Source organism: Neopsephotus bourkii, unplaced genomic scaffold (genome assembly GCF_033783945.1).
Source record: "Neopsephotus bourkii isolate Nb327-2 ecotype Australia unplaced genomic scaffold, CSIRO-AGI_Nbou_v1 NB_254, whole genome shotgun sequence".
NCBI classification, from domain to species: Eukaryota; Metazoa; Chordata; class Aves; order Psittaciformes; family Psittacidae; genus Neopsephotus; species Neopsephotus bourkii.
The window spans coordinates 6,685-77,601 of record NW_026900763.1 but is presented as its reverse complement, the minus strand read 5'-3'; the positions used below and the strand labels follow the sequence as shown (position 1 = coordinate 77,601).

The 70,917-nt window shown below is 49.3% G+C and overlaps 1 protein-coding gene and 1 pseudogene across 1 annotated transcript; both read left to right on the top strand.

Moving 5' to 3' along the window:
- The first annotated feature begins 45,855 nt into the window (after window positions 1-45,855).
- LOC133208271 (uncharacterized) lies at window positions 45,856-53,160 on the top strand. The gene is made up of 15 exons (XM_061346013.1): window positions 45,856-46,029; window positions 46,203-46,274; window positions 46,691-46,762; window positions 47,643-47,714; window positions 48,142-48,222; window positions 48,672-48,743; window positions 49,174-49,248; window positions 49,477-49,595; window positions 49,702-50,511; window positions 50,632-51,056; window positions 51,193-51,306; window positions 52,205-52,263; window positions 52,399-52,462; window positions 52,551-52,615; window positions 53,118-53,160. The coding sequence occupies exons 1-15, from the start codon at window positions 45,860-45,862 to the stop codon at window positions 53,158-53,160; spliced, it is 2,313 nt and encodes a 770-aa protein (XP_061201997.1). The 5' UTR covers window positions 45,856-45,859.
- Window positions 53,161-59,027: 5,867 nt separating this feature from the next.
- LOC133208274 (trimethyllysine dioxygenase, mitochondrial-like) lies at window positions 59,028-64,818 on the top strand (annotated as a pseudogene).
- The last annotated feature ends 6,099 nt before the right edge of the window (window positions 64,819-70,917 follow it).

Below are 70,917 nucleotides of genomic sequence, written 5' to 3'. Positions count from 1 at the left end.
ATATATTACATAATTAAGTTCCAGGTTTTGGTTTTTGTTTTTTTTTTTTTTTTTTATAGGCTTCAACAGAATGCTTAAATATTCTGGATTTACCCCAGAGTACAAGGGCTTTCCTCAGTCGTTCCAGCCACTCAGTAGGGCTTTCATCTTTCTTTTGCATTCCATTAAATGCTTTATTGATATTCTGGCCACGGGGTACTGCTTCTCTAATTCCCTGAATTACTATAGTTCTCAGGTCCTGCATATGAGTTCTATGCACCGGATCCTGATTATCCCAATTAGGTCTTTGGAGTGGCCATTTAATATCTGCTTGAGGTCCCTGGTCATGTTGAGCATCCCACAGTCTCATTCCTGCTCATCTAATCATATCTCTTTCCTCGGTAGTAAATAATTGACCAAGGATAGATTGCATCTCATCCCAAGTATAAAGGTTTGGTCCCAAAAATTGATCTAATCTTTCTGCTACTCCAAGTGGGTCCTCTATTAAGTTTCCCATCTTGGTTCTTTTAAAATCTCGTAGGTCAGCCGAGTTTAAGGGTACGGAAATATATCCGATCACAGGTTGAGGTCCCCCCATGGGTATTTCCCTTAGGGGGTACATCTGAGCTGCCCCTTTTTGACTTCTAGTTACGCGTCTAGGAGGAGGGGGAGACCCTTGTTCCGATCCTGGTGGGTGAGTGGGCGCTCTGGGGACCTCTGGAGGGGTTGCAGGAACAGGAGGAGGAATGTAAGGAGAGGGGGTTAGAAGGGTTTCGTCTAACTCTTCCTTCTTTTTCTTTTGTTTAGTTTTTTTTTATTTCATTCAGCGGATAAAGTCTAGTTCCCGGTCTTTCTAGCCACACTTCCGCATATTGACTCTCCTCCGGGTTAAGGAGTTTTTTTTTATTATTAACCCAGAGGTTTAATTGCTGTCTTACCCAATCTTCTTCTGACCCATAAACTGGCCAAAAGACATTTTTAGAAATCTTCTTCCCTCCCCATATCTTAGTACAATATTCTATCATTTTCTGCTAATTGTCTAAGATATATGCCAGAGGGGTATTCTTAGAAATCTTCTTCCCTCCCCATATCTTAGTACAATATTCTCCAATTGTCTAAGATATATGCCAGAGGGGTATTCTTAGGTACAGTGGGTACCCTTCCCATGGGAGTCGAAGGCTTGCTGCCCTTCGCCCCCATCTTCTGGAATATCCACAAACACACACTCACTCACTCCTCTTGTTCCTGGCCCAGTCCCTCGCGGGAGATGGGAAACGCAGTACTTAAGGGTCCACACTCGCTTGGTTCAGTATATCGAACCTCTCATTCGTTATATTCCAGGAAACCCAATCCCGCCCGAACGGCAAACCCGCGAACAAATTCGCAATATACTTACGCGTCCTGCGTCTTCGTCCGGACTCCCGTGCACAGAATTTTATGGGATTTTACCGGTTTCTCCTTTGCTCATTATTCTAGAATTTAGGTTCGTCGGTAAGGTTGGGGTAAGCTATTGGTCGCGGGGCCGCGAAATGTCGCGGGGCGCCTCCCCGGAGGACCAAAGCCCACCATTCCTTATCCGAGTCACGGCACCAGAAATTGTTATAAATTGAGACCACAACGGATCATAATCCAATTAAAATTCTATTAATTATAGCAAGTAGAATATGAGCAAAACAGCGCTGGACGACAGGGGAGTCTGCGCTCCGCCAACTGCCGCGCTGAGCAGTTCAAACAGCCCCCTTTTATACATCTTTTATGCTTGCAGAAGCATTACACAGCATTTTTTTATGTTCTGCAGAAGCGATATCTGGTCCGGCCCAGACACGGACAGGATCGACAGACCGAGAGCTCCCCCTCGACTCTGTGGGCGGTGGTGTTCGGTCGCTCCCAGTCGGTGTAAGCGATTGCGGTTATCTCATCTTACAGACCGAGAGCTTCCCCTCGACTCTGTGGGCGGTGGTGCTCGGTCGCTCCCAGTCGGTGTAAGCGATTGCGGTTATCTCATCTTGTGCAGGCTATGTCTGGTGGTTGTTTGCAGAAGCAATTTCATATCTTTTATTGCCTAACTTTTTACATCGAGCTTAACATAAGTCTTAATAAACAATATCCCTAGTTCTGAGTTTCTCACACAAGGGGTTCCTTCTCGTCCTTGTTTAATATTCATATACATAGGGGGTCCCCCAGGCTCCCGGACTTTTTCCATTGCCCTTCTCGCCACCCGCATGACTTCTCGTAGTTTTTCTCCTCCCATTAATGCCTGTTGTTCTGCTCTAGCTTGGGCACCCGTACCTAATAACTCATCTACCGTGATGCCCTGTAGGGGGTCTCCCTGTATTCTGGGAAAGGCTACCGAGGCGGCTGCCTCCTCCCCCCAACGCGTATCAAAGGTAAGTTTTTGGTGGGGGGTGTAAATCAAACGAGCAATGCCTCTGATATCTGCAGGCAGAAGGACCATAGAGTTGAATAAATAATCAAGCATTTGTTTGACCGGCTCACTAGTCACCCCGAATTGAGCGACTGTAGCACGGAGTTGTGCCAATAATTTCCAATCAATCTGTATAATCTCTGCCCGCTGCCCGCCGCCACGCTGTGGGTGGAAAATTACCGGGAAAGCCATGGGCGACGGGATTTGTTCCCGTGCCGCCTCCGCCAACGTCATGTCCCCTATTTTCAACCCCATGGCGCGCCAGAGCAGCCCAAGCCTCCCTCCTCTCTCTAGCCATAGCCTCCGCGAGATCTGAAGAGGCCCCGGGGAACGGCTCCGTGGCATCCGAGGACGAGGGAGGGGGGGGTTGAGGATTTCTGGGCGGACCCGGTGAGGCGGTAGGGGCAGGAGGGGGAGGGGGGATCTCCACCATAGAAACGACAGGCGGGTTAGGTGCAGAGGGGTCATAGTGCCGATTGTGGTCCTGTGCTAGCCGAGCGCTTTCAGCAGCATGTTTTTCTGCCTGCACCATCAAGAGCTCATTGTGTATTAAGCGCCATAGTTTAGAAAATTTTTTAGCCGTTCTATCATCTTCTAAAGTAAGTTCCCAAAGCTTATCACCGTATTGGCGCCATTCAGAAAGCTGATGAATAGAGTGAGGGTCGGCAAAGATGCCAAGGGAATGGGCATGAGAAAGAAGGGCAGGAAGGTCTTTATCAAAATCTAAGCCTTTAAGCCCCCGACGACGGAGGAAGGCAGTGAAAAGGTCATACGCCGTTTGCCTATCCATAAATATCGGTACCGTTGCAACCTCTAGGCGTCGGCAGCGCGTAGCGGCAGAGGCAGCCGATGCAGCCCTCCAGGCCAAAGCAGGAGACGAGCAGTCCGCCGGTGCAGCACTCCCGTTCTGCAGAAGCCATCAGTCAAGACCCGCACCCAACGCGACTCCGGGAGGGTCCCTGTTCGGGCGCCAGTTGTCGGGATCCGTTGTTGGAGTCGCGGGAGACAAGCCTCATGCTCTCATGGTCAGCAAGTCTCGTTTATTGATTGCAATACATCGATATTTATAGATCATACAATCAAGTACATATCTATGCGAAGTTACACAATACGCAAGCTTATTGGCTCAAACTTTGGTGGTCGTTAGCAGCTGTTGCCACATCAGCAAGTAGCCGTTAACGATGCGCTATTTCAGCAGGATATGCATCCTGTTTCTTTGTTTCTTGAGTAATCGTTATCTGCAAGGTCGTTGTGCCCTGAGGCCTAGAGCTCAACTACTTGCACAGTATCATGGCCTTTGCTACTTAGCCATTCTGCTGTTAGGCTCTCAACACATATATTCCTTCATTAAAAAACTCCTACATTTCTCCTTGACCAACAGTAAGGCATACAGAGGAAGTATTGTGTTATCTGTTTGTGCACAGCTGGCTAACAATTGCTTCCAGTTTTATTGCAAGTGAAGTCATGTGGGCAGGAGCTTAGGGGGAGTGAGTCCCTGCTAAGGAACAGGCAGGATGGTACCGTCTGGACAAGTGAGAAGACACCTTAAAGAAGTGGTGAGGAAGACTGGAGTCTAGAAGGAGGGAGAAACTCAATACAGGGGCTGCGCAAACAACACATAAAAGATGCTGAAGGGCAAATTGACCAAGATACCGGAGAGCTAGAAACCCCTTGACACTAAAATCTGAACGACAAATAAACCCAAACAAAACCAGTGATTCCAATCAAGGATGATTCAGAAGGCAAAAATTCCTTCTCCTGGACAAAGGGAACTGAGGGAGCGAATTGGTCAGGAGAGTCAGGCTGCCTAAGTTTATTTTTGTAATCAGGCTGCCTACAATAACTTTTATTACAACTATTAATGATTATACACAAATGAAATTGATTAAATTAATAAAAGAAACTCTAAAAATTCCCCTAAATAAAAATTTGTTATGCACACGTTATGCCAGTCTCAAAGGGGGAAAATGTATTCTTAAATTGTAGGTTTAAACTAACAATAGTATGTGTGTCTTTAACATAGTAAAATACAGCAAACTCTTCTAACTTGCTAACACATAGAGAGAAAGGAATGTTCAGCTGATGGGAGAAGGAACATCATGGCACTGATAACAACTAAGGAGACAGCAAATAAGACCAAGGATGCCAGCCTTCAAGATAGCAGAGTGGCGCCCAACATGGAACAGAACAGAAGCAAGGACATACCAACTGCTAACTCAGCACTAGGACCTTGCGAGCATGCGCAAGCACTGAGGTCATTCAGTAAACACAGTAAGGAACACTATCGATGATGACCAGATACCCCCACTCAGCAAGAAAGCACATGCTTAATTAGGATGCAAATATTACAATTAGTTCCTGAAAATCTCATTAATATGTAAATAACTTCCTGGAAATGCTGTAAATATACATGAGTATGCTAAATATATAGCTGCTGCTGGCAAGTAACCACCTATGCGAAAATATTCGTGTATGTGCCCAGCACTGCAATAAAGAATGCCTGATTTCTAAAATGCCAAACTGTCTCTCAGAGTTTCTCCAATTTACTTTCACAGTAACAATTTGGTGCCCTAACAGGGACTCTGTTGTGTTTCTTGTGGATTCAGGAAGTCTCTGGGATGGACCTTCATGCCAGTGTCAGGCAATTTCCCTGAAAGGAACCACAGATCCCTGGACCGACTTGGGACCTCGGTAAGACTTTATTTCTCGGTAAGATTTTATTTCTTTAAAAAGGCATTTTTTCTGGTCCCTTACCACATTGGTCTCAGGGGACACCCTGCTCGGTGGTTAAAGGTAGTCCGTTTCTGGTTCTGGTTGTCTGGACTCTGGTATCTGGGTGGAGGTCAGGATCATGGGTACCACTGCCTCCAAAGGGGCAGTCCTGAAAAGGTCCCCACTAGGTTGCTTTTTGCAACACTCTGGAATCTGGGTGGACGTCTAGACCACTGCCTCCATAGCGGAGTTTTGAAGAAATCCCTGCTGGAACACTGCAACACTGGAAACAAATTGGTGAACCCCCGGCTGGCTTGGTCACTTGGGAGACTTTGAAACGAAGTGGTGGACCCACCAAATGGTTCAGTTACTCAGGAGGCTTTGGTAAAATACTGTAATCAATGGTGGCCATTGTACAAACTGAATTTTGGGGAAAAGTGTCCTGTTACCCTCACAATTAATTATAATACTTTGTTACAATCAATGTTATTTTTGAGACGAAAAGCAAAGTGGGATGAAGGATTATGCAGAAATGTTTTTCACTTTGAGAAATCATCCAGAATGGCAAAAGGATTGTAGTTTTAATCTTGCACTCCAGGACGTGTTAGTATTGTCCTTGGAGAAAGATAGCAAAAATTTGCTTAAATGCTGTTACTCTTTGTGTAGCATAGTACAGTTATGCACTAAACATTTGAGAAAAGTGGAGGAGAACTTGGATTTGATGGTAGCTCCCCCAGAGAAGGCATATCACAGAATCACAGAATCCCAAGGGTTGGAAGGGACCTCAAGAGATCATCTGGTCCAACCCCCCTGCAAGAGCAGGGTAACCTAGAGTACATCACACAGGAACTTGTCCAGGCAGGCCTTGAATATCTCCAATGTGGGAGACTCCACAACCCCCCTGGGCAACCTGTTCCAGTGCTCTGTCACTCTCACAGTAAAGAAGTTCTTCCTGATGTTAACGTGGAACCTTCTATGCTCCAGTTTACACCCATTGCCCCTTGTCCTATCACTGGATATCACTGAAAAAAGCCTAGCTCCACCCTCCTGACTCCCACCCGTTACATATTTGTAAACACTGATGAGGTCACCCCTCAGGCTCCTCTTCTCCAAGCTGAAGAGACCCAGCTCCTTCAGCCTCTCCTCATAAGGGAGGTGTTCCACTCCCTTCATCATCTCTGTGGCTCTGTGCTGGACTCTTTCAAGCAGTTCCCTGTCCTTCTTGAACTGAGGGGCCCACAACTGGACACAATATTCCAGATGTGGCCTAACCAAGGCAGAATAGCTCATGTTCATCCTCCTATCCACCAGGACCCCCAGGTCCCTTTCCCCTTCGCTACTTTCCAGCAGGTCAGTCCCCAGCCTGTACTGGTACATGGGGTTGTTCTTCCCCAGATGCAAGACTCTACACTTGCCCTTGTTGAATTTCATCAAATTTCTCCCTGCCCAACTCTCCAGCCTGTCCAGGTCTCGCTGAATGGCAGCACAGCCTTCTGGTGTATCAGCCACTCCTCCCAGTTTAGTGTCATCAGCGAACCCTGAGGGACTCCACTAGTCACAGACCTCCAGCTAGACTCTGCACCATTGACCACAACTCTCTGCCTTCTTCCTTCCAACCAGTTCTTGATCCACTTCACTACCTGATCGTCAAACCCACACTTCCTTAGCTTATCTATGAGAATGCTGTGGGAGACAGTATCAAATGCCTTACTGAAATCAAGAAATACCACATCTACTGCTCTACCATCATCCCTCCACCTAGTCACTTCCTCATAGAAGGCTATAAGGTTGGTCAAACATGACTTCCCCCTCATAAAACCATGTTGGCTCTTCTTAATAACGCCCTCATCCTTGATATGCCTAGAAATGGAGTCAAGAAGAAGTTGTTCCATCACCTTTCCAGGGATGGAGGTAAGGCTGACCGGTCTATAATTACCCGGGTCCTCCTTCTTGCCCTTCTTATAGACTGGTGTGACATTTGCCGTCCTCCAATCCTCAGGCACCTCTCCCGTTTCCCACGACTTACCAAAGATGATGGAGAGTGGCCTAGCAATGACCTCCGCCAGCTCCCTCAGCACCCGTGGGTGCATTCCATCCAGACCCATCGATTTATAGATGTCCAGATTGCATAGCTGATCCCTAACCCAATCCTCATCTACCAAAGCAAACTCCTCCTTTGTCCTGACTCCTTCTGGGGCAATAGGAATCTGGGGCCCCCGGGGAGAGTCTGCAGGAGTAAAGACAGAGTCAAAGAAGGCATTCAGCACCTTTGCCTTCTTTATATCCTCTGTCTCCAGGGCACCTACCTCGTTCAGCAGTGGGCCTATATTGCCTCTTGTGTTAGTTTTATTTGCTATGTATTTGAAGAAGCCCTTTCTATTGTCCTTAACCTGACTAGCAAGATGAAGTTCCAAGGAGGCCTTAGATGTCCTAATTGCCTCCCTACATCCTCTAACAACTGTTCTATATTCCTCCCAAGTGGCCAGCCCCCCCTTCCATAATCCATAGATTCTCCTTTTCCACTTGAGTTTGCCCAGCAGCTCCTTGTTTAACCACGCTGGTCTCCTAGCTCCCTTACTTGATTTCCTGACCATTGGGACGCTCAGATCCTGAGCTTGGAAGAAGCGGTCCTTGAATGCTGACCAACTATCTTGAGCCCCTTTACCGCCTAGTACCCTTTCCCATGAGACTTCTCTTAGCAGTTGAGTGAACAGGTCCTTCAGAAATCCAGAACTGCGGCCTTGCTAGGTATTCTATTCCTCCCACACAGGATCCTAAACTCCACCATCATATATTGCAAATAACAGGGCTGAAGGTGCTGACAATGAGAATCAAGCACAAGCACAGGAACCAGAAATGTTAGAGCTGGCTTTAGGATTTTGCCCTACAGCAGGGCAAACTAGGGAAAATGAGGGGAAACTGTGATTGCACCTTTAAGAGAAGCTGTGGGCAGTGATGGTCATGATAAAGACTTCCTTTCCCATTATAGATTTGAATACTTGGAAACAACTGGCTGATAATTATGCATCATGTTTTTGAGAGTGTTGACAGGGATATGATTATTCATACAGCTCAGACCACAGTCGAGCAACAAATAACAACAGGCACATTGGCAGGCATAATGAATCTTCACGTAGCTACCCCTGATCCTAACTGGGACCCTAATTGGGACCAGGATGGGCAGGCTTATGAAACAATCTCAGAGATGGATTTTATTCCATATTAAGAATGTGTTCCCCAAGGCAGTGAACTGGTCAAAGCTATATGAAATAAAGCAAGATATAAATGAATCGCCTTCTAGATTTGTGAAGAGATTAAAAGAGGTGATGCATAAATATACTACTATTGATCCTGAATCAGAGGAAGGAAGGAGAGAATTAGGCCATTTAATAAAAGGTCAATCCACAGAAGATATAAGGAAAAAGGTACAAGAGTTTAAGGGGGAGGACCTATATGATTTGGGAAAAATAATGAATGTGGCCTGGGAGACCTATTGCAATCAGACCACCACTACTCTGGTGCAAGTTCCCTGAAATGATTCAAATGGTGGTGGGAAGGGGTTTGAGTCCCCAGTTATGAATATATATAATATTAATATAATTATTAATATAATACAGTATTGTATATTGTGGGTTATAGTGTGCTGGGTTTCAACAAGGAGTCTGCTATTGTATATGTGAGGGCATAAGATAAGCTCCAGAGTAAAACAGGAATATTTAGGAAAGAAAAAGAAAAAAATTGTTTGCTCTAACTATCACCCAGGAAACCGGGGGGGGGGGGGGGCGGTGTGTGGCCTGGGAGGAAAGGGTTGGAAAGGATTACATGGAAAGGTTTGTGAACAGACTCCACAGTTTGCACTAGAAGAGAGAATGTCCTCAGAATCAAAATAAATACCTGAGATTTAGTGGAATGTCAGGACAGGCAGAGAAAATGATTACTTTAGATGAGGACTGAGGAGGACCAGAGGAAGATTCAAAACTCTCCCCAACAGAACCCCTAGTTACAGTTAGCTTAGAGAATGGTAAGGTAAAATTTCTTGTAGAAACAGAAGCTACTTATTCAGTTATAAATACATTTAAAGGGCAATTAAGCAAACAAGTAGCTTCAGTCATTGATGCCACAGGGTGGACAGGAACCCAGTTTTTATTTCAACCTTCAAATTTTAAAATTGGCAAACAGATGTTGACCCATCAATTTCTTTACATGCCTGAGTGCCCTGTGCTGTTACTGGATAGAGATATGCTGAATAAATCACATGTACAAATTCGGTTTAAAGAAAGAAAATTCAGATGCATGTTCCTGATGAAAAGGCTGTGGAGGCCTGAGTTTTTATGCTACAGAAACCAGCCACTGAGCCAGATATACCAGAGGAAGTGGAGAATGCAGACATCCCACTAGTATGGGCTGCTGGAGCACCAGGATGATCACAAAATGCAGAAGCAGTAACTATTCATCTTAAACCAAATAGCAGACTGGTAAGACAGAAACAATATCCTATAAAACTAAAAGCAATAAAAGGACTAGAGCCTCTAATAGAAAATTTTATCAAATACTTTGGGACAAAAAAGCATTTGTACTTCACATGTTAACAACCATTCTGGACCAGAAAAGCAGTCATTGGCTTTCCCCAAGCAGGCTGTTAAAATATCAGGCTGTGCTTTTAGAACAAAAGGACATTGAAAGTAAATAACCTTTTGAACCCAGCAGTGGTTTTGACAACTGACCCAGAAGCAGGAGAGGTGTCTCACAACGGTTTACAAACTGTTGAGCAGGTACATTGCAGTCATACCGACCTGCAATATAGATCCTTGAAGGATATGGACTATGAAATGTTTGTGGATGGTAACAGCTTTATGAACACTGGAAACTGGAAAACAGGATACACTGCGGTAATCAAGCATGAGATAATAGAGGGTTCTGGAATTGTCAGAAAGTCAAAATCTGCTTTTAATGAAGATACATTTGATAACACTCCAGTGAATATTGGTAATCACATTGCTGACAAAGCAGCCAAAGAAGCTGTGGGTGGGTACCTTTTATTAATATTGCCTCATAAGTATCAGTGCTTGGATAATTAAGTTCCAAGTTATCAAACAGAGGATGAGAAATTACCTAGTCTATTAGGAGCCGAAAAGAGCTGTCGATGCGGGAGTCACGGACAACGCAGGAACGATCAATGTGATCAGCGAATGCCAATTTATTACAAAGCTTTAACTCCTTATATACCATTTCTTACAGGCACTTACAGTGATTTGGCATATTATGATTGAATGCATGTCTTGAAGACCCTTAGTGACTAACGCACAATTGGTTAAGCACAGGTGTAAGAACTTGACCTCAAAAGATTGCCAAGAGTCCACAGTTCTCATTAACTCAGTGAACTACAGCTTCTTTTTATCTTGCTTGCTTAAGCTTCCTCAGGCCTCTCATGGCCTTGCTGTATCTTTCAGGATTATTCACTTTTTGCACCAATTATGAGTTCTCCTGTGAGAACACTGTCTCCACATCTCCCCCTTTTTGTTTTATGTATCTTTTGGATGACACTACTTGAGCAGGGGATTTGGGCTAAATCATATTTTCAACATATGCCAACTACAGGCTGCTGGGCTTGCCCCTTTTTCCTGCTGTATGGCTCTCTGGTAGCAGGGGAGGCCATCCTTCACATCAAGGTCTGGCATGGCATGTGTCCCCACTGCTCCACGCCTGCTGGGTTGCAGCCAGCAGCGGAGCTAAAGGTTCTTCTTGGTGGCAAACACAGAGGCCAACCCAGTCTTGCCCTTGATTGTGGTAGCAGGCATTTGGTCAGCCTCAGTCCTTGCACCTTGTCAATGCAGTTTCACCTGCTTCATCCAATACCAAGCTGTTATTATGGCAAGGCACACACACAGATTTACATTAGCAGAATAACTATTACAGGGTGCAGCAGCATGTTGAAGATGCTGATGCCAGCAAGGGACTAGCCAAAGAAATTTCTTACCAGTGGAATTCTCTCACCCTCTTAATTTGTTCCATTACCTGCTTTATAACACTACCATTGTATTAGAATATTTCTCTATTTTGCTTTAGCATTTTCTAGCAGCTACTACAAATTTGCATACTCTGACATCTCTTTTACAAGTGACAAATCCATATAATACAAGGTGTAGTTTCTTGTCAGCAACTGGCTAGCAAATACAGGTGGTTTCATACGCAAAATCAAAGCCTCTAACAATAGCTACTTTACAAACACACATATTCAAGCTGTTACTTTTCAGTTGCCCCTAAATGATGTTTAGCAATCGTTGGTTTTTCTCTTCCTCTATCTCATTCTGCTTGGGGTACTCACAGTCAGCTCCTGTAGCTGAAGCATCTCGGCTTCCTCCATTCGTCTGTCCAGATCATGGCAAGGCTTGACAAACTTTGCAGGCAGTCGCCATGGACCTGTAGGCAGGAGGACACAAATATACCCCCTCCTCCAGGTTATCAGTTCTTGAGAAGTAGATAGGTTCTGTAACTGCCACCCTGATGCTGCTTAGGTGACGGCTCGTAAGGCTTGTGGTTGCACTACCCCTCTTGCTTTTTCAGTTAGCAGTTCTTGTTTCAACCGATCTATCTGTTACTCCAAGTCTTGGATTCATCCCCAGGTTACTTTAAACATATTAAGCTTGGTTTTGTTTTATTTGGTTTTGTTTTTTCTCTCCTTGGCTCTGGTGTCCATCCTGGTCCTTCCACCGGTGGAACACCAGGAGCCGAATCGGAGGGCAGTTGTTTTTGAACATGGGGAGTGAACTCTTATCAAATAACCCCTTTTTTTTTTTTTTCCCAAAGTCGCTCACCCTGCTTTGCACAGCTACAAAGGAATGCCGGTTCGGCAGCAGCTACAGCTGCCTGCCTGCTTCAGCAGCAACCATAAATATCTGCTGGCAACTTCACTTTTGCATTAACCCTTTCTTGTCTGAAATGTTAAACTACTATCTATTAGAAACTTTTACATGAACCCAACAACAAAAAATACACAGAACACCGTCTGCCCTCAACACACACACACACATATGGGATCACACAAGCACACTCCACACAACTACAATATTTGAAGCACAAAATCCAGACAATCATTACTTCCACTACACAATCCCACATACAGAACGTGGCACAAGGACCCTGTGGAGACTCACAAGAAAACCAGCTCCGAGAAGCATCATCGCAGTGCGAGGTGGCAGGCTCAACCCTGGCGGGCGTCCCCACAGAGGCTCTGCCTCCCTCACATCGCATGAGGCTTGGGCTTTTATACTGACCAAAATGCACACTCATTCCGACACAGGTGGCCAGCCTATGTTGGAAGAAGTGGCCATCAGTATTTATAAAGGTCTCCAAAGGTCGATAGAAACCTAGACACACTCATTTTTACCAGCTTCTACTACATGAGTATCACAGAGAGAATGTATTAAATGAGTCGTATATGGGGTCATAAGTCCACAGTCCAGTCCATCACAGACCTTTCCACTGCAGGTCTTGATGCAGAACTTTTACTTTAACGTAAAAAAGGGTGCTCCCTTCACCTTAAGAAGGACTGAAAACATCCATAAAACGGATGTCCTAAGATCAAATTTCAATTCATTCAATCACTGACAAGGGGGGTATCCTGGTGCAGTGTTGACTTTTTCCAGTGTGTCGTGGTTTAACCCAGCCAGACAGCTTTCACTCACTCCTCCCCCCAGTTCTTGCCCTTGTTATAAAAATTTAGCTTAGACAGGGTTTTGGTCCAAATTTAATTTATTTACAATTTATTGAGAGGCAATAAGCAAGCAGCGCTGGGTGCGCAGGGGAGCCTTTACTCCACCAGCAACGCACGCCGAGAGTTCTGGGGTGCAGTCTCTTATACTCCTCGATCTTGGGTTTCAACCAATCCTGTCGTCTCCTTCACCCGAATATCGACGTGGTTCTTTTTCATTGTTCTCCTCCTGTTGCTGGGATCTTATCTTTGGGTGATGAAACTTCTTAAAAAGTCATTGAATTCCTTGGCAATACATTAACAGGGAATGTCTGTCACAAGCTTAACCACCATCTTAGCCCCCTCAACTCCATTTCTTATATAGTTACATATTGAATACACAAGGTTCACCTCATCCCATAACAGAATGTATCCCTTGATTACCTAACCCCCTTAAGGTATTCAAGCAGTTAAACAAAACAGCCTCTGTAGTTAGCAAAACATTTGAGACATTCAAGTAGTTAAACAAAGTACCCCTTAAAGTAACAAAGACTTTGATTAGGAAGGATTATTCCTTTGTTCCTTCTTTTTTTTCATCATTGTATTTACAGGAACTCCCATCTTAATCTGATCATTCATATACATTCTACACATGATTTTCGATTCCTCCCAAGGTGCAATGATGACAAGGACTCCTAAGTTTCTGACACGAACCATTCCTATGTACCTCACACCCTCCCCCTACTCTCGGAGGGACGGAGAGGAGAATCAGAAAGAATGCAACTCCCACGGGTTGAGATAAGAACAGTTTAGTAACTAAGGTATAACACAAATCACTACTGCTACCACCAATAATAGTAATGATAAAGGAAATAACAAGGGAAGAGAATACAACACCCCATCACCAGCCCGACCAAGCACCAACCGATACCTCCTCCAACCCTGCAGTCCACTTAGCCCTTCCGGGTACCTCCCCAGTTACATCCTGAGCATGACGTGCTGTGGTATGGAATACCTCATTGGTCAGTTTGGGTCAGGCGTCCTGTCCCTGCTTCCTCCCGGCTTCCCTCCTCCCTGGTAGAGCATGAGGCCCACAAAGTCCTTGGCCAAACCAAAACATCATTTTTATCAGCTTTGTTCCCAGCCCGAAAGTCAAAACACAGCACTGCACCAGCTACCAAGAAGGACAAAAAATGACTGCTACTGCTAAACCCAGGACATTATCCACCCCTTATTCCATACCATTCACGTCATGCTCAGATCCCACATTTTCAATATACCATCACTTTTATCTAAGTGCACTCTCATCATAGTGCATGGACTAGTCCCTATAAAGCTGCTGAGTCCATCTGGTCCATAATGTCAGGGTCCGTCTCTTGTAACAGTCAGACCACTAGAGGCTGTGTGCAGTGTTCACACTTGTGAATAACCTAGACAATAGTGTCCATTGCTAAGTCCACCCCTCGATCATGAGTCCATCTCTATGTTGCATCTCTGCTCTGTTGGCCTGAAATGCCATGGGCCCACCAGGCTCAAAATAATTCACTGTCCCCTTCAGCAGTTTCTGCAGCTTGTTGCTGGGGAATCCATACACCTGCCTTCCATCTCCAGTGCTTCCAAAGCACTGCAGGGGCCCAGTGGACTAAATACTTGCCCATGCTGTCCCACATGCCCTGACACTCATGACTGTCCAGCCTCGAGGAAAATCTCCTGGTCCTCCTATATCTGCATCTAACCCCAGAGAAGACCCAAACCCAACTCTGCTTAACTTTTGAGATCAGACAAAATGGTGGTGGGTAAAACACAGTCTCTATGTGTGCCAACATGGTGAGCACCATCACAGTCAGCAGGCAGGTGCCAAGGGTACCCAAAGGCCATTCAAAACCTTCAGAACTCTCAAACGATGCTGCTGTACTTGTCACTGGGGCTGGAGTAGCTGCTGTGCTTGCTGGCTCTCTCACCACCAACTTTTCTTTTCCTGAGTGCAGCTCTTCCTCCTCTGCCTTGCTGGGAAATGCTGCGGGGTCTCCTGCGTCCTCCTGGGGCTCGGCGGGCGGCTTCCGGGGAATGCTCTCGGCCGTCGCGGGGCTGGGCTCGGCCGCGGGGCTCGGCTCCTCCGCCGCCTTCTCCCGCTGCTTGGCAGCCGCCTCCTTCCGCTCCTCGACCGCCCCGACCTCCTCCACCGGCAGCCGCTCCCTGCCGGCCTCCGGTCCCTCTCCCGCTTGGTGCCCGGGGCCGCTCTCCCGGGCCGCTTCAGCAGCCGCCGGCTCCCGGAGCCGCTCCCCCTCAGCTTTCCACAGCCTCAGACAGACGGAGGCGAGGGCGAGGGCCAGGACGGTGAGGAGCAGCCGGACGGCCAGGGACCAGTCCACGGCCACGTCCGTCCCGCCCTGCTGCTGGAGCCCGCCCGTATTACAAGTCATTGCCATAAAGTACAGTGAGACAGGAACCTTAGCCCAAGCCCCACACTTGATAAACACTAACACAGCAAATACCGGCTCTAAGTAAGTTACAACATTCTGAAGCTGTGAGATCAAGAGGAACAACTTTGAGAGCCAATAAATCAGCATTGTGACGGTCAGATCTGTCGTTATCTCAGCCCCTTTGTGCCCAACGTTGGGCGCCAAAAAAGAACTGTCGTGGTTTAACCCAGCCAGACAGCTTTCACTCACTCCCCCCCCCACTTCTTGCCCTCCCCCTACTCTCGGAGGGACGGAGAGGAGAATCAGAAAGAATGCAACTCCCACGGGTTGAGATAAGAACAGTTTAGTAACTAAGGTATAACACAAACCACTACTGCTACTGATAGCGGAATAGACTCCACAGCTTCGTTAAAGTTGTAAAGTAGGTATGATTTATTCAGCTGAAGACGCACGGGGGATTGATCCTCCAAAAGGCATGCGTGCGTCAGTGTTGTTTCCCTCTACATTTATCCTCTAAAGTTACAAGGTTGCACAATACGCCTATACATATTCATATTCTATCCCCGCTTCGTATTATAATGACCTAGAAAGTCCTCTGCGCCTGCGCAGTGCCCCCTCTGGTCATGGGCAGGGGTCTCAAGATGAAGTAAATGAGTCTTCCTCTTGTGGGTAGGGGTCTTAAAGATGAAGTAAATGAGTCTTCCTCTTCCTGAACTTGTCACCTTTTAGTCTTCACACATATGGTCTTAGGGTTTGGTGGGTGCCCCAGCCATAAACCATCTGCTTCTTCCTGCATCCGGGGTCTGCTTTTCCTTATCAATAGCTACTTATCATTATAATCAGGTGTCTGCTTATCAATAGGACCAGGTGTCTGCTTTTGCTTATCAATAGGACTTGGTGTCTTTGTTCTGCTTAGGAAGCACTTACAACAGACAATACCTTGTCTAGGCAAGTAAATTCCTCTAACGCAAGTAAATCCCTTGAAAGGGATTTCTCACCTGTGCCAAGGTCAGGCAAAAATCAGTAATCCCAGTCTTGTTTGACCATGTGAGCCAGACATTCGTATTTGAACCCATCAATCTTTACCAAGTCTTGGGAAACGGGAGAGGTGCCTGAGGACTGGAGGAAAGCAAATGTCACTCCTGTCTTCAAAAAGGGCAAGAAGGAGGACCCGGGTAACTATAGACCGGTTAGCCTCACCTCCATTCCTGGGAAAGTGATGGAACACCTTATCCTTGGTGCCATCTTAAGGCATATCAAGGATAAGAGGGTTATGAGGAGCAGTCAACATGGCTTCACCAAGGGGAAGTCATGCTTGACCAATCTCATAGCCTTTTATGAGGAAATAACACGGTGGATGGATGATGGCAGAGCGGTGGATGTGGTCTACCTTGACTTCAGCAAAGCGTTTGACACAGTCTCCCACAGCATCCTTGCAGCTAAATTGAGGAAGTGTGGTCTGGATGATCGGGTAGTGAGGTGGACTGTGAACTGGCTGAAGGAGAGAAGCCAGAGAGTTGTAGTCTATGGGGCGGAGTCTAGTTGGAGGCCTGTATCTAGTGGAGTGCCTCAAGGGTCGGTACTGGGACCAGTATTATTTAATATATTCATCAATGATTTAGATGAGGGAATTGAGTGTACTATCAGCAAGTTTGCTGATGACACTAAGCTGGGAGGAGTGGCCGACACGCCAGCAGGCTGTCATGCCATTCAGCAAGACCTGGACAGGCTGGAGAGCTGGGCAGGGAGTAACTTGATGAAATAGAACACGGGAAAGTGTAGAGTCCTTCATCTGGGCAGGAACAACCCCAGGTTCCAGTATAGATTGGGGAATGACCTGTTAGAGAGCAGTGTAGGGGAGAGGGACCTGGGGGTCCTGGTGGACGACAGGGTGACCATGAGCCGACACTGTGCCCTTGTGGCCAAGAAGGCCAATGACATCCTGGGGTGTATTAGAAGGGGGGTGGTTAGTAGGTCAAGAGAGGTCCTCCTTCCCCTCTACTCTGCCCTGGTGAGACCCCATCTGGAATATTGTGTCCAGTTCTGGGCCCCTCAGTTTAAGAAGGACAGGGACCTGCTGGAGAGAGTCCAGCGCAGGGCAACTAAGATGATGAAGGGAGTGGAGCATCTCCCTTATGAGGAGAGACTGAGGGAGCTGGGTCTCTATAGTTTGGAGAAGAGGAGACTGAGGGGTGACCTTATTAGTGCATATAAATATATAAAGGGGGAGTGTCACGAGGATGGAGCCAGGCTCTTCTCAGTGGCAAACAGTGATAGGACAAGGGGCAATGGGTACAAACTGGAGCACAAGAGGTTCCACTTAAACTTGAGAAGAAACTTCTTCTCAGTGAGGGTGACGGAACACTGGAACAGGCTGCCCAGGGAGGTTGTGGAGTCTCCTTCTCTGGAGACATTCAAAACCTGCCTGGACACGTTCCTGTGTAACCTTATCTAGGTGTTCCTGCTCCGGCAGGGGGCTTGGGCTAGATAATCTTTTGAGGTCCCTTCCAATCTCTAACATACTGTGATACCACAGCACGTCATGCCCAGGGGGGAACTGGGAGTTACCCGGAAGGACAGGTGGTCTGCCGGGTCGGACTCATTGTTCGGCAGGTGGTACTGTACTCTTTTCACTTGCTATTATCTCTTATCATTGTTGTTAGTGGTGGTAGCTGTGGTGATTTGTATTGTACATTAGTTGCTAGACTGTTCTTATCTCAGCCCGTGGGAGTTGCCTTCTTTCGTTTCTCCCCCCCATCCCTCTGGGAGCGGGGAAGGGGTTGTAGCCCCTGGGGAGGGGGGGGTGGAACTTGGGCCTCGATTGCTTCCAGGCCGGCACCACTCACTGGGAGTGAGTGCACAAGCTGTCTGGTTGGGGTTAAACCATTACAGTTCTTTTTGGCGCCCAAAGTGGGGCACGAAGAGGTTGAGATAACGACAGATCTGACGGGATTAATAGTCACTCGTCACAATGCTGATTTATTGGCTTTCAAAGTTGTTCCACCTGATCTCACAGTTTCAGTATATCGTACCTTACTTCCATCTGGTACTTGTTTTTCAAGTGTGGGGCTTGGGCTAAAGTTTTTGTCTCATTGTACTTTATGGTAATGACTTGTAATACAATAGAATTATTGATCATGAAACTTATCTGGCTTATGTTCCCAGTATGGTCACCACCTTTATACTTTGGGAGGTATATAACAGAAGTGCTTAGCAATTACACATCATTTTTCTCCTTCTCTGGTGGTCAACCTGTGAAGGAGACATTCTTTTACCCTCCCAAAATTGGAACCCGCGTCTCTCTGTGTTGCCCAGGCTACGCTGCAGTGGCTATTCACAGGCGCGATCCCGCTTCTAAAAGAACTGTCATGGTTTAACCCCAGCCAGACAGCTTGTGCACTCACTCCCAGTTAGTGGTGCCGGGCTGGAAGCAATCGAGGCCCACGTTACCCCCCCTCCCCAGGGGCTACCCCCCCTTCCCCGCTCCCAGAGGGATGGGGAGGAGAATCGAAAGAATGCAACTCCCACGGGCTGAGATAAGAACAGTCTAGCAACTAGTGTACAACATAAATCATGACCGATACCACCACTAACAACAATGATAAGAGATAATAGCAAGGGAAAAAGAGTACAATACCACGCGCCGAACCATGAGTTCGACCCGGCAGACCCCCTGTCCTTCCGGGTAACTCCCAGTTCCCCCCTGGGCATGACGTGCTGTGGTATGGAATACCTCTTTGGTCAGTTTGGGTCAGCTGTCCTGTCTCTCCTTCCTCCCGGCTTCCCTCCTCCCTGGCAGAGCATGAGGCTCACAAAGTCCTTGGCCAAACCAAAACATCGTTGTTATTAGCTCTGTTCCCAGCCCGAAAGTCAAAACACAGCACTGCACCAGCTACCAAGAAGGAGAAAAAATGACTGCTACTGCTAAACCCAGGACACTAAATATTGTAACTTAGTGGTGAGTGTGTGGTGTGTGTGGAGTAGAGGGAAAAAAAAAGCAAAAAGAAAAAGAGAATAAAAAAAAGAAAAAAAAAAAGCGCCATCAGTTCCCAAGTTGTCTCCATTAGGCTGTATTTTAAGCCATTGGAAGGGGGGTGGATTTGGGCAGAGTATGCGGAAAATCAAATTAATTGATTATTGTAATGTATGATGGACACAGTATGAACTGGGGGATCAGGAGAAATGGGCTGAAAATGGGACTTTACTGCAATTGATGTTATATTGTAAAAGGAAAGAAAAATGGGACGAGGTATTATATATAGATCTTTTCGTTACTTTAAGAAATAATGATGAGTGGCAAAAATCCTGTGGAATAATGGTTGTAAAGGTAAATGTTAATGAACAGTGTAAGGAATGTGTTACTGAGAAAAATGTATGAAGTGCCTTGCTTTAGACAACAGCTTACAACACCAGAGGGATATTGAAAGCTTGGATTTGGCAGTCGCTCTGTCAGCCCCGCCAGCATTAAATGAAGAAAGGAGGGGGAGAAGATGACAATGACAGTGATCTCGAGAGTCTGGGTAGTTGCGAGTGTAAAAGAGGTCAGAAAGCAAGCCTTCCCATTACCCCAGTCTCGCATAGAACTCGCCAGAGGGGAAATCAAAAAGAAAAGTGCAGGCTCAGACGTCCAGGGGAGTGCTTGCACCTTTAAGACAGGGAGTTGGAACAGAAGACCAGTGTACGTTAAAGTACCCTTCTCACCTGGAGATTTAGTTACCTGGAAACATTCAGCAGCAGAATTTGTTGGCAGCAATCCAGGGGAGAGAACAGGGTCTCTCTAACCCTAGAGGAAGAGGATTTTGTAATTCAAAAGTGGGAATGAATGTAGAAAGGTTAGGATATAATCAACGTGCATACTGAAAACAGGAAGGACACTGGAAAAATGAATGTCCATTTAGGGGAGGACAATTTATGTCTACAGGGAATTCTTTTATGGGATCTGATGCAGCTAAGGCAATGGTGCTAGGAGAGTTTGATAACCAAAGCTGACTAGACAGGGCGAGAAATTAAGAGCCCCTCATGAAAATCCAATTGGGAGAGAAAGAAGTGAAACTTTTAATAGACACAGGGGCTACCTATTCAGTTTTAAATGATTTACACGGAAGGTTAGGGGAAAGAACTACAGCAATTGTGGGAGCCACAGGGAAGGAGGAAATACGACCATTCTTGCAGCCCCTGGATCTGCCACTTAGAGGAAGGGAATTAACACACAAATTTCTATATGTACCTGAATGCCCCATTCCCCTTTTAGGACGGGACTTATTGGCCAAATTGGATGCAGTGATTATTTTTGAAAATGGTGAATATAGATTAGTACAGGATATGAGGGTAATAAATGATAAATCAATTACAGTTCTTTAGCATTCGGTGTGAAACTATAACCTCGTTGGAACAGTTGTTGTGGATCAAATATTATTGTCATAATAGCTGACAAGAAATATACCTCTGACCTGCCAGAGAGGGCAAGACCGGAGGGAATCAATGCTGCAGCTGGAAGGGTCTGCCAAGGGCTGCAACCCCTGGGGCTGTGACCGCTGAGCACTATGATCCTGACCTTTTGGCGAGGGTTCTGTTTGGGCCCATATAGGCAAATGCCACGGCTGATAAAAGCGACGACTGTAATGAATGCATTACCACAGCTAGGCGAGGGAGAGTAACCTCTGAAATACTAGTCTATCACACCATGTATGAATGTAAAGGAACAATAATTGGCAATTGTGTACACAACCAAACTCAATACAGACTTTGCAAAGAAAGGAAAATAAAACGGTTTGTTTTAATCCGAAAGAACTTCAAAATGTGAAATTCATTTGAAAATAATCCAGTAGTAAAAAGACAAGTGGAGATGGGGACAATTAGGATAGGAATGGAACCAGGAGATTATTGGTAGGTTGATTTTGCAGAACTACCAAAAGTACAAGGATGCAAATATCTGGTAGTGGGGGTTGATACTTTTTCCGGATGGCTGGAGGCCCTTCCCTGTCACACCAAGCAAGCAAGGGAGATGGTAAAATGGCTACTTAGAGAAATCATTCCACGATTTGGAGTCCCTTTGGGTATATCATCAGATAGAGGCCCACACTTTGTTGCAACAATAATGCAGGAAATAAGTAAATCGTTGGGGATATCTTGGAACCTGCATACCCCCTGGAGACCTCAGTCCAGTGGGCAAGTAAAGAAGATGAATCAAACAATAAAGAGACAAATTAGTAAAACATGTCAGGAGGCCAAAATAAAATGGCCACAAACATTACCCATAGTTCTGTTATGAATCAGAGTAAAACCTAGAAGTGGAATGTCAGTAAGCCCCTATGAGATCCTCTATGGAAAGCCATACGAGGCACCGGAACCCAATCCTAATACCCATATTAAGGGGAATCAGGATGTTTATAATTATGTGCTGCCTCTTGGTAAAACCTTAGCTCGACTGCAGAGCACTCTGGTGCGGAACAGACCACCAGCCTTGGAAAATCCAGTACATGACATCCAGCCAGGAGATCAAGTATACGTCCAAAACTGGAATGAAGAGTCATTAAAAGAGCGGTGGGACAGACCTCATCAAGTACTGCTAACAATGTTCACTGCAGTAAAGGTAGAAGGGGTGGACTCTTGGATACACAATACACGAGTGAAAAAGGTCCCGAAAGTCTGGGAATCATAGATATTGAGTCCCACAAAACTTAAACTGAAATGTAGGCAGAATGTCTAGATTTTTCTATAAAACAGTGATTATTGTCTGGTTACTAACACCATTGATGGTTGTCCCCTTTTTGGAAATCTCACAAAAGAGAGATGTTTTGACACAGTTTGTTGGGCAAAATGCCACTCTGATCTGCAGGTTCACTAACACCACTCCAATAGGATTAATGTCAGCAAGGATAATCTGGGAAAAGGTAAACGAATTCTCTCAAAAAATCGGATCTAATTTTTGACAGCCAGAACAAAAATCAACTGCAGAATAAATGGGAATCAAAGGTTGAAACTGAAAACAGATTGCACGACCAGAATCCAAATGAAGGGGAAACAAAATTGAAATGGTTCAAATTAACCCTTGAAGACCAGGGCAGATACCAATGCATTGTAAAAACAAATAGAAGTATAAAATATGCGGAGAGGATATTAATTGTCAACTCTGCAGAAAATTATGGAATGAGAGCAAATCAGAAATCTGCAATTGGCTACAGTGAAATTAAAGTTACAGGAAAAAGAACCGAAAGATCAGTGGATCCAACACAAGTAATTCAGACATCCCATCAAGATCCTGAGGAAAATTTAATGATAGGCCTGATTAAGGATTTTGCAAAAATGCAGAATACAAGTAAGATAACAGGATGTTTACCAATACCAAGGGCAGCAGGAGAGCCAGTTGAATGGGGAATAATAACCTTTCCACTCCCAGAAATTGAAAATAATAAAACAGTGTGTAAACAAGTAACTAAAATTGTGCAGGAGGAACAGAAAATATATGACAGACAAAAATGGAAAAGTCTAGGAGGTTGTAAGGATTGTCAGAAGTTATCAAATTACGTCTATTCACCAATCGGACGATCTAAAAATGTGGGATAGTGTGCATATGACAAAGCTAAGAAAATATTAAAGCCTCAAGAAAAACAGAGTGGGAATGTCAAGATAAAAATAGTTTGAAAAAAAGTTGGGACAGTGTTTGGTCAACGAGCATTTTGCAGAAATTTCAATATGGGGGAGAAACACTTTGGTGCCTTAAATGGACAGGAAAACAAAATACCACACAGAATATCCCATTCATGGCAACACGGGAGGAAGTTACAAAAGTCCTGTGGTGGAACTGTGCAAAAATTTTTTACTGTGATTCGAGTTTAGACAAAATTGTCTTGCCACCACTAAAAATTGCTTTGATAGCAGGATGTGTATGTCGAGGACTGAAGAGAGGAGGCAAAACCTTAAAAGATCATAAAATTGATGTAAATTGTAAGTCTTCAACTATACGTAGTGTAGGACATTTTGTTTGGGCTGCAAGTGATGGGTCTTGGACCACACATTTATTTGTAGATGGTCTTGTCAAGGAAATCACCTTGGGATTACCCACACTTTGTCCAGTATGGAAGAAATCATCATTCAGAGGCAAATTGGAAACTTTACAAATTCGAATGAAAAGAAATGTAGATGGTGAGGATACTTGGCAGGAACCCTCCACAGGTACTAAACTAGGATGGGCTATGGAATCTTTATTTGCTCAGGTAGCATCATATCGAAATAGGGAAATGATTTATGATCTAATTGGTCAAACAGAAAGATTAGCCAGACTAACAAAGAAAGAGTTTAGAGATTTGAACTTACAGTTACAGGCAACAACTAAAATGACCTTGCAGAACAGAATGGTATTGGACATGTTATTACTTAAGGAACATGGTGTTTGTGAATATTTGAAAGACAGAATAGACCATTGTTGTGTTTATATTCTTAATGTAACTGTGAACATAGAATATGACATTTCCCAGTTGACTAAAGTTGAACAAGAACCTGAAAAGGAAAAAGAATACATTGAACAAAATTCGATTGGAGCACTCTTTGATAGTTTGGGCCTTCACCTTATTGAATGGGTCCGTTCCCTCGTGCAAACTGTAATTGTAATACTGATTGTATTTTTAATGCTATATCTGATGTATCTTTGTATCCGAAAGGAAATAGTCTGAAGCAGTGCATGGACCCATCGAATTATAGGAGCAGTAACTAGGGAACATCCAAAATATCCCATACCTCCTCCTACTTATCAGGAAACAGCTACCTAAGAGAATGAAAATACTTACTTAAGTTGAGTGAAGCATTTTCAAAGGGGAGAAATGTTAGAAAAGAGTGAAGTTTTTAAGATAATCATATAAAATGGTAGAAACGATTATGTTTGAGAAATTTATAAATCAATAGTGTGGTTTTGTATATTAGGAAATGTTGAAACTTCGCAGTTCCATTTGCAGTTTTGTATCATGGTTACTCTATAACAAATGTTACAATGGTAGTCTTGGTAGCAAGAGCTAACACATCCGTATATGGTGAAGGGTATATTGATGAATTAGAGAAGTATATTGTGAAGCTCTGTCCAAGTAGAACCTAGGTATACCAGAGGCAGTCAAGGGGAGATAGGAGAATGCTGGCGTCCACATAATGGTTGGGACATGTCCAAAGAACAGAAAGGTGAAAAGGACAAGCTGAGGAAGACTTCCTACTTCATCCGAGGAAGACTCCTTACTTCATCAGGACGACCACCAGAGGGGGGTTGCGCAAGCGCAGAAGAGGCTGATGTCGTAATAGACTGATGTGGTAATCCTTGATGCATATGTATTAGTCAATGATGTAATCTGTATTGAATATGTAATTGATTACGTAACTTTAGTGTATAAATTGCGAACGCGATGTGACGAGACCGAAGCCACATTTGGGCGCGTGCCCCTGGTTTCCCAGCGCTACAATAAAGCACCTCATATAACCATTCCTGTGGTTGTGTCAGTTCTTACACTAACATCTTGACACATACATAGACCAGAGTGGCAGAATATCAACAGATCTAGCAGAAATCTGGAAGCAGACAAAGATCCTATATCTTATATCAGGCCGCTGGAGATGATACTTCCTGGGGATTTGAAGAATTATGGCATGGACTTATTCCTGTGTAAACTTATCTAGGTGTTCCTGCTCCGGCAGGGGGATTGGACTAGATGAGCTTTTGAGGTCCCTTCCAATCTCTAGCATACTGTGATACTGTGATACTGTGATTTACTTCTTGGCTACCAAATTGGAAATGGTTGAAAAAATTGTTTGTGTCATTACAGTAATAATTTGTGTCTGTATCCTTGCATGCATCATGATTCAATTTTGTAGTTGCTGGTCATGATGGTGTATTAGAATCAAATGTGGGTAAACGGTATAGAAATAGACTTACAGGATATATGTATATCCTGTAAGTCTCAAAGGGGGAAAATGTATTCTTAAATTGTAGGTTGAAATTAACAATAGTATGTATGTCTTTAACATAGTAAAATAAAGCAAACTCTTCTAACTTGCTAACACATAGAGAGAAAGGAACGTTCGGCTGATGGGGGAAGGAACATCACAGGACTGACAACAAGTAAGAAGACAGTAAATAAGACCAAGGATGCCAGCTTTCAAGATAGCAGAGTGGCACCCAACATGGAACAAAACAGAAGCAAGAACATACCAGCCGCTAACTCAGCACTAGGACCTTGCAAGCGTTCGCAAGCACTGAGGTCATTCAGTAAACACAGTGAGGAAGACTGTCAGCGACCACCAGATACCCCCACTGAGCAAGAAAGCACATGCTTAATTAGGATGCAAATATTACAATTAGTTCCTGGAAATATCATGAATATGTAAATATTTTTCCCTGGAAATACTGAAAATATACATGATTATGTTAAATATATAGCTGCTACTGGTAAGTAACAGGTGCACTCACCTTTGCAAAACTATTCATGTGTTTACCCAGTACTGCAATAAAGAATGCCTGCTTTCTAAAATGCCAAACTGACTCTTAGAGAGTTTCTCTGACCGACTTTTATGGTAACAAGTTGTTGGTCTAACTTAAATTGGAAGGAAACAAAGAACAAATCAAACTGATGTTTGGAAAGCAAGCTGATCACAAAGGGTTCAAACAGCAAATCCTGTGTGTGGCAACAGGATGGTCTTGCTAATATCCCATTCTTGCTTTTTGTGATCTATTCTCAATTAACAAAAAACATCTTCTTAAGACTGAAGAGTATCCTAGAGCCATCAGATATTTGCTAGATCATGAAAAGAGAGCTCATTCTTGTAGTATATTTTTGTTTAAACCCAGCCAGCAGCTAAGTACCATGCAGCCATGGGGAACAGAACAGAAAGAAGATAAAACCTGTGGGCTATTCATGATAATACACAAACGAAATTGATTAAATTAATAAAAGAAACTCTAAAATTCCCCTAAATTAAAATTTGTTATGCACACATTATACCATCTCTTAGCTAATTACCAGTGATGTCATTACATGCATGTGCTGTATCTGTCTGTAAGTCTGGGTAAAACACCCTCCTGCTGTAAATCTGCTGGCTGTTGGTAAACTTAACAAAAAATAAGCTACTTTGCCTATTACTAATATTAAATTATCAGCATAGGAAAAAATTAAACTCCTTTAAAATAAAAATAGCAGAATACTAAAAGTCTTGAGAAGGAGGTAAGGGAAATTATTCCCTTTAAAAATGTGGCATGAGAGATAAGCAAGCCAGACTATTTTAAGAAGTCTCACTTTCTTACATTATACAGAATTCCAGTTGGTACTGCATAAAGCTGTGTTACTTCTGCTCCTGAAAGTTAAAGCACAGGGAGATGAAACTAGGGGACTAAAAAACTTATTTTGTGTGCCTATTCTTTACCGCAAATGCAATCCTCAAAACCATGGTATCAGAACAAGCATTGTGATTAGAAGTATTAAGTGACGTCAGTAACACACAGACAGGGTTCCTTCCTTCTTCCCATCTTGAAACTCAAAGACTATAGATTTGTGGGAGATGGTGACTTGTATTTTTACAACATACACTCTGCTTTTCCAGTAAATTAAATAGTGCTAGCACATGGTCCCCCATAACATCAAACTATTAGGATGGGCCCCACATGTTTTGTGCCCTGCTCCCACCAGCCTGCCTCTTTAGTACCCTTCACAAGTTATTGTGTTCAACGGTCCATCTGCAACAGGCAGTCTCTGAAGGAAACAGATTTTGCTAGCAGAAATGTGTGCAATCCTGTGCTTTTTGGTGGTTTTAATGTCTAGGAAATATCCCTGAGCATATTTAATTTACTAATAGAGATACAGCCTAAGGGTCTAAGACCAGCTTCATTTCCTGAACAGGCTTTACTTCTTTTGCTATTATGCTTACAGAAAAGGACTTTGAGGCCATTAATCTACAGCTTTGGGTTAGCTGGAGGAGTATGAAGTGAAAAGTATCACAACATTTATGCCACCCAAATACAAGACCAAGACTTCAAACATGGTTACAGTACTCTCTGAACACCATAAATCTGTTTGATGTATCCATGATAGCATATATCCAAGAGTGCAGAATGTAAAAGACTTAATACTTAATTTTATCATTCTTTAAGGGTAAAGAAGAAAAAAATGCTACAGATCTCAAGAAATTTTCTTCTAGAGTTTCTGTACTCTTTATATTACGACTCCTCATCTATAACTGTTCAGCTTCATTGTGCTATTGGTTTCTTTTTGTGTTTTTTTTGGTTTTTTTAAAGACTAGATTCTTCACTTTTAATTAATTTTAGTTCTTTCTTTTTCTGAGTGTTTCAAAATATTTTTAACCCCTTTTTTAATCTGACATTAACATGGATGATAAAATATATTCAAAATATATCCATAAAATATATATTCATTACTTCAAAAGGAAGTTTAGGCAGATTTTTATCACTTTTTCTTGATTCCAGTTCAAGAGAAAAGACACCTTGAAATATAGAAATCCATACATTTTTGTACTCCCAGCAGCTACGGAAAACTGCATTTGCATTAATATAGTTGTTTAATTCACTGTATATATGCACAATGAGACAAGGGGGAACAAAATGGAATATATAAAAACCTTTAGAATCAGTTTTAAGTAATATTAAGCTTGATGGCTTTGCAACAGTAGCAATGGAAAATTATTGAGGTGCATGATGCATAGAAAAAAAAATAGAGTACAGCTAGAGAACATACTGAGAATTCTCACAAGATAAGTCGCTATAGTTGGCATAGATTTAAGAAAAACAGTCTAGAAGAACAGGACACAGGGATAAGGGGTATCTGGGAACTGCAGGTGTCCAGGATGGGCTACAGTTAAACTAACTGATAAGTAGTGAGACAAAGGGGCACAAAATCACAAAATGGGATAGAGAAACCTTTATAAGTAGTTTTAAGTAATGTTAAGTTTGATGGCTTTGTAACAGCAGCAATGGAAAATTACTGAGGTGCATGATACAGAGAAAAAAAAATAGAGTAAAGCTAGAGAACATACTGAGAATTCTCACAAGATAAATCGTTATAGTTGGCCTAGTTTTAAGAAAAACAGTCTAGAAGAACAGGACACAGGGATAAGGAGTATCTAGGAACTGCAGGTGTCCAGGATGGGCTACAGTTAAACTAACTGATAAGTAGGAGGATAGGAGGATTATTATGTCTCTGGAGCTAAAGAACCAATTAAACTGGTATGAGCATCTACTGCACGTGCTTCAAAGGCTGCCAGAAGTGATCAAGATTGTTGGAAGAAGTAAATGACCCTCAGAGACCAGCACCACAATTCTGTACGCATGCGGAGAACTCTCTGGAAAATGATGTAATCCATATGTAGCCTCATGAATATGTATGTATGCCCAGGGACTATATAAGGATGGCTTGTATAGCAATACGGGGACACACGTTAGGAGGAGTTATCCCCCGTGTCTCCCGGCGCCGCAATAAAGAATACCTGCTTGTCAGCTTGAAAACTTTGTTGGCAAGTTTGTTCCTGGAGTTTTATCCGAATCAATTTGGCGACCCAGATGGGACCCTCTCTGCTCGGCTGCAGGACCCGCTGAGGACAGGGCCCCCTATGGCCCTCGGGAATTTTTCCTGGAGGGACCCCTCGACTCATTCAGATCACTGCGGCAGCAGACAAGGACCATCTCATAAAAGGTATTCTTTTTTTGTATAGTCTGTAAGGTGCAGGGGGCACCTCGGTTTGGTAAATTGGTTTGGTAAATTGGTTTGGTAAATTGGTTTGGTAAGCATACACATGGTTTGGAAGCCTTTCGTAAATCGAGATAAGATATCTCGTAGGTAAAGGCATATACCCGGCTGCTAGCGTCCGTTTGGTATACACCCACAAGAAGCAGGGGGCTTCTTGTGGTTTGGGTCCTGCAAGAGACAGGGGGTGTCTTGCAGAAAAGGTTTTGGATTTTACTGGTATACACCCAAAGGAAGCAGGGGCTTCTTGTGGTTTGGGTCCTGCAAGACGCAGGGGGTGTCTTGCAGAAAAAGGTTTTGGATTTCACTGGTATTACAGTAATGATTTTGTCTTGTGATTCTGGTACTGGTGACAGGATGTTATAACTGTGTTATTAACTGTTGTTTGGTTGAATTTAAGTCTCTGTCTTTGTCTCAAGTGTTGTAGCTGTGTGGAGTATGTCTGGGGATCCCATCTGTGTGTGTGTGTAAAGGTGAGACTGATAATGGAAAATCAGCAGAGTGAGGAGATCTTGAAAAAGAATCCTTTTGGGTGCATTTCGGCACACTGGAAAAACCTTGGAGAGTCTCCTGGAGGCTTGGTAAATAAGAAAATATTGGTAAAATATTGTAACCAATGGTGGCCTTTGTATACGTTGGAAGATCAGGAAAAATGGCCTGAAAATGGAACTCTGAACTATAATACAGTGTTACAATTAATGTTGTTTTAAGGGGGCAAGGAAAATGGGATGAAGTAATGTATGCAGATATGTTTTTCACTTTAAGAAATCACACAGAGTGACAGACTGATTGCAAAATTTATATAGCTCTGCCAGATTCCTTAATTTTGGCTTTGGAAAAGGACGGGGAAAAACTGAAAATTAAGCTGGAGATGCTCAGCCTGTGATATTGGGTAAAGATGTTTAAAGTTAAAAAACAGTAATCAGGAAGATAAGGTGGAAAATCACGTACCACAGGTACCTCCGAGAGGGGCACCCTCTGCCTCTGTCCTATCTGATATTGATAAGGAGGAAGAGATTTCTGTCACTGGCAACAAGCGGCACATCCACATTCAGAGTTAAGAAGGGGTTAAACCAGAAGTGCCGTTGCAGAGGCAGGCACCTGCAGCCCTGCAGAGCAGGGGGAGCTGCTGTGAGAAAAAGAAAAAAAAAAAAGGAAAACCAAGGGGGAAAGGAGGGGAGCTCCAGCAGCTCCTGTGTTTGAGCGTGGGAGGAGGGATGTCTGCAGGAGGTGGGGGAGTGGGCTCTTCTCTTCTGTGGGACCGGACCAGTGTGCGTGCTATGGGGGGTTTTGGACGCTGGAAGTGAGACTGCCTGGGGAGGGCAGTGCCATGGAGTGGCTCCGGTGACTGAACTGGAACTAAACTGACGGGGACCTGGGGAATCTACGCTAGCAGATCCACTGGTTACATTAAAACTAGGGACTAGAGGAAATAAAGTGGAATTTTAGTGGCTACAGGAGCAACTTATTTGGTGTTAAATCAGAGAGAAAAGAATTCGTTACAGATGTGGGAGCTACTGGCCACCAAGGAAAAGAGAAAAAAAAAAAAAAGGCATTTTTTCTGAAACCTTTAAAGTACAAATTGGGGAAAACAAATCGGAATGCATAAATATTTATCCATGCCAAATTCTCTAAAATCTTTGTTAGGGCGAGAAGCAACATTTAAAGAAGGCAAAATGGAATTCAGAGTTAAAAACAATTAATTGCAGTTTTGAGTTTAATTCAACAGAAAAGCAAAAAGGAGGACCTCCCTGAAATAGAAGAAATCCTTAATCAGGTATATGTGGGAGTATGGGCACCTGAAGTTCCAGGTAAGGCGAAAAATGCTTTGCCTGTTAAAGTGGAAATAAAAAGGGGGGCCTACCCAATTAGAATAAAACAGTATCCCTTAAAATTAGAAGATCAAAGGGAATAAAAAAAAAATTGATAAATTTTAAAATATAGATTATTAATTGAATGTGAATTGGAATATAATACTCCTATCTGGACAGTAAAGAAATATGATGAGAAAAGTTGTAGATTGGTTCACAATCTCAGGGCAATCAACAAAATTGCACAGGATATTCGTCCAGTAGTAGTTAATTCGTATGACTGATTGACTAAATTGAATAATAATCAGAAATTGTTTGCCATCCTGGATTTAAAGGACACTTTCTTTTGCTTACCATTGGCCAAAGAAAGCCACAATTATTTGCTTTCAAATGGGAAAATCCTGACAGAGGAAGGGAAACTCAATTAACTTGGACAGTATTACCTAAAGGGTTAAAAAAAAAAAAACAGTCCGGCAATTTTTGGAAATCAGCTAGCATGAGAACTAGAATCATGGAAGCCACCTACTCAAACGGGACTCTGTTACAATATGTGGATGACCTGTTAATTGCTACAGAAACAAAGGAAGAATGTATCAAGTGGACAGTGGAATTGTTAAATTTTCTGGGACTGAATGGTTATCGGGTATCCAGACAAAAGGCCCAACTAACCCAAACCCGAGTTTCCTACCTAGGATATGAAATAACAGGAGGACAGAGAGAACTTGGAGCTGCTAGAAAAGAAGCCATTTGCCAGACTCCAAGACCATCGACCGTCAAGGAGCTCCGGACATCCCTGGGAATGACTGGATTGTGCAGACCTTGGATCCATGATTCTGGTGTTCTGGTAAGACCACTGTATGAACTGTTGAAAGGAAACTCTCCCTCTTTAGAATGGACTGATACAGCAGAGGGGGTTTTTAGAAATTTAAAAACAGAGCTAATGAGAGCTGCAGCTCTGTGACTCCTGGATGTGACTAAATCCTTTTGGCTATATTCCTGTGAAGAACAGGGAATAGCTTTGGGGGTCCTTGCTCAGAAACTAGGACCCTACAGATGGGCAGTGGCGTATTTCTCAAAACAGCTGGATGAAGCTAGCAAAGGATGGCCCAGATGCCTAAAAGCTATGGCAGCAGTTATCACAAATACTGAAGAGGCTTGCAAATTTACTTTGGGACAAAAGATTACTGTACTAGTGTCCCATGTAGTATAAGTAGTCCTGGAGCAGAAAGGAGCCCACTGGTTATCTCCTTCACATTTTTTTAAATACCAGGCCACCACTGTAGAACAGGATGATACAGAAATTGTGGTCACTAACGTTGTGAATCCAGCATCCTTTTGCAGGAACAATCGACTGAACCACTAACACACAACTGCTTGACCACCATGGAGACTGTATATTCGAGCTGACCAGACTTGAAAGAAAAGCCTCTGGAAGATGGTGATTCTTGGTTTACTGATGGCAGTAGCTTCATGAAAAATGGTAAATGAAAGGCAGGATATGCAGGAAATTCTACAATTACTGGAAACTGTTCAGCTACCTGAAGAAGTAGCTATTATGTACTGTAAAGGACATCAGCAAGGTGACTCTGATCAGGAAACTGGAAATAGTTTGGCTGATTTTGAAGCCAAACGAGCAGCTGAACAATTTCAAATCATGTCCTTAATCCCTGATGCCAAACTAACAATTGAAAAATCTAAACCTAGATGTTCAAAAGAGGATAGAAAATTGATTGAGGATCTTAAGAGACAGGAAAATAGAGGGTTGGGCTCAAATACCTGGTGGGCAAATTGTAATTCCCTATAACCAGCTCTGGATGTTAGCTCGGGAAGAACATAATAAAACTCATTTGGGTAGCAACTCTTTGCATAAATATTTAGACAAACAGATCTATACACCACAGTTCAATTAGTGACAAAACAATGTCAGCTATGTCTTAAGAATAATCCTAAGACTGAAAATAGAAATCAAACTGGGACAATTGGGAGAGGAAGTTATCCGGACAGCAGTGGCAAATAGATTTTTCTGAATTACCAAAAAAAAAAAGGGGGGTTATCGATATTTATGGGTGTTAATGGATACTTTTTCAGGCTGGCCAGAAGCATTCCCTTATAGAATAAATAATGCAAAACAAGTTATTAAAATATTATTTAATGAGATAATAAGCTCATTTTGGGGTACCAGAGGCAATTTCTTCTGACCGAGGCTCGCACTTCAGTGCAAAATTGTTACAAGAAATTAGCAAAAAATTAGAAACTGATTGGCAACTACATGTTCCATATAGACCTCAGGCCAGTGGGCAAGTAGAAAAGATGAACCATCTGATTAAACAACAAATTGGTAAAATATGTCAGGAAACAAATTTATATTGGTACTAGGCATTACCACTGGCTCTATTAAGAATCGAACTAAACCTCGGTCAAAAGAAGAGATTAGCCCATTTGAGATTTTGTTTGGAAGCCCGTATCAGTCCCAGTTTAAAGGAGAAAGTCTTCAGGAAGTGGGAGAAGGCTATCTCCAACAGTTTCTGATCAATCTGGGAAAACAATTGGAGGAGATAATAGGGAAAAGAGCAAGAGGTTTGGATTATCCAATTCACCCTTTCAGATCTGGAGACTGGGTTTATGTTAAGAATTTTTCAGGAGATCCTCTACAGGAGAAGTGGAGCGGACTGTACCAGATATTATTGATCACCTGTACAGCAGTGAAGATAAAGGAACAACCTGCTTGGATACATTATTCAAGAATTAAGAAAGCACCAGAGCCAGAGAAGACATGGTGGATCGAACCTTCAGTACCCTTGCGTATGAAATTGTGTCAGTCATAATTTGGACTCATATGATAACTGGCGCACAAGCGTGGGACCAGAACTTATACCTGAAATTAGTGCAGATTGTTACTAATGTTTTAATCATAGTGACTGTTGGGTGTGTGCACAGTTGCCTAAATCAGGAGAAAGCCTGGATCTCCCATTAATTGGAGTTCCAATTCCTAACACTGTCTCATGGACAAATTTGTGGGTGAACACTAGCAATCTGTATTCGAAGGAAAGGTTAAAATTGGGAATAGTTAATTCTAACCCAGGTAATAAATACTACACCTGTGCACAAAGATGTATTAAACCAGTAACCAGGGTAGGAGATCAGGCTTGTTTAAATGCCACAGATGTAGGTCACCATTTAAATTGCAATCATACAATTAATACTGTATTGTATATGGTATCGTAGTTCAGAGATGGCCCGTTCCTAAAGGGAAAGGATGGTATTGGTTATGTGGAAAAAATGCTTATAAGATTCTACCCCCAACTGGAAGGGGGCACGCACCTTAGGTGCTATAATACCCAATTTTACTATTATCAACAGGTACCCTTCCGGGACCTGGATTAGAAGTTTTGCTAAACGAATTAAGTGAGGGTTTAACCCTGGTATTGAACGGCACAACTCATTTCATAGTTTTGTAAAAGGGCTAATTCCATCTTTGGCAGTAAGTGAATTAGAGAAGGCAATTATAAAATATCTTGGCAACCATAGAGGAAATGGAAAGTAAAAACATCGATATAATCCAGGCAGAACAACAAGAGATAACTAGCCTATCTAAGGTGATATTACAAAACCAAATGGCTCTAGACATGTTACTGGCATCACAAAGAGGGGTTTCTTCCATAACCAATGAAAGTTGGTGTTCCTATACAGACTAAAATGGCAGAATTGAAACAAATCTGGAGGAAATTTGGAAACAAACTAAGATATTTCATGAAATGGCCATGGATGGCACCTCCTGGGGTTTTGAAGAAACATGGAAAAAGTTAACTTCATGGTTACCCAATCTCTCCTGGTTGAGGCAACTGGTTGCAGGAATATTGGTGTTAATTATTTTAATATTGACTACTTGTGGTATGATACAATGTTCCCTCTGGTGTTGTAAGCGGTTTATGATAAATTACGAAGATTGGAAAAGGAATGAAACTAAGCACCAGGTAGAAAGGGGAAATTATTTCAAAAAGACTTTTGATGGTAATGGTAATATATAAAATGTTGCAAAAGAATTTGCAAAAGGACAGAAAAAAGGGGGGAATTTGAGACAAAGGGGCACAAAATCACAAAATGGGATATAGAAACTTTTATAAGTAGTTTTAAGTAATGTTAAGTTTGATGGCTTTGTAACAGTAGCAATGGAAAATTACTGGGGTGCATGATACATAGAGAAAAAAAATAGAGTACAACTAGAGAACATACTGAGAATTCTCACAAGATAAATCGTTATAGTTGGCCTAGTTTTAAGAAAAACAGTCAGGAAGAACAGGACACAGGGATAAGGAGTATCTGGGAATTGCAGGTGTCCAGGATGGGCTACAGTTAAACTAACTGATAAGTAGGAGGATAGGAGGATTATTATGTCTCTGGTGCTAACGAACCAATTAAACTGGTATGAACATCTACTGCATGTGCTTCAAAGGCTGCCAGAAGTGATCAAGATTGTTGGAAGAAGTAAACGACCCTCAAAGACCACCACCACAATTCTGTACGCATGCGGGGAACTCTCTGGAAAATGATGTAATCCATACGTAGCCTCATGAATATGTATGTATGCCTAGGGACTATATAAGGATGGCTTGTATAGCAATACGGGGACACACGTTAGGAGGAATTATCCCCCGTGTCGCCCAGTGCCGCAATAAAGAATACCTGCTTGTCAGCTTGAAAACTGTGTTGGCAAGTTTGTTCCTGGAGTTTTATCCGAAACAGTAGGAGGATAGGAGGATTATTATGTCTCTGGTGCTAATGAATCAATTAAATCGGTATGAGCATCTACTGCACGTGCCTCAAAGCCTTCCAGAATTCATGAAGATTGTTGGAAGAAGTAAACGATCCTCAGAGACCACCAGCACAATTCTGTACACATGTGGGAAACTCTCTGTAAAAATATGTAATCCATTTGGTAAATGGATGTAATTTGGAAAATTATGTAATCCATTTGGTAAATTGGTTTGGTAAGCATAGGCCTGGTTTGGAAGCCTTCCATAAATCGACATAGAAATCTCATAGGTAAAGGCATATACCCAGCTGCTAGCGTCCGTTTGGTATACACCCACAAGAAGCAGGGAGCTTCTTGTGGTTTGGGTCCTGCAAGACATAGGGGGTGTCTTGCAGAAAAGGTTTTGGATTTTACTGGTATACACCCAAAGGAAGCAGGGGGCTACTTCTGGTTTGGGTCCGGCAAGACGCAGGGGGTGTCTTGCAGAAAAGGTTTTGGACTTTACTGGTATACACCCAAAGGAAGCAGGGGGCTTCTTGTGGTTTGGGTTCTGCTGTTAGAAAAGAGTGAAGTTTTTAAGATAAATAATCATATAAAATGGTAGGAACGATTATGTTTGAGAGGTTTATAAACCAATAGTGTGATTTTGTAGATTAGAAAGAGCTATAATTTTGCAGTTCCGTCTCCAGTCCGGTATCGTGGTTAACCTGTAACCAGTGATACAATGGTAGTCTTGGTAGCAAGAGCGTATATAACCATATATGGTGAAGGGTGTATGGGTGAATTTAGAGAGATATATTGTGAAATTCTATCCAAGCAGAACCTAGAAATTATCAGAGGTAGTCAAGGGAAAATAGAACAATGCTGGCGTCCACATAATGGCTGGGATATTTCCAGAGGACAGAAAGGTGAAAAGAACAAGCCGAGGAAGACTTCTTACTTCACCCGAGGAAGACTCCTTACTTCATCAGGACGACCACCAGAGGGGGGCTGCGCAAGCGCAGAAGAGGCTGATGTCATAATAGACTGATGTGGCAATCCTTAATGCATATGTATTAGTTAATGATGCAATCTGTATTGAATATGTATTAGTTATGTAACCTTCAGTGTATAAATTGCGAACGCGATGTGACGAGACCAAAGCCAGATTTGGGCGCGTGCCCCTGGTTTCCCAGCGCTGCAATAAAGCACCTCATATATCCATTCCGGTGGTTATGTGTCAGTTCTTACGCTAAGATTTTGGCGACCCAGATGGGACCTCGCGAGTATTGCCAAGGTGGATTGCGTTTCGGTCCTGCTCCAGCCGGCACCCAGAGATTCTCGGGGAGCCATCAACCGCGACCGACCTCTGCTGCTCACGACGGACCTCTGATATGGTAAGGAAGGTGCTTTTTCTTTTTTTTCTGATTTGGTCACAGTGCCGATTTTGTAAAGTATGGTTTGGTAATTATGGTACCGAATTTTCGTATGGTTTGGTATTTACGGTACCGAATTTTCGTAAAGTGTAAGGGTATAGACTTCTGATAAGCTTGGCTGTAGGCGAAGCCTGCTTGGTTTGGTGAAACTTTGGCTTCGAAATGTCTACCACAGAGATGCGGTGAAAGCTGCATCTGGCCTCGCAAAGTCTGATTTGGTAAAGCCTGCCTGTTAGACGCAGCGAAAGCTGCGCTTGGTTGATGTTAGGGAGCTCCCGGGGTAAAAGCCTAGGCGCCGTCCGTTAGACAGTAGCGAAAGCTCTGCAGGTTTGGCAGAAGTGGTATTGGTATTGGTATTGGTATTTGTGCTGCGGGATCAGCATCTGTCTGGCTAAATGTTGTAACTTAGTGGTGAGTGTGTGGTGTGTGTGGAGTAGAGAAAAAAAGAGAAAAAAGAAAAAAAAAGGCAAAAAAAAAGAAAAAAAAAGAAAAAAAAAGAAAAAAAAAGGAAAAAAGGAGAAAAAGAGAAAAAAGGAAAAACAAAAGGAAAAAATAAAGAAAAAAAGAAAAAGAAAAAAGAGAAAAAGAGAAAAAAGGAAAAAGAAAAAAAAAAAGAGAAAAAAAAAGAGAAAAAGAGGAAAAAAAGGAAAAAAAAGAAAAAGAGAAAAAAAAGAAAAAAAATGCTGTTGGTTCCCAAGTCCTCTCCATTACTTCTTTCTCTCCCAATTGGATTTTCACGAGGGGCTCTTCACTTCTCGCCCTGTCTAGTCAGCTTTGGTTATCAGACTCTCCTAGCACCATTGATTATGGTCTCCTAACAAGGCAACACACTAAAGGCCCTTTGGAAAGCCTGGAGGAGTCCCCAGCGAGCATCTTGCCCACAGGCACATCCCTCCCTAGTGGGAACCATCCAACTCAGCTCCTGTCCTACCATTACTGCTCGGAAGCTTCTCTTTCCCTCTGTCCAAGCAAGGCGGCATTGCGCTGTTAGAAGCAAACACCCAGGAGCTGCCTCCAGCCACCTTCCCTTGTTAGAAAATGAACTGTTACCCTCTGGGAAAGCCTTTGCCTTCTGCTCTCCCTTCAGGGCCTCTGAACCCAGTCCCACAGCAGGGGATGGGGCAGCAGCTCCCACCTCCACAGTCACCAGCACCTTTTCACCTGGGTGCTCCATTCACCCTTACAAAGGCAGTGCAGGAGCACTGGAGCAAAGGCTGCTCTGTGCCTCAAGGCAACAACCTCCTCCTGCAGCTCAGGACTCAGAGGAAGCCGCTTCTCTGGGCAGGCTCTTTGGTACCTCAGCAGCTGGATAATGTTGCAGTCTTTCCCATAGCCTTTACCCTTGGCAGTAACTTAACCTGAGACTTGTCAGGTTTCAGCCAAAGCAGCGGGCAGGAAGCAGACATTGAAATGAACACATCTTTCTTGAAAAACACCTCATTTCACTTAGAAACAGGTCAAAGACTCAAGCATTTTGGAAGCAAGACTGGAAGAGGCTGGGAAGAAAGGATTTCTGGCAGAGATGGGGGCTCAGGAAAGCCAGAAATCCATGTTCTTCCTGCACAACTCTGGCTTTGCAGAGCTACAAGCATTCATGGTTAGCCCTGCTAATGAAGCCCAGGTTGCCTTTGCTTGATGCACTTCAGCTGCCTGAAGGGGGGGAGCTTGATATGAGAGAAGCCAGTGCCTGGAAAACACAGGGTTATGTTTCTAACCGAGCATTCCTGAGCACTCAGCCGCTGACACTCACGCACCCCTCTCCACGGCTGGAGCCTCCGGCTAAAGCCAAGGGTTCTGACCCACCAGCACCGTGAGATTTCAGCAGCACAACAAGCCTTGGGCTTCCGAGAGAGAGAGAGGAAAGGGAACTGCATTGTCCTGGGGAGGCAGCCTGAGCAATAGTGTGCAAGCCTCAGGCAGGGCAGCTCGGGAAAGACCTTTAAGATCCTCAGAGTGAACCGTTCCCAGCACTGCCGAGGCCACGGCTGACACCAGCGAGCGCCGCTACTGCAGCAACGGGGAAAGCAGCTCAAGAGCGGAGCGCTGCAGAGCCTGGGACAGAGCTGCTGCCCCGGCAGGAGCAAAGGGGCCGAGCCAGGGGCTGAGCCCCGCGCTGGGAAGAAGCTCCTGGGCAGCCACCGCGTTAGGGCTGAGCGCTCAGGACCCAGAGTCCCCTCCAGCCCTCCCCTGCGGGCACCGCTCGCAAACTCAGGAGCCCTTAAAGGCACCCCAGACCCGGCAGCTCCATCCACAGCCGCTGCGCTGCCCTGGCAGCCAAGGGAAGAACCTGCTCGCCCCACGCTCAGCAGCGAGCGCCGGCTCCAGACCCCGCTTCCCACCGCTTCCCGCAGCCTCCTGCTCCGAGCTCCTCTGCTGCCTCCAGCGAAGCCTTCGTGGGCGCAGCCGAACGCGGGCAACCTCCGCCTCCTTTCCTGCCCCGCAAAGAGCCGGCTCTCGGGGCACCTCCCCCGGACGCCTCCCGCAGCTCGCTCCTGTTCGCGGCCCGAAAGCTCCAGTCCCACCTCGACCCGTTACCGTTACCGTTATGCACGGCCGTTACCTGCGCTGCGGCGGGGAGAGGTGGAGGGAGGCCGCGGCGGGGCCCTGGCGGCTGCAGCGGTCCCAGGGGCGCTCCGCGGCTCCTCCCGGACTCGGTCCCGGCCCCACCGCAGCGGACGCGCTGCTCAGGAGCGTCTGCGCAGCGCCTGCGGGACGCCGGAGCCTCCGGAGCGGGCCCCGCCGGTCTCGAGCGGCGCAAAGCGGGGGCCAAGCGGCTACGACGCCGAGCTCCGGGCGCTGCGGCGGCTGCGAGCCCGGCTGTAGCCCCTCTTGTACCATAAAGACGCAGGCCTGTGGCCAGAGCATCGCACGTGTACCATAGAGAGGCAGCTAGAGCGCACCTCCTACCATAGAGAGGCAGCTAGAGCGCACCTCCTACCATAGAGAGGCGTGCCTGCGCCCAGAGCGCCGCACGCGTACCACAGAGAGCTGGTGTCTCCGCTCGGGGCCGCTCTGTCCCGCGGGCGCGTGTCGCCACTGCCCGGGGGGTGTTTCCGTCTGGAGGCGCGCTGCTCCCCGCTCACCTGCGGGCGGCGCACGCGCACTGCTCCGGGCACGGGCCGGGCCGTGGTTCCGCGCTGCCGGTCCCCAGCTCGGCCGGAGCCGCTCGCCCCGCCCCGCCCCGCCCCGCCCCGCCCCTTTGCTGTTCCCCCCCTCGGCTGCGGTCTGCGCGGGGCTGCCCGGGCCGAGCTTCGGGCGGGGCCGGGAGGGGGCGCTGCGGGGCGGGGCAGAGCGCGCTTTTGGGCCGGAACCGCTGGGTTCATCCGGAGGCACCGGACCCGGTCGTGGCGCGGGGCTGAGGCGCGGCGCTCCCTGCCCTGGCCGGAACCCGCGGCAGCTCCGCCTGCGCTCCAGCACCCTCGGGGCCCGATGCCTTCGGGCGCGGATCCTGCGGGGCCGCAGCGGGAGCAGTGGTGCGGGCCCGAGCTCGGCGGTGCCACCCCTTGGGGTCTTAGAACCCTGGACTGGTTCGGGTAGAAGGGACCCCTTCCACTAGAGCCGCTTGCTCCAAGCCCCTGTGTCCAACCTGGCCTCGTGAGCTATATAGGAATGATTCCTGTCAGCAGCTTAGGAGTCCTTGTCATCATTGTACTTTGGGTGGAATCGAAAATCACGTGTAGAATGTACACGAATGATCAGATTAAGATAGGCGCTCCTGTCGATACAGTGATGAAGGAGAAGAAACAAAGGAATAATCCTTCCTAATCAAACACTTTGTTACTTTAAGGGGTACTTTGTTTAACTAGGTGAATGTCTCCAACGCTTTGCTAATTACCGGGGTACTTTGTTTAACTGCTTGAATGCCTTGAGGGGGTTAGGTAATCAAGAGATACCTTCTGGTACAGGATGAGCTGAAACCTGTGTATTGAATAAGTACCTATATAAGCAATGGAATTGAGGGGGCTAAGATGGTGGTTAAGCTTGTGACAGACATCCCCTGTTAATGTATTGCCAAGGAATTCAGTAACTTTTTAAGAAGTTTCATCACCGAAAGGTAAGACCCCAGCAACAGGAGGAGAACAATGACAAGGAACCACGTCGATATTGGGGTGAAGGAGACGACAGGATTGGTTGAAACTCAAGACCAAGGAGTATAAGAGACTGTACCCCAGAACTCTCGGTGTGCGTCTTGGGTGGAGCAGAGACTCCCCGGGGCACCCAGCGCTGCTTGCTCATTGCCTCTCCATATTAATCAATTGTAATAAATAATTAATTAAATCATATCTTGGCCAGGATGGGATTTTTATAACAGCCTTGCACACTCTCAAGTGCTGGGGGCATCTGCAGACGGGACAGCTTCGTGCTGTGACCCCCCCAGCTGGGCATCGAGTACCAAAGCCTTTAGTGGGGTGGTGCCGGGGGGGGGCTGCGCAGAGCTGGCTCTGCCCCTCACCCTTCCTGGGGTGCTGTGGCTGGTTGCTGCTTCCTCTTGGGGCACTCCAAGGAGCAGCCAGCAGAGGAGTCCCCAGCCCACAAGTGGCTGCGGGGTGGTGCTGCTCAGCTACGGCCGCCTCCCGGCAGCACGCGGTCAGATTGGCAATTTAATACGGAGCCTTCCAGCCCTGCACACACACTCCAGTGAAAGTGACACTGAAATGGGAACCCAGAGTGCCCATGGGGGGAGCTGACCCCTCCCCATCCGCCACCTCCATCCCCAGGGAATGTGTGATGCTCAGTGCACATGAGAGGGCTCGGGGGGGGGCGGGAAGGTGGTACCCAGGCAAGAGAGGATGCTCGGGTCAGGTACATTTGTTGCTGGGGGCATGGACTGGCTGGACTGTGAGGAGCTGAGCAGGACAACACGTGGTGGAGCTCAGGCTGGGACCTCTGGGAAGCCCAAGGAAGACCTGGAGCAGCAGTTGGTGACTGCCCCCAGGAAAGATCAGGGTGGTGGAGAAGCATCCCAGGGAGCATGGAGTATGGAAGCCAGGGAGAGAGATGGTTCTGAGGGTCTGGGGACAGAAGAGAGTGGTGAGAGCATCCCATCCCCATCGAGCTGAAGATTGGAGGTGCTGGACGGACACAGGTTGGATGAAAAGCTTGTGGCCTGTGGACTTAGGATCAGGCCTGGCAAGAAGGACAGGTGCTCCACGGGCTTTCTTGGAATGCTCAGGATCCAGAGGGTGCAAACCCTTTGTTACTTGGTTCCATGGTAGGTGCATAAAAAGGACATGGAACTGTTGGAACAAGTGCAGAGAAGGGCCACGAGGATGATCAGGGGACTGGAGCACCTCCTGAAGATCGGCTGAGAAAGTTGGGGCTGTTCAGCCTGGAAAAGGCTGTGTGGAGACCTCAGAGCAGCTTCCAGTATCTGAAGGGGGCCTATAGGGATGCTGGGGAGGGACTCTTCACTGGGGACTGTAGTGTCAGGACAAGGGGTAATGGGTTAAAACTTAAACAGGGGAAGTTTAGATTGGATATAAGGAGGAAATTCTTTCCTGTTAGGGTGCTGAGGCACTGGATTAGGCTGCCCAGGGAGGCTGTGAATGCTTCATCCCTGGCAGTGTTCAAGGCCAGGTTGGACGAGGCCTTGGGTGATACGGTTTAGTGCAAGGTGTCCCTGCCCATGGCAGGGGGGTTGGAACTTGATGATCTTAAGGTCCTTTCCAACCCTAACTGTTCTATGATTCTATGCGGTGGCTCCCACGTCACCTGGCTTTTGAAGCTAAGCGAACTAACGCTACAGCATCCCCTCTCTCTGCATTGCTCACTGGTGTTGATTCTATAAGACATGCGACTTTACAAAATAGAGCAGCAATCAATTTTCTCCTCTTAACACATGGACATGGGTGTGAAACTTTGGAAGAAATGTGTTGCATAGAGGTATAACTGGGTGGCTGTTAACTTTGGTTGAGGATTGGTCTTTTTGCTTGCTCTCTTCACCATCATATGCGTTGCACCTTGCTTATTACAATGCATGCAGCGAATGTTATCCCAAGCTTTTGAAAAACACGTGTATACTGCATTGCAAAAACAAGAAGGGGGAACTTGGGGGTTGGAATGTATCGAAACTGTCAGAGAGCATGGGAAGGAGAAACTACAGCAGGCAATTAAGAGTAACCATAGGAAGGAGGAACTACAGCAGGCAATTAAGAGTGACCCATCCCTGACTGGCACTTGGAATACATTGGAACTGGCAGGGAACAAGGACCTCAGAACTGGAAAGGGTGTCAATAAGAAAATCTAATAGACCTTTCACCTGATGTAAGCACAAGGCAAACACAGATGTGCTTGCTAATAGCTTGGAAATGTATAAATACCCTGTAATCTTTGCAACAAACGATCCACCTTGCACTCTACCTCTGGGTCCGTGCCTCCATCCTCACAGTCCAAACCACAAAGCTGGTTCTAGGTGGTTTCAGGGCCCAGAAAGCAGGAGCCAGGTGACTCTTCCTCCCTCTTATCAGTAGCCTTGTCCTCCCATCCTGCTCTAGCACAGCATAATGAGCATGAGAAATGTTTGTTGAGTATGGGCAAGCAATAACATTGTTAAGCAAGCAGCTTAGCCGTACCCCCTCCCGTACACTGGTTAAATCTTTGCATCGCTGTTCCCAGGCTGAAAGTCAAAACCACAGTGCTGCACCAGCTACTAAGGAGAAAAAGTGACTGCTACTGCTGAACCCAGGACAGGGCATCAGCTCCAAAGTCTGAGGCCCAGAGTTTCAGCCCCAAGAATCTCAGCACCCGAGTCTGTGTCTGAGAGTATCAGCCAGAGTCTCAGCTCCAAAACCGGAGCACCAGAGTCTCACCCCCACAGTCTCAGCCCCAGAGACTCAGCCCCACAGCCTCAGCAACAGTCAGCCATAGGGTCTGAGAGTCTCAGCTCCAAAACCTGAGCACCAGAGTCTCAGCCACAGAGTCTAAATCACAGTCTCGGTCACAGAGGCTGAAATTCAAAGTCTGAGACCCAGAGTCAGAGCCACAGAGTGTGAGCCACAGTCTCAGCCCTAAAGTCTGAATCCCAGAGTTTTAGCTATAGAGTCTCAGCAACAGTATCAGCCTCAGAGTCTGAGAGTATCAGCTCCAAAGTCTGAGGCCCAGAGTCTCAGCCACCATTTCAGCCAGTCTCAGCCTCCGAGTCTTAGCCCCTGAGTCTGGCCCAAGTGGTGCAGCAGGAGCAAGGACACAGACAGGGATGAAGATGAGGTACGGGCAGGAGCAAGCAACAGCTCCGCCTCCCTGCCTGCTCCTGCCCCGTGCCTGCTTCCCACCGCTCCTGTCCCTGCCCCGCAGGAGGTGGCCCTGGCTCAGTCCACGGCTGGCGAGGACTCAGGCTTGTACAAGGTGGTCGTCAACCAATGGTAAGTGTGAAGGAGGCGGTGAAGGCCCCACGTTCAGTTCATGCAGTTCCAACCCCCTCCCCAATGGCTGTTATGTTGTTGCTGTTTTGTCCCTGCTGTCATTTCAGTGATGCCAGATCCCAGTCAAGCTTTTCCAGTGAGGACACATCATTTTGGGACGAGCCGATTTCCCTTGCCTTCAGAGAGCGCTCAGCCCCAGCCCCATGGTCCCTCCCCACGAAGTAGGATGTTGCAGGCCCCTCACTGCTCATGACACCCGATGGCAAACATCATGGAGTTCAACAAGACCAAATGCTCCATCCTGGAGAAGAGAAGGCTCCAGAGAGACCTTAGAGCCGCTCCCAGCACCTGAAGAGATCTGAAGAGGGACTTTATACAGTGGCCTCTAATGATAGGATAAGGGGGAGTAGTTTAAACATGATTCATTCCTTTTAACCTGTTTAGATTTGACAGGTTTAGATTCAACTTTAGGTTTAGATTAGACACAAAGAAGAGCCGAGATTAGGTTTAGATTGGACACAGGCTTCAGATTAGACAAGAAGAAGATTCAACATTAGGTTTAGATTAAACACAAAAGATTCGACATCAGATTTAATTAGACATTAGGTTCAGATTAGACATGAAGAAGATTTGACTTCAGGTTTACATTAGATATGAAGACTCAGCTTTAGGTTTAGATTAGACATTAGGTTTAGATCCAATTTTAGGTTTAGAGACTAAAGATTCGACTTGAGATTTATTTAGATTAGACATTACGTTTAGCTTAGACATTATAGACCAATAAAACTGTTGTGTTGTTCATTCACGGACTTGTGCCTTTTGGAGTCTTGCCCTGTTCTTCAGAGCAAAACCAAGCTGTGCCTGGAGGCCCTATGAGCAAAGCACGGGGGTGTCAGTGAGATGCTGGGTGCACGGCTGCATCCCGGCTCAAATACAGTGTGTTCTGGTGCTGAATAGGGTCCAAGAGGTGCTCTGGCACCCTGCCGCTTTCTGAGGGTGTGCGAGGTTGGGGAAGGAGTTTACTCCCTTGGCTTGGAAGCCTTTGCCATCCAAATGGAGAAGGAGATTGGCCAGCAGCTCACCGCAGGGTTTGGGTGTGACATCAACACTGCCAAGTGTCCCTTGGAAGTGACACTGCTGTTTCCAAGCCAACACATCAGGCTGAAGCTTTCCGCACACAGGTACACACGTTTACACAGGCGTACCCACACAGGGCAGCACTCAGGCACACGCACACATGCATGCACACACATGTGGCAGACGCACACAGACCGCACTGAACACACATGTGCTGCATGTGTAGAGGTGCTGGTCTGTAACACGCCCCAGCTCCAGTGGCAGGGATTGTCCCATGTCACAATGGGGATGCACCTCACAGGCCTGGCTGATGCAACTCTTGCATTGGGCCAGGCCCCATTGTGAGGTGTGAGGTGTCCCAGGCTGTGTCTGCCCACAGGGCCAGCACAGCCCCAGGTCTGCTGCTGGTCACAGATGAGAGCTCCTGGTTTGGATCCCCAGCCTTGGATCCAGGCCCTGGATCCAGGACACAGGCCCTGTGTCGCCATGGCACCGCTGCTGCTGTTGCTGCTGCTGCTGGGCCTGGCCCCCGGCCTGGCCCGGCCCCTGAGGCCCTGCCCGGGGCCCTGCCGCTGCCGCGGGCGCCGCCTGGACTGCAGCAGCGCTGCCCTGGCCCGCGTGCCCCCGGCCACCCACCAACGGCCCTTCTCTGTGCTGTGAGTGCCCTGCAGCTCCGGGCGCTGCCCCGGGACACCCCGAGAGTGGCTCCAGGGCCCCCCGCTGCCTGTGGGGGGCTGAGGGGCAGCGCCGAGGGGGCAGCTCCAGGCCACAGCCTGGGGCAGGGGAAGGGTTTGTGCTGGGGGTGACGCTGCCAATGGCTTCTCTGCAGGGATTTCACTGGGAACGCGCTCGCCCTCATCCCCCCGCAGGCGTGGAAGGGATACCCGTGGGCTGAGAAGCTGTGAGTATCCACCAGCGTCAGACATGGCACAGGGGTTCCAGGATCCCCATCCCTCCACCGGGCTGCTGAGCCAAGGTTGTGCCGAGCACCGCACCAGTGCTTGCCACGTGCAGCCAAGGCCGAGCTGCTCAGCAAGGAGGGGTGTGAATCCCCAGAGCTGTTCCATGGCGAGCAGTGCCCTGGGCTGGGTACCTCCTGCCCTCCGGGGCCATCCCTGGGCCTGTGGAACCCGTGCTCGGGCTGCAGGCAGGGTCAGCAGGCTGGGAGCAAGCCCCTGCTCCTGCCGTGAGTGTGATGAGCCGTGGCAGGACCCGCAGAGAGGCTGCGGTGGCGCTGCTGCAGGGTTGTTCCCCTGACAGCTCCATTGCCCCTGAGAGCCGCGGGTGCCACTGCTTGTGTTCGTCCGTCTCTTGCAGAGTCCTCCAGCACAACAACCTGCGGGCAGTGAAGAGGCGCTCGCTGGAGGGGCTGCTCCTGCTGAGGCACCTGTAAGTATCCCCCTGCCCATGGTGGTGAGCACGGCCTCCCCCTGCCCTGGCCCTGCCCGCCCCAGGAAGGGCTTTATTCCTGCGGGCGGTATTGCGGCTGCAGCCAGAGCAGAGCAGGGTCTTGGTGCAGGGGAGGGCTCCGCAGGGATGCGCTGCGCTCCCATTGCCCCACGGCCAAGCAGGAGCAGGCGGCTGCTGCCCTTTCCCTGCACAGACCTGCACGAGGCCAAACCTTGTGCATTTGTCTCCTCTCAGCTCAGATGCCCCAGAGCTGCCTTGGAGGGAGCTCATGGTGCAGCTTCATTGCCCATGGAGAGGAGCAGGCACTTCCCATTCACCCACATGATGGGGCTGGGGGCTCTGGCTGAGCAGGCCATGAAACGCTCCCCACAAAGGTTCCTCTCTCCTTGTTTGCTGCAGAACAAGCCCAGGCAGCGAGTTCAGGCTGGAACAAGGAACCTTTTGGTTTCTAGAGCCAGGCCAGAGGACTCCTGCGCACAGCAGAGCAGGGCTGTGCAGGGAGGTGACGTTTAGGAGCTAGGGGAAATAGCCCCATGTTGGTCACACAGGGCGTTACAGCCTGTCCCTGAGGCCTCACACAAGAGGTGCTTGGGGCGTGCATAAAGAACCTGCTTTTACCAGAGATGAAAATCAGCCCTGAAATACCCCTGCTGGGATCAGAGCTGGGAGAACCTCTCTGAGGTGCAGTCACCCCCGTCAGGAGCGTGACCTCTGGTTACACACCACTGCAAGTCAGTGCCAGAGAGAAACCCCACGTGAAGTGAGGGCTATGGCACGTCTGTGCTGCCAATGTCAGAGCCCCTGAGAGGAACCAGGACAGCGCAAATGTCACCAGCGTTTTGTGTTCTCCTGTTAACAGGGATTTATCTTACAACAAAATCCAGCTGATCGAGGCGTGTGCTTTTGAGAACCTTCCTTTCCTGGAGACCATGTGAGTTATGGGAGTTCCTTCCTGGTGTGGTTAGTGAAGCCTGTTTGCATTTAGAACCTTCTGGTGCTACAAAAAGCACCTGTTATTTTTAGAACAAGGCCTCTGGTTTCTCCTGCTGAAGTAGCAGGCCAGCTCTGGAGCTCAGGGCATGGCTGGTGGCCACATCAGGATGGGGCCACGGCTTCTGCAAACACAGCAGGAATAGAAGCTGCGTCTTGAGTCTTGCTGTGTCCTGGAGCAGGCAGAGATGCAGCACGCATGCACTTCGTCTCCTCTCCTGGACAGGTTAACAAGCAGCAGGAGAGAAAATGGCAGTTTCCTCCCAGTTCCACCATGGATGTGGCTGTTTCCTACAGATCAGAGCTGCTTCACTCCAGCTTCCTGTGGGTCAGACCCAATTCATTTCTGTGCTCTCCTGTTTCCCCAGAAGCCTGGAGGGAAATCTCATCACCGAGATCCGGAGCGACACCTTCCGGGCATGGCACGGGATGCAGTTCCTCCAGACACTGTGAGTGTTCCAAGGGCTAAGGGGAGCTCAGAGCAGTGGCCCTTGTCACTGTGTTCTGCTCACCTCTTACCCCAAATAGGCAGCAGCATCAATGATGAATGACAACTCTGTCAGGCCACGGCTTTGCCTGGATGGGTGCAGGACCAGCGACAACGCTCATGGACAGTGGGAATGTGAGAAATAGGGAAAGCCCTGTTGGAGGGAAGCCACCAGAAGGTGCGAGCTGAGGAGGAAAGAAAGGGATGTGTTTTCCAGAAGCAGCACTTCTGGACTTTTGCTGTCTGGGCTGGAGATAGTCAGGACCTGATGTATGTTGTGAATCTGCCCATCAGCATCTGCCCCGGCCTGGAACCTTCACCCCAGGCCCTTCCTCACGCACGAAGCACTGAGCCCCTGCCACTGCTCTCATCCTGCACCCCCCACTCAAACGGGGTGTTGGTTCATTTCAGGGTCCTGAGCCATAACCCCCTGTCTGTTATCGAGGACACGTGGTTCTTCAAGCTGCCTTCAGTCACTCACCTGTAAGTATGGGCTCCTTGTTAACAGCTTACCATGGATCTTTCTTTGTGCCTCTGGGTGCCCCGTGGCCAGGAAAGCAGAGATCCAGCAGCAAATCCCACCCTTCTCCTGCTGGAGGCAGCGGCAGAGCCAGGCAAAGGCTGAGCAGTTCTGGTGTGTCCCAGCTGCAAAGCCAGCACGGAGCTGGGACATGGACTTGAACTTTTCTGCATCCATCTCCCATGGGATCTGCAGGATCCCTTCTGGTTCAGACCCATGGGTGGGAGCAGGACACAACAGCAAGGAGAGACGGTTTGCTGTCATTTCTCCTGGATTAGGTAGCAGCAGATCCCCCTGCGGCCAGCACAGCAAGCAGCAGGGACTGGGCTTGTTCGCGGAGCAAAGACTGGTGCCGCCACCTCAAATGTAATGTGTTTCTTGAAACCCTTGCAGGGACCTGGGTGCCACACGAGTGACTCGCCAGACGCTGCTCATGCTGCTCCTGAGAACGTCCCACTTGGAAACGCTGTGAGTGTGCAGGGGATGGCTCCCACCTCCAGCAGATCCCAGCTGCTGGGACAAAGGGTCTGCGTGGGGAACAAACCCAGCACCACAAAACTGTCCATTGGGACACAGGGAGTGAGGGGCAGTTTCCCAGAGCTGCAGCAGAGACTGAAGCAGACCCCTGATGCGCTTCTGGGTTGGAGTCGCTGCCCTGGGTCGCGATGCTGACTGTGCACAACCTCTGTTCTTTAGCAAGCTGTCCATCGACACGGCCTGCTGCCTCTGCCAGCACAAGCACAGCACCGAGACCCCGTGCAGGACCCTCAGCTTCGACTGCATGAGCGTGTGCAGCAGCACTGCTCCCCGCTGCGGTAACTGGCCCACAGCCCTGCCCATGTGCCCCAGCTATAGTGAACCTTCTGAGCCTGTGTCTGGCAGAAAGCTTCTTGTCACTGATGTGCTCTTGGTGTGTTACAGCTCCCCTGGCAGAGACACCAGAGCTCCTGAAGGGACCGGTGCCACCCAGGAAAGGGAACAGCAGCTCTGTGTTGAATCTCCAGCCTAAGGAGCCTTCCCTTAGGGAGCAGAGAACCGTCACGCTCTCAGTTCTCCTGAGCCTGAGCAGCCCCGATGCATCAGCACCTTCCTCTCAGCAGCTGTTGAGGCAGGAGGGCAACACCACCAAGGAGCTGATGCTGATGCTGCAGAGCATTCATCACAGGGGCTGGAGCAGCTCCACTGACACCAGGAGGTTCTATTTTCTAGCAGAGGAGCTCGTGGCACAGCTGAAGAACAAGCTGCACAAGGCCATGAGCATCCTGACTGTGAAAAGCCCCAGCACAGCCTGGCCAGCGCAGAGGGACAAGGGGCAGGAGGTGGCAGTAGGGGAGGGAGGAAGAGCCATAAGCTGGCATCAACAGGAGCCTGGCTTAGGTTTGACCCTGTCAGAGTCCGTCTTATGGGAAGCAGTGCGGAGTATGAACCTCAGTGACATCCTCCCAGTCTCCAGCCACCAGAGAACACCCACCCCTGCTGCAGCACAGCCCCCTACACAATACCCAACAGAGGCCTCGCATCTCACCCGGTCTGGCGAGAGTCAGGATCATTCTGACACCATGGAGCAGACCAACACGACTGACAGGATGGAGAATGAGGATAGTGCAGAAGATGAGGAGGAGGCACCATCCCCAACACAGGACTCTGCTGGGACAGATGAGGAGCAGAAGCAGCAGGACACTGATGGGACAGTGGGCAGCAGGGCTGCAGAAGAGCCCGCAGCAGCAGAGGGTAGAGCAGAGCAGAGACTGAGCATTATCCAGTATTTCTATGCTCTGCTGGCTAAAAACGGCCCCCCTGCTGCCAGCAGCACACCAAAGGACACAGCTGCAGCAGAGCACTCCTCTGTAGGCGGGAGACCACCCACCGCCCCTGCAAGCACCACCACACCCGGGCAGCACAAGGAGCAGGAACCCCCGACTCCAACTGCACAGGGCAGCTCCAGCGCCCCGGGCAGAGCAGCCAAGCGAGGACCCCCCTTTGACACCCTGCTCAGCCGCCACCTCCACTCTCTGGTGCCAGATGGAGCCCTGCGCAGGTTCATGGCACAGGAGGCTCGAGCCCTGCGGGGGGACTGTGGCCTGCCCCAGCTCCAGCAGGCCTGCGCCAAGATGGTCTCGAGGACGGGGCTGCTCCTGAAGCTGCTGAGTGAGAGGCAGCGTGGCCCGGAGCCCTCTGACCTCCTTGAGCAGTGTGTGCGGGAGGAGGATGCCGGCACCTCTCGTCCCCATGCCCAAGTCCAGCCCAGGAGGATGGACAGTGAATCTGCAGAGACGGTAGGAGAGAGCGGGGCATGGCTGCGTGTGTGTGTCTGGGCAGTGGGGTATGGAAGGGGCCTCCCTTTCCTCCTCCCCTCCCCTGTCCTCCCTTCCCCGCTCCTCTCCTCCCTGATGCACTCTTCTTTTCTCCTAGGAGATGGCCAATCACACCTCTGTTCGCTGGCTGTGGCTGGTGCTGCCGTTCTCGCTGTTTGCTCTGGTGAACCTCATCCTGTCCCTTGCTCTCCTGGTGCAGCGCTCTTTCAAGGTGAGCCAAGGACTCGTTTGGCAGAGCGCTGCCAGCCAAACCCTGGGGCTGGAGAGCACAGGGGCAGGGGGGTGCTCCCACAGTGCTCATGGGGCCCGGGTGCTGCTGCAGATACCTGTGGATGTGCTGGCGAGCACAAGAGATGTTTTCCCAGACTTGGAGCTCATTGTGGTACCCCACCCTGGAGCCTGAAGGTGTTCAGAGCTGCTGGGAGCAGCTTGTCCTGGCTCCTGCCAGGGTCTGTCCCCAGCTCTGCTGGGCATCTTCCCAGTAGCTCCTTCCTTCAGGGGGGCTGCAGCTCCCTCTCATCACAGCCTCTGCCATCAGCCCTTACCAGGCTCTAGCCTGCAATCCCTCACCCCAAGCATCCCCTCCCCAGCTCCTGTCCTGGCCCTGCTCTGTTGCAGCACCCGTTGCTTCCAGCCATGCAGCAATGCCCCTGCTCCCTGCCCTGAGCCCATACCCAGCCTTTCTGCATGGTGCTGCGGCTCCGGTGTGTCGGGGCCGTGCCTGGGCACAGGGCGGGGGCCCGATCGTTGCTGTGGAGTTTGAACCTCCCTTTGGGGCCCTTCTCCTCCAAAGAGACAAATGAGCTTTCATGTCTTTAGAAGGCATGCTGCGTGTTGCAGGCGCGGGGGGGAGCCTGCAGAGCTCTGTGCAGAGGAGAAAGGTAGAAATTAACAAGGCTGAGGAGAACTCTGGGTCATTCCAGAGGCAGGGAGCAGTGGGGAGCTGGGCAGGGAGGCATGGAGGGCTCTTCTTAAAGGCGTGGCTGCTGGCACAGCCTTGCACGTGTGTAGAAGGCACTGGGCTGGAGGAAGAACCTTCCGGCTCCCCCATGCTGCAGAATTCCATGTGGAAACCTCCATGTTCCGAGTCTCTGTCTCTCTGTCACTAGGTCTCTGCCGAGGAAGATGACGAGGATTCCCAAGGCAGCAGGAGACGGCGCCTGAAGCGGTAATTCCTGCCCTGCCCTGCCCCAGCAGGCTCTGCTCCAGCAGCACCCAGCCCTGTCCAGAGCCCCCAGAACTCCTCCAGCACTGGAGGAGTTCATCCTTTGCTTCTCATCCTTCTGCTCCTGCCTGTTTCCAGGTGCTTTCAGAAGCTGCGGCGCAAGTGGTGGCGCAGAAGAAAAGCCACTAAGAGGGACAAGAAGGTAAGGGCAGGAGCAGGCGCCAGTTCTATCCCTCTACCCCGTCCCTGCCTCAGCCCTGCTTCTCACCTCTCCAATCCCTGCCCTGCAGAAGGCGTCCCTGGCTCAGCTCGATCCTCAGGAGTCAGCTTCGGAGAAGGTGCTCTTTGACATAAGGTAAATGTGATGGTGACAATGCTGGTGCCGAGTTCAGCTCTTGTTCCATGTAGGAACTGCTGAGGGTTTCCTTGATGTTGCTTCCTTGGCTATATCCTTAGATGCTCTTTCCTTGCTGTTATTTTCTTGGCTGTTATTTCCCAGCTCTTATTTCCTTGATGTTCACAGAAGCACAGACTCACCGAGTGGTTTGGGTTGGGAGGGAGCTTAAAGCTCACTCAGTTCCAACTCCCTACCCAGTGAATTTTGTGACATTGCTGTTATGTCCTTGCTGTCACTTCAGCGATCCCAGAACCTGGTCAGTCGTTCCCAGTGCGGTGTCATCAGAGGAAAATGAGCTTTTGCTTCCCTCAAAAGTGCCCCAAGCCCCATCGTGATGGTCCTTATCCATGGAGCAGGACAGAAGTTCTTTGAAGCCACCAATAAAAGTGTTGGGTTGCTCGTTCTCCCCGTGTCCTGTGAGTTGACAGACGCACGCATGCCTCTGTGTGTGTGCACACAGGTGGTGTAGCACTGGGAGGGCCATTAACAGCCGGAGCAGTTGAAGCTCTGCTGCCAAGTGTGTGTGCTTGCACACGTATGTGCCTGCGTGTGAGAACACGCGTGCAGCACATGTGTGTGTGCATGTGGGGGATCGTGGCCGCTCGGGTCCCTTAAGGCAGCTGCCCCCTCTTTGGGTGACTTCTGCTCCGCTCAGGCCAGTTTGGTCGGCTCCACCCTCTTTGGGTCCCTTCAGCTCCACTCGGGTCCCTTCGGTCAGCTCTGTCCCCTCTGGGAGGCTTTGGCTTCGCTCAGCTCCCTTTGGGCAAAAGCGGGTATTCCCTCACTTTTGCCTTATAAATGTGATAAACACATGAATGTATTGGCTTTCGCAAATCAGAGGTGTTGCTGTGTGGATGTAACTGTATGAGCTCACAAAGCTCGCTAAAGACACAAGATTAGACAACTACTTGGAAATGGGCAGAACTCTTGAGCAAAACGGAGTTGCATAGCAAAAGAATTTGTCAAGGTAAAACAAAAGGCGGGATGTGGGGCAGGGCCGGCTTGATAAAGAAATGCTACTGCCTGGAAAACACAGGGTTAGAGTACTTTTAGCCTAACTTAGGTCAAAGATAACAGTGTTCAAGTCTGTGGCCCCACTAAACATGATTAAATTGTTTCACACCATCCTTCTAAAGTACCTTTAGCTTAACTTAGATCTGATAAGCGGAGAGACTCCACAACTTGTTACAGCTGTAAAGTAGGTATGCTTTATTCAGCTGAGGCGCACGGGGCATAGCTCCTCCAAAGGCAGGCCCGCCACAATCTCATCTCTCCCCTCATTTATTATTTAAAATTATACATATTCATTAGGTTACACAACACGCCTATACGTATTCCAGCATCTGCTCCTGGCCATCCTGCAGCACAGTGAGCAGAGCATGAAATGTTTGGCCTCTGCTAACACAGCTGAAGAGGCAGGACAGAAAACTGCAGCCAGGCCTCTTGTGCAGGCTGTGAGGTCCGCAACGATACCACCAGCGCTGCTCTTGCTCCTTGCTTTTCCACCTTAAATTCCCAGGCACAGAGTCTCAACCCCAGAGTCTCAGCCCCAGTCTCATCTCAGAGTATGAGCCCTGCAGTCTTAGCCACAGAGCCTGCGCCACAGAGTCTCAGCTACAGTCTCAGCCCCAAAGTCTGAATCCCAGAGTCTTAGTCATAGTCGCAACAACAGTCTCAGCTCCAGACTCTCAGCGCCAGCATCTTAGCCTCCCAGTCTGAGCCCCACAGTCTCAGTCACAGTCAGAGTCTGACAGTATCAGCTCCACAGTCTGAAGCCCAGAGTCTTAGCAATAGAATCTCATCAACAGTCTCACCCCCAGCATCTCAGACCCAGACTGTCAGCCAGTCTCAGCCCCAGAGTCTGCTCTCTCCACACCAAACACCCCCATTGGCAGACTGGTGATGCCTCAATTTCTCTGCCTCCCCAACACCCCCCTTTCTCTCTCCCTCTCTCCTCTGAAAGTTGCTAAGTAACACGAGGCCCACCTCGACTTCTCCTGAAGCCACAGAGCTCAGGTGGAGTCTAACTGTGAGACAGTGAACATTTGCAGAATATTTGTTCCGTTAAAGCTGGTGTTTCTGTAGGGACCTCGGGTGTTATCTCAGCTGAATGAGCACAGAAGGGCTTTTGAGGGAGATTGAGCTGAGCTCTTAGGCAGAAGCTCTTCCCTGTGAGGGTGCTGAGGCGCTGGCACAGGGTGCCCAGAGAAGCTGTGGCTGCCCCATCCCTGGCAGTGTTCAAGGCCAAGTTGGACACAGGGGCTTGGAGCAAGCTGCTCTAGGGGAAGGGGTCCCTGCCCGTGGCAGAGGGTAGCAACAGGAGAAGCTTTAAGGTCCCTTCCATCCCTGGTCTCTTTCACAGGAAGGAACAGAGCCTTTACCACTTCTTTGGGCAACCTGTTGCAGTGCTTCTACCTTTCAAAGCAGAATCTGCTGCTGCTATCCACTGCCACTGTTTCTTGGTTGCACTGGCACTTTTCCTGTTCACTGGGGAGGGAATGGGTTGTTCCTCTGTTCTGGTGCATTTGGCCACATAGAAATGAGGCTCCTGGGCTCTGCGATGTCCACATGCTATGGGGTAAAGCATCCTCTCTGGAGGTGCTCACCTCTGCCAGGAAGCTTCTCTTACAGAGGCTGCCCTCTGCCCCTTCCCAGCCACCTCGACCTGAGCCAGCTCCTCTGGACTGGCCTTTTGAACTGGTTCTGCTTCTCCTTCCAGTGTGAATCCAGCACTTCTTAACCCCTCAAGCACCCCTGGCATCCCGTCCATAGCAGCTCCCAGGAGTCCCACTCTCTGCCCTTACTTTAGGAGCTGTCAGCACATCTGCCTGGGGCTGCTGATAGCACTGAGATACAGGTACTGGGAGGGCAGAGCATCCTGGTGTTCCCAGCTCCTGTTGCACATCTCCCATCTGCCTGTTGCAGATCTCTGGCTTGGGGAACCCTCATCCCTGGCAATCCCCACCGCTTCCTCCCTGCCCTGCTCCTTCCTCTCCTCCTGCACACCCCCAACACTGCAGAAGCCATCTGGGGAGTCACCACCTTCCGTCCCCTTCTCAGCATGTGTTTCTCTAGATACACACACACATTCACAAACCCAAAAGAGCTCACTCTGGAGCCTGAAGAACTTCCGTTGCGCTTTGAAAAGCAATCAGGAGAGCTCAGCCCTGTTTTCCAGCCATCTCCAGGCCCGAGCACCCCTGATCCCAGCAGTGAAGCACTGCGAATGGGGAGGAGAATATCCCAGCGCGAGGCTGGAGATGTCCGCTCCTTCCGATGTTATTTGCCAGGCCTGGACACTAGGGGAAGGAGAATTCACCTTCAGTTAAAGATGATGCAGGGAGGGGAGAGAGAAAAGGAGAGGATAAAGAGAAGATGTGGTTCCCCAGATTCAATCAGCCAGAAGAAATGAGGTGCTGGTGCCCTCTAATTTTTAGATTCACAGATTTGAGGGCCAGAGGGGACCGTGATGCTCATCTGGCCCGACAGTCTGTAGGATGTAAAAGCCACTTGAAGCCAGACAGTGCCACCAGCTTTTTAGAAGCAACAGCAAGCACTGGCGAGCTTATAAAGACTGTGATTCTCCCAAGGTAGAGGGATGTGCGAATCCCAGCACATCCCAGGTACAGAGGAGGCCAGATACATCCACCCCAGTGGGTTCCAGCTGAACAGGCAATAGCACTAGGGGAAAGAAAACATCCTTTCCCTTCTGTGCCAGGCAATTCCTTTGCCCAGCAAAGAGGGGTAAGCAAGCACGGAGGAAAAAAAAGCCACCCCTTCCTTGTGTTTTCCTTTTGAACCTTGCCTGGAAAGGGGATCCCAGCCCCGGGGTATCTCTTGGCTGCTTTGGTGTAGGACACCACAGTTTGCAGCCCTGCAGCCTTTCAGCAATGGGAGCTGAGCCCAGCCCTGAGCCAGATCCCGAGCTCCTCACTCAGCCTGCAGCTCCGCGGAGGTGTAGTCATTGACTGCAGTGTGAGTTGTTTCTCTGAAGATGGAGCCAGGCAGCATAAAACATCGATAAAGAGCTCAGGATGCATCCCTTTAATGAGCTGAGATTGTAAGACACTGACGGAGCTTGCCAGGAGCTGCCCATTCTGTCAGGAGGAGGAGATCCTGCTGGACAAGGGTTAAGTGGGTCCTGCTGACTCATTGGTGCAGATGGCTCTGGCCCCATGTGAGCCAGGAGGGGGACAGCATTCAGCACAGGGGCTGAGCTGCTGCCCCAGCATGGTAAACACAATGGACGGGGCACATCAAACCGGGTTTCACTTCATTCCCCATGTCCCATTGAGTACAGTGAGCACCAGACATTGGGCAAAGCTGAGGAGCGCCCACAGGCTCCCTGTGCTCCTGCGGCAGCTCTTCTTTGACAAAACACATTTATCCCTGCAAGATGCCCTCCCCAAACCCACATCAATGTCCCAGCAGAGGAACCAGAGCAAAGGTGTGACTCAAGCAGCAAGTGTGGCTCCAACCACGAGGCAGAGACCTCAGCCCTGAGCTCCTTGGGAACCAGAGCAGGGAGAGAAGCTGGATGGGGCACTGGCTGCCTGCCATTAACATGTCTCATAGAACTACAGGCTGGTTTGGGTTGATGGGATCTTACAGCTCATCCAGTTCCAACCCCTGCCACGGGCAGGGACACCTTGCACTAGAGCTCTTACTCCAGGCCCAGTCCAGCCTGGCCTTGAACAGGCAGACAGCTCTGGCGCTGGATCCATCACAGCCATCCAGCTGCCTGGAGTCCTTCCTTTGGGAGGCAGAGGGCACAGAGCTGAAAGCTTCTCATTCCCATTAGAATCACAGAATCATAGAACAGTTAGGGTTGGAAAGGACCTTAAGATCATCAAGTTCCAACCCCCCTGCCATGGGCAGGGACACCTTGCACTAAACCGTATCACCCAAGGCCTCGTCCAACCTGGCCTTGAACACTGCCAGGGATGGAGCATTCACAGCCTCCCTGGGCAACCCATCCCAGTGCCTCAGCACCCTAACAGGAAAGAATTTCCTCCTTATATCCAATCTAAACTTCCCCTGTTTAAGTTTTAACCCATTACCCCTTGTCCTGTCACTACAGTCCCCAGTGAAGAGTCCCTCCCCAGCATCCCTATAGGCCCCCTTCAGATACTGGAAGCTGCTCTGAGGTCTCCACACAGCCTTTTCCAGGCTGAACAGCCCCAACTTTCTCAGCCGATCTTCAGGAGGTGCTCCAGTCCCCTGATCATCCTCGTGGCCTCCTCTGGACTTGTTCCAACAGTTCCATGTCCTTTTTATGCACCTACCATGGAACCAAGTAACAAAGGGTTTGCACCCTCTGGGTCCTGAGCATTCCCAGAAAGCCCATGGAGCACCTGTCCCTCTTGCCAGGCCTGATCCTAAGTCCACAGGCCACAAGCTTTTCCTCCAACCTTTGTCTGTCCAGCACCTCCAATCCCCAGCTCGATGGGGATGGGATGCTCTCACCACTCTCTTCTGTCCCCAGACCCTCAGAACCATCTCTCTCCCTGGCTTCCATACTCCATGCTCCCTGGGATGCTTCTCCACCACCCTGATCTTTCCTGGGGGCAGTCACCAACTGCTGTTCCAGGTCTTCCTTGGGCTTCCCAGAGGTCCCAGCCTGAGCTCCACCACGTGTTCTCCTGCTCAGCTCCTCACAGTCCAGCCAGTCCACGCCCCCAGCAACAAATGTACCTGACCCGAGCATCCTCTCTTGCCTGGGTACCAACTTCTCGCCCCCCCAAGCCCTCTCATGTGGACTGAGCATCACGCATTCCCTGGGAATGGAGGTGGCGGATGGGGAGGGGTCAGCTCCCCCCATGGGCACTTTGGGTTCCCATTTCAGTGTCACTTTAACTGGAGTGTGTGTGCAGGGCTGGAAGGCTCCGTATTAAATTGCCAATCTGACCGCGTGCTGCCGGGAGGTGGCCGTAGCTGAGCAACACCACCCCACAGCCACTTGTGGGCTGGGGACTCCTCTGCTGGCTGCTCCTTGGAGTGCCTCTCTCTCTCTCTCTCTCTCTCTCAACTTCCTCACGGAGTTCTGTCAGTAGAAACCAGAACCACTGAAGTTGAGGCCCTTGGCTCTGAATCTGGCTCCTTGCAGCAGCAGTGATGCTTTCAGGACTTGTAGCCTGAACCAGACATTAGTGTGGGTGACATCAGGGTGCAAAGAGTCTGTCACCAGGCAAAATCAACAGGGGGAGGCCTGTCTGAGAGTGGTAGTTGTGCTGACCGTGCCCTGGGGCTGTGGCAGGCACTGGTGGTGACTGTGACCCTGGTCCCTCGCTTCGGGGCCGGGCGGGCACGTGCCGCGCTATGGGCTGGAGTGGCTGGTGAGGAACAGCTACGAGGGCAGAAGCAGCAGGTGATGCACCCGCGCATCCTCTGGGATGCTGACATCTCCCGCCAGGCCCAGGTGCCCTCCGTGGACTGCCGGAGCTTCCTGGAGATGGATGCGGGGCTGAAGGAATTCCTGCAGAACTTCCTGCTTTGTGGCATCGCTTTTGTGGAGAATGAATGTGGCACCCAGCAAAGAGGACCCAGCAATGGTGGCAGAAAGGATCAGCTTGATGAGGTAACAGGGGCTGCCCTGGGAATGGCACTGGCAGCTTTGTCAGGAGCTGGGAAGGGCAGACTGCTCAGTTCTTTGGGAAGGTGCTGCTGCCTTGTCCTGTGTGTCGTGCAGCGGGGTCTGGTTTGCAAAGCAAAGGTCTGGGTCTTCCACACCCTCTGGCCACTGTGCTTGAACCGAACTGGAGTGTTGCACTGTGGGATCTGCCCCTTCCTAGGTGAGAGTCTGGATCATGAGGCTGTGGAGCTGCCCTGGGAGAGTGTGGTGACTTTTGTGACAGTGGGGCTGCGTGCAGAGAGGAGGAACTGGAGGAAGTGGCCTGTCTGGGAAGAGCAGAGCTTTGCAAAGAGAGGCATTTGCTGTTATGGCTTGGAAGGTTGGGAGGGCAGCCCTGGCCCTGGGAGCCAGGGGGATCAGCAGCAGTTTGTTTCTGCTGTGTTTCAAACAGCCCAACAGCATGGCAGGATAGGCTTTGTGTTTCAAGTCTTGTCCAAGCTGCAGGAGCACTTTAACTTGCCTTATGCCACTGGGATGGCTTCTAATGAGTAGAAACAAATAGAAAGGAGGGGTTCCAAGGAATATCCAGGCAGCTTTTTGCTCCAGGTACCCTTAGCCCCTGAGCACTCTTGTCCCTCTGTCTGTCTCCTTCTGTGCATGTTGCAGGGGGGAAGGTGGCTGAAAACGCAAGATCCTGAGGAGAGAAGTGGGCTTGGTGGTGGGTGGGTGCAGGCAGGGGCTGGTTGTGCCCTGGCAGCTCCTCGTGCTGCTCAGGGGCTTCCTTGCTCTGACAGTTGCCATGAGTGCCAGAACTGTAGAACTCATCAGCTCTTTTTGTATCTTTCACTTGGAAGCAATAGCCTTCAGGTAGGGAACCTTCCACTGCAGGCAGCTGAAGTGCATCAAGCAAAGGCAACCTGGGCTTCATTAGTAGGGCTAACCATGAATGCTTGTAGTTCTGCAAAGTCAGAGTTGTGCAGGAAGAACATGGATTTCTGGCTTTCCTGAGCCCCCATCTCTGCCAGAAATCCTTTCTTCCCAGCCTCTTCCAGTCTTGCTTCCAAAACGCTTGAGTCTTTGACCTGTTTCTCAGTGAAATGAGGTGTTTTTCAGGAAAGATGTGTTCATTTCAATGTCTGCTTCCTGCCCGCTGCTTTGGCTGAAACCTGACAAGTCTCAGGTTAAGTTACTGCAAAGGGTAAAGGATGGAAAACCCCCAAGCTATGGGAAAGACTGCAACATTATTCAGCTCCTGAGGTACCAAAGAGCCTGCCCAGAAAAGTGGCTTCCTCTGAGTCCTGAGCTGCAGGAGGAGGTTGTTGCCTTGGAGGCACAGAGCGGCCTTTGCTCCAGTGCTCCTGCACTGCCTTTGTAAGGGTGAATGGAGCACCCAGGTGAAAAGGTGCTGGTGACTGTGGAGGTGGAGGTGCTGCCCCATCCCCTGCTGTGGGACTGGGTTCAGAGGCCCTGAAGGGAGAGCAGAAGGCAAAGGCTTTCCCAGAGGGTAACAGTTCATTTTCTAACAAGGGAAGGTGGCTGGAGGCAGCTCCTGGGTGTTTGCTTCTAACAGCACAATGCTGCCTTGCTTGGACAGAGGGAAAGAGAAGCTTCCGAGCAGTAATGGTAGGACAGGAGCTGAGTTGGATGGTTTCCCACTAGGGAGGGATGTGCCTGTGGGTAAGATGCTTGCTGGGGACTCCTCCAGGCTTTCCAAAGGGCCTTTAATGTGTTGCCTTGTTAGGAGACCATAATGTATGTGCCTTCGAATGAGAGTCACCCTGGACACCCTTGTACTTCCCGACAACTTCGACAGTACAACCAGCATTTCTTTACTGTCCTCCTGTTCTGAGATGGTGTAGATTAGGCCTCAAGAGGTGGCAGGCAGAGCTGTTGATTGCTGGTCTGTCTCTGTTCCCTGGCAGGCCTCAGTGAAACCAGAAGGGTGGTTGCATGCACCTGCACCTGATGGGGAGCACCTTCTGGCCCCGGGACAGGCAGCCCAAGTGTCTTCATGCTCTGGTTTCTCTTGCCCATGCAGCATCCACGTGTTCCAGTGCCTGAAGCACAAGGGCAGGAGCGGGCGGATGCTGCTGGTGGATGGTTTCTGTGCGGCAGAGCAGGTTCTCCAGCGCTTCCCAGACCAATTGGAGCTGCTCCCCAAGGTCCCGCTGGAGCAGGAGGATGTCGAGACTGTCACGACATGATTGGAATTGGGCTAGTTCTCAGTGTCTGCCCCTGAAGAAGGAGCTTTATCTCCTCAGGTAACACCCATGGGAGGCCTCTTGCGAATGGGGAGGAGAGGGGATTGTGGCAGAGAGTGGAGGGGTTTCAGGAGGTATCCTAAACTAAAATGGCACCTTCTAGTGGAAGGTGTCCCTGCCCGGGACAGGGCTTGGAACTGGATGAACTTTAAGGTCCTTTCCAACCCAAACCAGGCTGTGGTTCTATGAAAAAACAATCTGTATTTGAGGGGCAGCAGTGAAGCCACAGGAACAGCCCAGGTTTCTTCCTGGGCTGTGCACTGCTGCTTTAGAGGAGGTGTCAGAGGCACCCATACAAGGATGGGTGTCAGTGCTGAGCTCTGGCTTTTCGCTCCTCTCATCCTCACTTCAGCTCCATGCCTCCATCTCCATTTGTTTGAGAGGCAGTAGGATTCAGCCCTTCCAAAGGGAATTTGGGCTGCTTTCTGCACCTCCAGCCTGGCTTAGTGCAGGAGCCTGTCCAGCACTGCTTTGCACTTTAATTCTGACAGCCTGTGGCCTCGCCCTTTGCTGTGGCACATCCTTCCATGGACACCAGCAGGAACAGTTGTGCACTTGGTAGCATACTCCTTGCTCCCAGTGCTGGGTGTTCTCCTGACAGTCCTGCACTTGCAGTGTAACCTCTCCTGTCCTCTCTCTGGCTTCCCTTAAACACTGCCTCATCCCCCAGGCTCCTGCGGTTCCCTGTGGGAATACCTGGCTGTGCTCCTGGAGCCACGGGGGCAGTCTCTGACCTCTTCTTTGCTTGTAGATACAACAGCTACGCTCGTGCTGTCATCAGCACGGCGCCGTCCGACGTTGTGCACCGCTGGTACGCTGCTCACCGCAGCCTCACCACTGAGCTCCGGAGACCAGAGAATGAGCCCTGGGTCAAAGTGAAGGCAGGCAAGGTAGGGCTTGGAGCTGGGAGACTCGCCTGGGTTTTGTGCAGGGGGGGAAGCATGGTCCTTTGGATGTGCTTGCTGCCACTGAGGTGGCTGCTTCAGGCAAGCTCCACATACTGCAGCTTGCTTCGCAGCTCTTCTAAGGTGGCCTGTATTACAGTACTGGCATCTCCTGTTGGGGGGACGTGTTCCTCCTGTTGTACAAGAATATGAGCTTCCAGGTAAGGCAGAAATGTGCAGTTCAAACCCTGCCTCAGAGGAAGGTTAGGCCCAGCTAGAGGAGGGGAGAAAGATCTCAGTCGCTGCAGTGAGGATCCTCAGAAGCAGAGGGGCTGGGAACACCTAGTGTTCGACCTCTAACTTCCCCCAGAAGAAGCTTCCAGTGTGTTGGAAATCCAGAGGTGTAGGAAGCTGAATTTACTTCTGCTCTGAGGTTATCTTTGAACCCTCACATTGTCAGGGAGTCACAAGAGACCTGGGCAGTGTCCCAGAAGCAGCTAAGATGCCTTAGCACACCTTGGTATTGGAAGGAAAAAGCTCTGCCCTGTGCTCTGAAAGGCTGATGCTGGGTTCAGCATTGGAGGAGCTTGAAGAGCTGGAGCCACAGTTGTAGACCTGAAGGTGTTGCAGTGCATAGCTTCTTCCTTCAGCTGTGTCTGCTTGAAGGGTTTTATTCCTTCAGGGGCTAGATTCAGCCTGAGCCCAGGGCCCCAGAAATGAAAGGGTCCAGGGGGGAAAAGGATGATCTTAGAGCCCCCCAACCCTTGTGTTCCTGAGGATGCTGGGGGGAAGTGACACTCTAGAGGGAAGAGATGGCCCCTTTGCTGCTGATGAACTATTGCCGGCCTCTCCAGTAGAAAAGCCAAGGAAGAGCCCAGAATGCGTCCCTGTGCTTTGCCTCCTTCGTGTTTAACTCCTGGTGAGCGGCAGAGCAGAACTGCTGCTTCAGGTAGAGCAGCTGTGCTAGATCCCTTGAAACATCTGGCTGTGGGCTTGTGCTGTGTGACAGTGGGGGGCAGGAGTGCTCATGCCCCCCCTGGCAAACCCTCCCCTGCTGTTCCAGTCTTGAGGGACCTCCAGCTTTCAGAGCTGTCCTGCCAGAGGGTCCTGGCCATGGTGGCTGCCCTGCTGATGGCCTCCTCTGCTGCTGCAGGCCCTGTTCATAGAGAGCTGCCGTGTCCTGCACGGGCGGGAGGCGTTCCCCGGGTACCGCCAGCTCTGCGGCTGCTCCCTGATGAGGGACGATGTGCTCAGCACCGCGCCTGCTGGGACTCCAGGCTGAGCCCGGCCCCGTGCACGGGGACCTGCTGGTGTCACCCTGACGGTGCTGCACACACCTGGAGCCCCAACACCCTCTCTGAGCCATTCCCGGTGCCTGCTCAGGAGAGGGAGGAGGCGGAAGCCAAAGGGAATTGGGGGAGCTCTGGGGGACCCTGTTCTGCCTTTGAGCACAGCCACCTCTTGCTGTCTGCCCCCAGCCTGGCTGCTCCAGCCCCTCAGACTGTCTTGGCTCTGCACAGCAGGGCTGATCACTCCGTGGGAAGTGCTCCTCCAACCCAGTGCCTTCAGGGTTTGGGCTCTTTGCATTTATCCCTGTTGTTGAGCCTACTGCCAGCTGGAGTTCCAGGTTTTTGGGTTGTTTTCTTCAGCAGAGCACAGTGGAAATCTCTGGGGCCTTGTCTCACCCCAGGCTGGAGTTCAGCCCTTCTAGGGAAAAGGAAAATCTTTGGCCCCTATTTGATGTGAACATGGCATTACTCAAACTGAGGGCTGTTGGCAAATTTCAGTGGCTTCTTAAACGTAGCACGTACCCCGAGAGCAGTGACTGATACAAACCATGCTGGTGGAGAGGTGGCCTGCAAAGGGAGAACCCCCTCTTGGGAGGGCTTTTCTGGAGAGGTTTAGGTTAGAGGGAACAGGGGAAGTAGCAAGAGCTGCATGTTGGGAAGAAGAGCTGTGTTAGATGAGGGATGGAGGTCTCGTGTTCCCTTGACTTCCAGTAACACAATGTGTGTGCTCTTGTTCTTGAATTGAGGGCGAAGGCTCGGGAGCCACAGGATTTGCTGTCAGATCTCCCACTGTGCCTGCTCCTTCACCTTCCCTGAAGAAGGGCTTTGGGTAATGTTGTCATTTCACCAGCTGCTGGATGGGGCTGACCAGTCTGGGGGGCGTTTTCCCCAGGTCCTCCTGCCTATGGAGGCAGTGAACACAGAGGGGCCTTTTGGCACCTGGGGGATAAACTGGTCTGGCACATCAGAGGGATGCAGTGTAAGGAACACAGGCAAATCCTATTGTCATTAGAAACACTGGAATTCTAGAAACATGGGAATTTAAGAACCAAGAGGGGATTTTAGGATTTGTGTCTGCTGTGCTATGGTAGACCTTAAACCAGGGCTGGTCCCTTTCACCCCTGGCCCTCCTGTGCAAGCAGGATGCTCTTGTGTCCAGGGCCCAAGTGCTACATTTGCTGCCTTCATTTTTGAGGAGGAAGCCAGCAGGAGCCTGCTGCCCTTCCCATTTACGTGATGCTCATAGGCAAAGCTGCCATTGTTATCTTTGATTGCTGGCTGTTTCCAGGCTGAAAGTAAAAGGAAGGAACTTTACTCTTTCCAGTTTGTCCTTCCCCAGAACTGGGTGTTTTTTGAGACCTTCAGCTTTCCCTGAGCAGGGAAAATCCTATGGAGCCATGGAGGTGTCCAGGGGTTGTTCTGCCCACCCTGAGCTGCAAGTCTGCATCCTGAGAGAGGAAGATGCCTGTTGCTGGCTCCCAGCTCCTTCCTGGGCCCTGCAGAGGTTTGTGACCAGCAGCTTCCACCCCTGTGACCATGCCCTGGGCCAGGAGACGCAGGCACTCCCCACGGGATGGCCACTTCCTGCATCCCAGTCCTCTCCAGTAAGTGCAGGAGGGTCTGAGCACAGGGCTGGGGACCAAAGGGTGCTGAGAAGAGGGGGTTCAACGAGGCCTCTCTGCAGCACCCATGCCCTGGGGCTTGGGGGTATTCCTGGGCATGTGAAAGGAGGCATTTCCTGCTGGGAAGAGTTCTCTTGTGCTGTGCTTTCATGAAAGCAAGCACCTCACTGGCTGTTTGCCTTTAGGTACTAGAGAAGTGTGTGGTTCCCCTGAGCTGGAGCAAAGATGGATTGATTGTGGCCATGCACAGCTCTTCCCTGAGAACACGTCCCTGCTGCTGCTCACTGACAGTGTCACCTCCAGGTGCAGACCCAGCCAGGACACATCACCCAGGCAAGTGCAGGCCATGTGAGGGGGGGCAGCAGTAATTGGGCTGACAGCGATGGCCCTGGCCATGCTCGTGGGCAGGAAGCATGGGGTGAGAGCTGGGACGTGTTGTGTTCCCCTGTAGGTGATGGGCTCTGTTATGAAGGTTGGTGCTTCACGGTGTCATGGGCATTGCTTACATAGCTGCATTTTAGCATTTGTACACTTTTAATCCCTGTTTGTTACTCTTGGTGCTGTGCAAATCCTTATCACAGTTCTCTTAGGGCTTCTGAAGCCCTGCTGGAGCTGGAGGAATGCTTAAATCCTTCATCTTCCACTTCCCAGTGAGCCTTGTCCTGCCTTTGCTGCCCATGACAAGGTCCCCATCTCAGAGCTGGGGGCAGGCTTCCCCTGCTGCTGCTGGGTGATGCTGCTTTAGCAGCGCTGAGCCCTGGTGCTCCCACCTCCTGCCCTGGTGTCACTCGAGGCTCCAAAACAGGATCACAGAAGGGTCCCAGACACTCCCCCTCTTGCCCAGGTCCCACCACCAGCAGCTGGAGCAGTCTGTGAGCTGGGCCCACAATGAACCCCTGTGCTGCACCGGGGCCCGAGGAAGAGTCACCAGCTCCTCCCTGGCTGAGCTGACAGCCCTGGCACTGAGCGGAGCCGTGGTGACCATCAGCCCCAGCTTCAGCTCCTCTGCTGTGACCCAGAGATGCTGTCGCCCGGCTGGCGCTGGCAGAGCCTCAGCTCCATCCTGCTGCTCCTTGGTGAGGCTGGGCTGGGCTGGGGATCCCATGGGATGGGCTGTGCTGCCGGGAGCAGCCCAGCGGAGGGGTGACGCTGGTGGGGCTCCTTGGCTGGGTGACAGTGACAGCTCAGTGGTGGCCCCAAGACTGCCATTCCCATGACATGTGCCCTTGGGGACCTGCCCTGGCTTCAGTGCCAGCAGGGTCATGGTGGAGGCTGCTGCTCCATCAGCTGGTAGATGAAGAGCAGGAGCGGGGTTTGCTTTTGCCTTCCCACTTCCTGCCAGGGATGGGGCAGCCACAGCTTCTCTGGGCACCCTGTGCCAGCGCCTCAGCACCCTCACAGGGAAGAGCTTCTGCCTAAGAGCTCATCTCAGTCTCCCCTCTGGCAGGTTCAAGCCAATCCCTTTCTCCTGTCCCTACAGGCCCTTGTCCCAAGCCCCTCTCCAGGTTTCCTGCAGAATAATACAAGAAAATTCTTGCCAGCTTCATCCAGCAGAAGCACAGCACAGTGCAGTGCTGCTGCAATGATTTTCTGGAGAACTTTTAGCTCGAGAGCAGCATCAAGATGCTGCCATGTATCTAGGCTGTAAAAGTGCAATTTCATGGACTCTGAAATGTGCCCTCTGAGTGTGGCCATGACTGCTCTGCTGCAGTTCCCTTCCAGCTGGGGAGAGGACCCTGGGGGGGTTCCACTTCAAGGCAACAAAGTGTGTATCTCCATAGCTTCCACCAGGGATGTCTTCAGACCCTTCACCCCTGAGGGTGCCTGTTTCAGGTAACAGAGGCATTTCTTCCCAGGGGAAGATTTCACTTGAACTTAGAGAAGCAGTTACAGAAATCCCCATCTTAAAGGCAAAATCCACGTCACCCTGTGGTGAAAGTGCCATAGGAGCAGCCCTGGTGTCCAGTGCTGGCAGGCAGGAAGGTGCAGCCCCGCAGTGTGGCTGCCAAAGAATAACACTCCCAGGTGCAGCTCAGCAGCAGAAGGGGAGAGTCATTGACCAGCAGCAGGTACAGGGGGAAAGGTGGCAGCTCGTGGGCACAGGCAGCTGGGACATGCCCACTGCTGCCTTGAGGAAGATGCACTAAGCTCCAAGCAGGAAGTTGATCCAGTTTTGTAAGGGAAGGCTGCAAAGTGCCTGCCCTTTCCCAGCTGCACACACACTTCCCCTCCACCTCCCTCCTACTGAGAGCCAGAGGCAGCCTGAGCCTGCAGGGCTGTGAAGCCCTGGACAGTTTGGGGCAGCAGCAGCAGCAGCAAGGAGACCAGAGAGAACCATGCAGATAGTCACAGAATCCCAGCCTGGTTTGGGTTGGAAGGGACCTGAGAGCTCTTCCAGTTCCAGCCGCTGCCATGGGCAGGGGCACCTTCCACTAGAGCAGCTTGCCTCCAAGCAGAGAGGATGTCTTTGCCGCTGATGCTGCACCCCCAGGGCTCCCCTTCCAGCAGCTACACATGCTGAGCCTTGGCTGGGAAGGATTTGGAGCAACAGGAATGCATTGGTTTGCCTGGGAAGTTCCTCTTGGATTTGAAGGACGAGCTGGTGTCAGCTTCTCCTTGAGACTTCCTGGGAATACAGAGTCACCGAAGGAAAAGAAAGATGCTGAAGGCAAATCAATGGGAGCTTACTGCCAGACTCCCCTTAGTTACAGGGTAACAGAGAGCAGTACATGGATTTTAATCATGAGTCCCAGGTTCACTACCCCAAGTCTTGTCATTAAAAGAATATATAAAGATCCTTTGTCCTGAGATGTTGTCCGTATGTTTGTAAGTAACCGCTGAGCAATGCAGTTTGCTTGAATTCCCAATCCCAGGGCAACAGCTCCTCTGTTGTTCTGAAATGTTCCCGTTGTAGCACAAGGAGCAGGGGCTTTCTGTGCAGTGGGGTTCTGGCACAAAATGCCACAGCTCAGAAGGGTGGGATGCTCGTGTGGAAGGCAGCTGAGCCACGTAATTCCAGTTTAAAGGGCTGCATCTCCCTCAGCAGCAGCAGGCATCTTTAACAATGCAGGGGGGGCACACAGGGAGTTTTGTTTCCCTCTGGTGTTCAGGGAAAGCCAGGCACGATGTACCCTGCCTGCTGTGGAAGGGTGAGAGCCTTGGGCATCTCCTGCCCACAGCTGCTCTTGGCACGTGCTGTGATGGAGAGGGGTGATGGGCACAGGTTACTCCTGGGGAGATCCCCACTGGACACAAGAGGAACATGTTTCACCATGAGAACTATCAGCCATTGAATCGTCTCCGCAGGGAAGTGGTGAAATTCCCAGGGGACTTGGACCCTGTTGGGATCCTGCTGGACAGGGGCTGGGCCAACCTGTGCTCCAGCTAGCAGCGTTGGGAGCACCATGATCTCAGAATGCTGCACCTGGGGCTGTGGTTCAGCCTGGGGAGGAGCAGCTCTCGCACAGCTGAGGCTGGGCTCTCACCTCCCTGTGCACCGAGCAGGGAGGAACCTGCAGGGCTTAATCTGGATGGAAGAGGTGAGAGGAGCCCAGGCTGGCCCCATGTGCTCCACAGTGCTCTCTGGTCCCTCCTGCTTCCCCCTTCTCTTCTTTACTTCTTTGCCCCTGGGCTCCCACCACAGAAGATGTCACCTTCACCTACACTGTGCCCCCACCTGTGTGTTTAACCCATGCTGCAGCCATACCAGCTGCCTCTGCTCTGTCACTGCCTTCTCTGAGCAGCTCCTTGCAGAGCTTGCCCCCTGCCTGCCCCTTCTTTGCTCTTTGGAGCGCTTAGAAGTCAGTGTGGCTTTCCTTGTGGCTGCAAATGGCTCAGTGCTGGTGGAGATCAGGCCCTTTCTCTGGCTGCACTTAGAGCAATCTCCCTCTCTGGATAAGTGTAGCTGTGTATCTGAGACCTCAAGTGTCCCCCTGGTTCTCTTCATGGCCTTGCTGCTTGGCATTGTTTATTCCTCCACATTTTCATCCATCCCAGGTGGCTGAACGTCATCCTTTGAAGCTAGTGCTGAATGGGGGGGAGACCCTGGAGATCCTGGGCTGCATCAACAGGAGCGTGACCAGCAGGTCGGAGGAGGTGATCCTGCCCCTTTATTCTGCTCTCGTGAGACCTCACTTGGGAGTACTGTGTGCAGTTCTGGTGTCCTCAACATAAAAAGGACATGGAGCTGTTGGAACAAGTCCAGAGGAGGCCACGAGGATGCTCAGGGGCTGGAGCACCTCCTCTATGAAGGAGAAAGTTGGGGCTGTTCAGCCTGGAGAAGAGAAGGCTGCGTGGAGACCTCAGAGCAGCTTCCAGTATCTGAAGGGGGCCTGTAGGGATGCTGGGGATGGACTCTTCATTAGGGACTGTAGTGACAGGACAAGGGGTAATGGGTTAAAACTTAAACAGGGGAAGTTTAGATTGGATATAAGGAGGAAATTCTTTCCTGTTAGGGTGCTGCGGCACTGGAATGGGTTGCCCAAGGAGGTTGTGAATGCTCCATCCCTGGCAGTGTTCAAGGCCAGGTTGGACGAGGCCTTGGGTGAGATGGTTTAGAGCAAGGTGTCCCTGCCCATGGCAGGGGGTTGGAACTTGATGATCTTAAGGTCCTTTCCAACCCTAACTGTTCTATGCTTCTATGACAAAGGACGTGGTCAAGGCACCCAGTGTCTTCACGGTAGATTTTACCAGCAAGACTGGCCTTCAGAGAGCACCCACAGCGTGGAGAGCACCCCCATCAGTGGGACGGGATGAGGTCAGGATCAGCACAGCACATGCCAGTGGGCCCTGAGGGGATGTGCCCCTTGGTACCGAGGGAGCTGACAGCACCATGAGACCGCTCCTGGTAAGCTCTGGGAAGAGGTGGGAGACACTCAGGGGTGCAGCAGTGTGGGAGGGGGAAGAGAGAAGGGCTCCTGCTCATCAGCTTCACGTCTGCTGACGGTCACCTGCTCCTCTCACCTCTCCCCAGCCACAAGAAGCCGCTGGCCCCAAGCAGTGGGTGAGCAAACGCTTCCTGGCAGCTGCTGTGGGCAGGGTGGTGCTGCTTGCTCTCTTGTTTGGGCTCTCCCGGCCCCTCAGAGCCAGAAGAGCTTTTAATATACTTGTGAGAGGGGTTAACCAGGAGCAGGAACCTGCCCTGCTCTGCCTTGGAGCTCTTCTGATTGAGAGGGAACGTGGGTTTAAAGTCTCCTTCCAGCAACCTGGAAGGGTTAACGTGGCCGGAGGGGCCTGACTGATGCAACTGCTCCTTGGAGCAGTTAAATTAAGAGGGGGACATGGGTGACGGTGACATGGTGGGGGGGCATGTATATACGTATAGATACCCCTGGAGGGATGGGGAGGAGAATCAAAAGAATGTAACTGCCACGGATTCAGATAAGAACAGTCCAGTAACTGAGGTATAACAGTTTAGTAACTCAGGTACAACACAAATCACTGCTGCTACCACCAATACTAATAATGATAAGGGAAATAACAAGGGAAGAGAATACAGTAACACCTGGCGATACCCAGCCCGACCGAGTAGTGAAGTAGCCCTTCTGGGTAACTCCCAGTTACATCCTGGGCATGACGTGCTGTGGTATGGAATACCTCTTTGGTCAGTTTGGGTCAGGGGTCCTGTCCCTGCT

Coding starts and splice junctions, on each gene's coding strand:
- LOC133208271 (XM_061346013.1), top strand. CDS start 45,860: ATGGCACCGCTGCTGCTGTTGCTGCTGCTGCTGGGCCTGGCCCCCGGC. Junction 49,596..49,701: donor CAGCACTGCTCCCCGCTGCG/GTAACTGGCCCA, acceptor GGTGTGTTACAG/CTCCCCTGGCAGAGACACCA. Junction 51,057..51,192: donor ACAGTGAATCTGCAGAGACG/GTAGGAGAGAGC, acceptor CTTTTCTCCTAG/GAGATGGCCAATCACACCTC.